The 72089-nt window shown below is 43.7% G+C and overlaps 2 protein-coding genes and 1 long non-coding RNA gene across 4 annotated transcripts; 2 read left to right on the top strand and 1 right to left on the bottom strand.

Annotated features, from left to right (window-relative positions):
• Positions 1–39370: 39370 nt before the first annotated feature.
• LOC121578631 lies at positions 39371–41433 on the bottom strand. Its single transcript, XR_006002797.1, has 5 exons — positions 40971–41433; positions 40651–40760; positions 40438–40487; positions 40001–40062; positions 39371–39771 (listed from the first exon to the last, which is right to left on the bottom strand). It is a non-coding gene; the product is annotated as an uncharacterized LOC121578631 (long non-coding RNA).
• An 11533-nt stretch (positions 41434–52966) lies between these two features.
• On the top strand, positions 52967–60867 carry zbtb49 (zinc finger and BTB domain containing 49). Of its 2 annotated transcripts, XM_041892081.2 has the most exons (8): positions 52967–53544; positions 54009–54212; positions 54483–55621; positions 55755–55801; positions 55921–55994; positions 56387–56469; positions 59097–59258; positions 59557–60867. In XM_041892081.2, exons 2-8 carry the CDS (start codon positions 54061–54063, stop codon positions 60306–60308), a joined length of 2409 nt encoding a protein of 802 aa, XP_041748015.1. In that variant the 5' UTR covers positions 52967–53544; positions 54009–54060; the 3' UTR covers positions 60309–60867. The 2 variants fall into 2 exon arrangements, with proteins under 2 accessions (XP_041748015.1, XP_041748016.1); XM_041892082.2 differs by lacking the exon at positions 54009–54212 and having other exon boundaries at positions 52968–53544.
• An 852-nt stretch (positions 60868–61719) lies between these two features.
• On the top strand, positions 61720–66978 carry LOC121578630 (neuronal vesicle trafficking-associated protein 1-like). The gene is made up of 5 exons (XM_041893000.1): positions 61720–61904; positions 62239–62398; positions 62691–62807; positions 65600–65710; positions 66029–66978. The coding sequence occupies exons 2-5, from the start codon at positions 62270–62272 to the stop codon at positions 66218–66220; spliced, it is 549 nt and encodes a 182-aa protein (XP_041748934.1). The 5' UTR covers positions 61720–61904; positions 62239–62269; the 3' UTR covers positions 66221–66978.
• Positions 66979–72089: the final 5111 nt, after the last annotated feature.

Below are 72089 nucleotides of genomic sequence, written 5' to 3'. Positions count from 1 at the left end.
GATGGTGCTAAATACAGGGACATTCTTGAGGGAAACCTGTTTCAGTCTTCCAGAGATTTGAGACTGGGACGGAGGTTCACCTTCCAGCAGGACAATGACCCTAAGCATACTGCTAAAGCAACACTCGAGTGGTTTAAGGGGAAACATTTAAATGTCTTGGAATAGCCTAGTCAAAGCCCAGACCTCAATCCAATTGAGAATCTGTGGTATGACTTAAAGATTGCTGTACACCAGCGGAACCCATCCAATTTACTTCATTTAGCAGACGCTCTTATCCAGAGCAACTTACAAATTGGTGCATTCAACTTATGATAGCCAGTGGGACAACCACCTTTTTTCTTTTTTTTATGGGGGGTGGGGGAAGAAGGATTACTTTATACTATTCCAGGTATTCCTTAAAGAGGTAGGGTTTCAAGTGTCTTCGGAAGGTGTTCAGTGACTCTGTTGTCCTGGCATCATGGGGGAGCTTGTTCCACCATTGGGGTGCCAGAGCAGCGAATAGCTTTGACTGGGCTGAGCGGGAACTGTGCTTCTGTAGAGGTGGATGAACGTAGTGCCCTCGTTTGGGTGTAGGGTCTGATCAGAGCTTGAAGGTAAGGAGGTGCCGTTCCCCTCACAGCTCCGTAGGCAAGCACCATGGTCTTGTAGTAGATGCAAGCCTCAACTGGAAGCCAGTGGAGTGTGCGGAGGAGCGGGGTGACATGAGAGAACTTGGGAAGGTTGAACACCAGGCGGGCTGCAGCGTTCTGGATAAGTTGTAGGGGTTTAATGGCACAGGAAGGGAGCCCAGCCAACAGCGAGTTGCAGGAATCCAGACGGGAGATGACAAGTGCCTGGATTAGGACCTGTGCCGCTTTCTGTGTACGGTAGGATCGTACTCTGCGAATGTTGTAGAACATGAACCTGCAGGATCGGGTCACCGCTTTGATGTTAGTGGAGAACGACAGGGTGTTGTCCAGGGTCACGCCAAGGTTCTTTGCACTCTGGGATGAGGACACAATGGAGTTGTCAACCGTGATGGCGAGGTCATGGAGTGGGCAGTCCTTCCCCGGGAGGAAGAGCAGCTCCGTCTTGCCGAGGTTCAGCTTGAGGTGGTGATGCGACATCCACAATAATATGTCTACCAGACATGCAGAGATGCAATTCACCACCTGGTTATCAGAAGGGGGAAAGGAGAAAATTAATTGTGTGTCGTCTGCATAGCAATGATAGGAGAGACCATGTGATGATATGACAGAGCCAAGTGACTTGGTGTATAGAGAGAATAGGAGAGGGCCTAGAACTGAGCCCTGGGGGACACCAGTGGTGAGAGCACGTGGTGCGGAGACAGATTCTCGCCATGCCTCCTGGTAGGAGCGACCTGTCAGGTAGGACGCAATCCAAGAGTGAGCAGCGCCGGAGATGCCCAACTCGGAGAGGGTGGAGAGGAGGATCTGATGGTTCACAATATCAAAGGCAGCAGATAGGTTTAGAAGGATAAGAGGAGAGAGAGTTAGCTTTAGCAGTGCGGAGAGCCTCCGTGACACAGAGAAGAGCAGTCTCAGTTGAATGACCAGTCTTGAAACCTGACTGGTTTGGATCAAGAAGGTCATTCTGAGAGAGATAGCAGGAGAGTTGGCTAGAGACGGCACGCTCAAGAGTTTTGGAGAGAAAAGAAAGAAGGGATACTGGTCTGTAGTTGTGACATCGGAGGGATCGAGTGTAGGTTTTATGAGGAGGGGTGCAACTCTCGCTCTCTTGAAGACGGAAGGGAAATGGTCAGCGGTCAATGATGAGTTGATGAGCGAGGTGAGGTAAGGGAGAAGGTCTCCGGATATGGTCTGGAGAAGAGAGGAGGGGATAGGTTCAAGCGGGCAGGTTGTTGGGCGGCCGGCTGTCACAAGTCGGAACATTTCATCTGGAGAGAGAGGGGAGAAAGAAGTCAAAGCATAGGGTAGGGCAGTGTGAGCAGGACCAGCGGTGTCATTTGACTTAATAAATGAGGATCGGATGTCGTCAACCTTCTTTTCAAAATGATTGACGAAGTCATCCACAGAGAGGGAGGAGGGAGGGGGAGGAGGATTCAGCAGGGAGGAGAAGGTGGCAAAGAGCTTCCTAGGGTTGGAGGCAGAGGCTTGAAATGTAGAGTGGTAGAAAGTGGCTTTAGCAGCGGAAACAGAGGAAGAGAATGTAGAGAGGAGGGAGTGAAAAAAGTATAGGTTCACAGGGAGTCTAGTTTTCCTCCATTTCCTCCTCTTCTGTGAGCTCGCAATGAGTCGTCAAGCCACAGAGCAGGAGGGGAGGACCGAGCTGCCCGGGAGGATAGGGGACATAGAGAGTCAAAAGATGCAGAAAGGGAGGAGAGGAGGGTTGAGGAGGCAAAATCAGGAGATCGGAGGGAGAAAGATTTAGCAGAGGGAAGAGATGATAGGATGGAAGAGGAGAGAGTAGCGGGAGAGAGAGAACGAAGGTTACGACGGCACATTACCATCTGAGTAGGGGCAGAGTGAGTAGTGTTGGAGGAGAGCGAGAGAGAAAAGGATACAAAGTAGTGGTCGGAGACTTGGAGGGGAGTTGCAGTGAGATTAGTAGAAGAACAGCATCTAGTAAAGATGTGGTCAAGCATATTGCCTGCCTTGTGAGTAGAGAGGGACGGTGAGAGAGTGAGGTCAAAAGAGAAAAGGAGTGGAAAGAAGGAGGCAGAGAGAAATGAGTAAAAGGCAGACGTAGGGAGGTTAAAGTCACACAGAATTGTGAGGGGAGAGCCATCCTCAGGAAAGGAACTTGTCAAGCTCATTGATGAACTCTCCAAGGGAACCTGGAGGGCGATAAATGACAAGGATGTTAAGCTTGAATGGGCTAGTGACTGTGACAGCATGGAATTCAAATGAGGAGATAGACAGATGGGTCAGGGGAAAAAGAGAGAATGTCCACTTGAAGGAGATATGAGGATTCCTGTGCCACCGCCGCGCTGACCAGATGCTCTCGGGGTATGCGAGAACACATGGTCAGACGAGGAAAGAGCAGTAGGAGTAGCAGTGTTTTCGGTGGTAATCAATGTTTCCGTCAGCGCCAAGAAGTCGAGGGACTGGAGGGTAGCATAGGCTGAGATGAACTCTGCCTTGTTGGCCGCAGAACGGCAGTTCCAGAGGCTGCCGGAGACCTGGAACTCCACGTGGGTCGTGCGAGCAGGTACCACCAGATTAGAGTGGCAGCAGCCACGAGGTGTGAAGCGTTTGTATGGCCTGTGCAGAGAGGAGAGAACAGGGATAGACAGACACATACAGTGAGGGAAAAAAGTATTTGATACCCTGCTGATTTTGTACGTTTGCCCACTGACAAAGACATGATCAGTCTATAATTTTAATGGTAGGTTTATTTGAACAGTGAAAGACAGAATAACAACAACAAAATCCAGAAAAACGCATGTCAAAAATGTTATGAATTGATTTGCATTTAAACGAAGGAAATAAGTATTTGACCCCTCTGCAAAACATTAGTTAGTACTTGGTGGCAAAACCCTTGTTGGCAATCAGAGGTCAAACGTTTCTTGTAGTTGGCCACCAGGTTTGCACACATCTCAGGAGGGATTTTGTCCCACTCCTCTTTGCAGATCTTCTCCAAGTCATTAAGGTTTCAAGGCTGACGTTTGGCAACTCGAACCTTCAGCTCCCTCCACAGATTTTCTATGGGATTAAGGTCTGGAGACTGGCTAGGCCACTCCAGGACCATAATGTGCTTCTTCTTGAGCCACTCCTTTGTTGCCTTGGCAGTGTGTTTTGGGTCATTGTCAAGCTGGAATACCCATCCACGACCCATTTTCAATGCCCTGATTGAGGGAAGGAGGTTCTCACCCAAGATTTGACGGTACATGACCCCGTCCATCGTCCCTTTGATGCGGTGAAGTTGTCCTGTCCCCTTAGCAGAAAAACACCCCCAAAGCATAATGTTTCCACCTCCATGTTTGACGGTAGGGATGGTGTTCTTGGGGTCATAGGCAGCATTCCTCCTCCTCCAAACACGGCGAGTTGAGTTGATGCCAAAGAGCTCCTTTTGGTCTCATCTGACCACAACACTTTCACCCAGTTCTCCTCTGAATCATTCAGATGTTCATTGGCAAACTTCAGACGGGCCTGTATATGTGCTTTCTTTATCAGGGGGATCTTGCGGGCGCTGCAGGATTTCAGTCCTTCTCGGCGTAGTGTGTTACCAATTGTTTTCTTGGTGACTATGGTCCCAGCTGCCTTGAGAACATTGACAAGATCCTCCCGTGTAGTTCTGGGCTGATTCCTCACCATTCTCATGATCATTGCAACTCCACGAGGTGAGATCTTGCATGGAGCCCCAGGCCGAGGGAGATTGACAGTTCTTTTGTGTTTCTTCCATTTGCAAATAATCGCACCAACTGTTGTCACCTTCTCACCAAGCTGCTTGGCGATGGTATTGTAGCCCATTCCAGCCTTGTGTAGGTCTACAATCTTGTCCTTGACATCCTTGGAGAGCTCTTTGGTCTTGGCCATGGTGGAGAGATTGGAATCTGATTGATTGATTGCTTCTGTGGACAGGTGTCTTTTGTACAGGTAACAAACTGAGATTAGGAGCATTCCCTTTAAGATTGTGCTCCTAATCTCAGCTCGTTACCTGTATAAAACACACCTGGGACCCAGAAATCTTTCTGATTGATAGGGGGTCAAATACTTATTTCCCTCATTAAAATGCAAATAAATTTATTACATTTTTGACATTTCTTTCTGGATTTTGTTGTTGTTATTCTGTCTCTCACTGTTCAAATAAAACTACCATAAAAAGTATAGACTGATCATTTCTTTGTCAGAGGGCAAACGTACAAAATCAGCAGGGGATCAAATTATTTTTTCCCTCACTGTAGTTGACAGGCTACAGAAAAAGGCTACAATAATGCAAAGGAGATCGGAATGAAATGAACTAAACATCTGGGAAAGCGATATAGCGGGGCCTCCCTCACTTACGTTTCACTGAAACACTCAAATATAACTCTCCCAACTTCCACTTTAGAAAATATAATTGTTGTAAACTACAGCGGTTCAATGTTTTCTAGGAATAGACTCTAACTTAGTTTATTCAGCTAGCTAACTCGGTACAGTATTCTTCCGTGAAAACCGTTCAGGGCACCGAATCCTATGACACCATAGTCAACTAGCATGCCAGCCTCCAATAACATGGTTTAGCACCAATACTCGGTTACAACAAACCACCAGTGTGTTTACATGCCAAACAGATCATTCGTGTCAGTGTCTAACGTTGTGTAAAGTTTTGGGTTAGTTTTGACAGTTTGAGTGAGTACGTTGTCAACTTATTCAGCCAGTTAGTTAGCTAGAATAGTTAGAATACTAGCTAGCTATTGCTCTCTGCCAACGAACCAACCCCTCCTCCCACGGCACGAAACACACAGAGAGAGCCAAGCTAACGTTAACTAGTCACCCATGTCCCGAATTCCCTTGAACGACTCTGGTTACCAGTATGTAAAAACGAAACAAAAATAAATGTAGGTTATAACTTACCCTTAGTAGCTACTGTTAGCCAGTTAAGTGCAAAGCTAGCCACTGAATTGATTCAGCCAGTTCGCGTCTGTCCCAACGGAGAGAAAGCGTCTCCAAATATTACAGCTAGGTCGTTCCAGCTATTGTTTAGTTAGCTATCCAGGTAGCAACAAGCTAGCTACATTTCGAGTACAGTAGCTACTAACTACCAAACATTAACGCTTCATATAATGAGCTTAGAAAAACAGCTGAATGGTAGGTAGCTAGCTGGCATAATTACAGGTACTCTTAAGCGTGAAATAACATTGGAAACGATTATCCACAGTTGCAAATAGTTACCAGTAGCTACCCGCTAGCTAGCTAGCTTTATTGGTCCAGGTAGTGGGTTAGCTAGCCTTGTGCTTAAGTAGTACTTCAAAGTATTTTTACTTAAGTATTTTACACCACTGCAAATTACCATGGCAATTATGCATGACAATAGTCATATTAATTGTGTAACATGCAGCAATCCACATACAGTAGCATTAACTGCGCTGCTGTGCTTATAGTCTATGGTGGGCCCGTGCGTACAATCTTCAACAAATCTCATGACCCGCTGCCCTGTTTTTGCCAATTCTTAAACTGACCCTCAAATCCTATCAAATAATGCTGTTAAATAAAGCAAGGTACAGTGCATTCAGAAAGTATTCAAAGTATGAAAAAAAAATTATGCACTCAGGATAAGAGCGTCTACTAAATGACAAAAAATATATATATATATATATATTCAGACCCCTTCCCTTTTTCCACATTTTGTTACGTTACAGCCTGATTCTAAAATTGAGTAAATGCATTTTTTTCCTCATCAATCTACACACAATACCTGATGATGACAAATCGAAAAAAGGTTTTTAGAATTTTTTGCAAATTTATAAAAAATAAAAAACAGAAATACCTTATTTACAGAAGTATTCAGACACTTTGCTATGAGACTCGAAATTGAGCTCAGGTGCATCCTGTTTCCATTGATCATCCTTGAGATGTTTCTACAACTTGATTGGAGTCCACCTGTGGTAAATTCAATTGATTGGACATGATTTGGAAAGGCACACACCTGTCTATATAAGGTCCCACAGTTGACAGTGCATGTCAGAGCAAAAACCAAGCCATGAGGTCAGAGGAATTGTCTGTAGAGCTCAGAGACAGGATTGTGTCGAGGCACAGATCTGGGGAAAGTTACCAAAACATTTCTGCAGCTTTGAAGGTCCCCAAGAACAGAATTTAATTAAAAACATGTAGACAAAATCCTACTTTAGAAGGCTACTTAAAATCTAAACATATTTTATAAGTCACTCCAATGAGAGAATATCAGCTCTGCCTTCCATGCGTGCTCATTGTGCTGGTATGCGCTCAGGTAAGGCTTTTTTCTTCATTTACTAATAAGTAAGCATTGAAAATGTTTAGCTAATAGCAATATGAATTACTCAATGTTTACGATGTATGTAACGTTAGTTTACTATAGTACCAGCGAAACAAGTCTCATAGCTACTTCTTTAGCTAGCTGGCACAAGGTTAGCTAGCTACCTAACGTTAACGTGTTCTAACTAGCTCGATGCGATGACCAAAGATCAGCCATATTTGGCAGTCAAATCTATGATGGAGGAATGTGCATTATTGTAACAACAGTTTTTTGATAACATATTTTTTCTGCACATTTGTTGGATCATATATGACCAATGGTTAGCGATCTCATTTGGTAATGTGTTACTAGCTAACGTAACCTAGACTAGCTAGCTAACTTGTAAGGATGTCTTTCTTTTTTTCTTGCTAACTTTAGCTAGTAAGTAGCTAGCTAGCTGACATAAGAGTGCTTGTGCTAGCTAGATAATTTTCTAAGCTAGGCTAACGTTAGCTAATTTAGGTTTGTCTGCCCATGTGTATTATATTTGTATTTATTAAGGAGTCCCATTAGCTGCTTCCAAGGCAGCAGCTACTCTTCCTGGGGTCCTGCAACATTAAGGCAGTTATATACAATTTAAAATATTACATGACATTATATTTCATAACACTTTACCCAGTACATTTAGTGATGAAGTCAATCTCTCTTCCACTCTGAGCCAGGAGAGACTGACATGCATGTCATCAATGTTAGCTCTCCGTGTTCTTTTAAGGGCCAGCCATGCTGCCCAGTTCTGAGCCAACTGCAATTTTCCCAAGTCCCTCTTCGTGGCACCTGACCACACTACTGAACAGTAGTCTAGGTGTGACAAAACTAGGGCCTGTAGGACCAGCCTTGTTGATAGTGTTGTTAAGAAGGCAGAGCAGCGCTTAATTATGGACATACTTCTACCCATCTTAGCTACTGTTGTATCAATATGCTTTGACCATGACAGTCTACAATCCAGGGTTACTCCAAGCAGTTTAGTCACCTCAACTTGCTCAATTTCCACATTATTCATTACGAGATGTAGTTGAGGTTTAGTGAATGATTTGACCCAAATACAATGCTTTTAGTTTTGGAAATATTCAGGACTAACTTATTCCTTGCCACCCATTCCGAAACTAACTGCAACTCTTTGTTAAGTGTTGGAGTTATTTCAGTTGCTGTAGTAGCTGACGTGTATAGTGTTGAGTCATCCGCATACATAGACACACTGACTTTACTCAAAGCCAGTGGCATGTCGTTAGTAAAGATTGAAAAAGCAAGGGGCCTAGACAGCTGCCCTGGGGAATTCCTGATTCTACCTGGATTATGTTTGAGAGGCTTCCATTAAAGAACACTCTCTGTGTTCTGTTAGACAAGTAACTATTTTTCCACATTATAGCAGAGGGTGTAAAGCCATAAATCATACGTTTTTCCAGCAGCAGACTATGATTGATAATGTCAAAGGCCGCACTGAAGTCTAACAAAACAGCCCTCACAATCTTTTTATCAATTTCTCTCAGCCAATCATCAGTCATTTGTGTAAGTGCTGTGCTTGTTGACTGTCCTTCTATATAAGCATGCTGAAAGTTTGTGATAGATTAATTTGTATTTTAAGAATAATGACTAAAGGATTTCACCCTAAATACAGTATAAATGTGTGAACGGTGTTAGAGTTATAATGTAGTGGCAACCCACTAACAGAGGGGGGCAGGACTAAACATTCCAGGGTGAAGGGGACTGAGAAAACGGGTTAAAAAAGCCTCCTAAAGGTGGGCGGAGCAAAGTGCCTTTGTGTGTCAAGGGGTATAAAGCTGTATGTATGTTTTTTGGCGGCAGAGCTCTCCATGATTAAAAATACAGATCATTCTTGCTGGTTGTGGACCTTGAATCATTTATGATTATAACCAGAGCCTTACAACCCCTGGTAATGATTCAAGCTTAGGTTGAATTAGAGATAGAAATTCTCATGACAAGTGGTCCATCGAGCGGATCTCAAAAATACGTCTTTGTCGTTCTAAGGACACCGAAACCGTGCACGGGCGGATGATTGCATCCGTGGAGAATAGTCCTGGCCTTCGACGTTAAGGTTATAAACAGGCCGGTGATTAATCTTATGAACGATAAAGACGTTAACGAGATTGAAAAAGCATTTAATCCCGACTGCAAGGAGGAGGTATAATTTTTATTCATGGATTTTGGTGTAATTATTTGAACTTGTATAAGAATAGTAATTATTGTGAAGGGCAGAGAATAGTTACCAAAATCTCAAAGGAAATAAAGGAAGGAAGGGGGGTCCGGAATTGACCCTAGGTGAATAGCTATTACCAAAATAATCTAGTTAATAGTGAGATTGTACGAGATACAGTCTTTACAATATAAACAGGAAGGGGGATAATTATCGTCGTGTGAGATAGATACATTAAACAAGTCGAAAGTCAGAAACAGCTGGGGGATTTGCTCTAACTCTGTCTATTTCATAAAACTGGAGCAGTTACGACCTCTAGGTTACGGATAGTGTTAGCAAAAAATCGTAAGGTTGTATAAATGTGAGACCTAATGATCCATCGAAATACGTGATAATTGTTTCAAGGGAGTGACTAAAATAAGTAGCGTGAGAAAAAATGGTTGTCCCATCCGTTTAAAACTGGGGTCTTAAAAAACTCTGTGTTACGGGTTGAATAATTTAAATGGTTGATTACAAAAGCAGATCATAACATTTTTCAAAAGTCGCACTATTAATAAGTCCCAAAGGAAATAATTCTGGATTGAATTATTACTAAAGGGGGGGATTTCTTATTTTGCTACCATGAGGAAAAAAAAAATTAAGAGGTCCGAGAATTAACGGGGGATGAAAGATATATGTTAGGAGGGATCGAATAAATATGTTTTATGGATCCATTTGGGAGAAGAGGTATGGATTTATTGGGCATCTCGATGTGGAGAAGTTAGAGGTTATGAGGCAGATGCATGTAAACTGTGGAACGGATTTGAAGAAACAGCGAGGGGAGGGGCTAGAGACAGTGAGGGTATGCTTTTGGAAGCGCGAAGGAGAGAGGAAGGACAAAGGATTTTTTAAAATTAGATATAAAAAGAGAAAGGAATGAAGGTTTCAGTGCCTCCCCAGAGCAGAGAGCAGAAAGGTTATATCCAGTTTTGGTAGAGCAGGCTTGGAAAGAGAGCCCAGAAGATAACATTTTCATGTGTAGGAGAAAATTAGGAGTGATCCCCGCCCCTCCCCCACCATATGACGGCCAAGCCGGAATGTTGGAAGGGCGGGAAGAGGGGGGGCAGAGTAGGGAGGCCAGTAAAGAGAACAAAGAGGGGGAAGTTTTACAGAAGCATCAGCAGATTTTTCGCCTGGTCGGCTCAGGGATTAGAACCGGCAACCTCTCGGTTGCTGACACGGTGCTCTTGGTTACTGGGCTACCAGCCGGCCGATATGAGTTTAAGGTTGTGCCGTTGTTTGATTATGTGATAAGGTTTAATGGGTAATCGGACCATAACTAATGTGGTTATAGAAGTAATGTATAAATAGTAGAGAGCCAATAGAGGGTTCCATTGAACTATTATGTTTTGTTGGGCATTTGAATGGCATAAGGTGAAATCTGTGTGTATGAGGGAATTCAACGGCTGGTATGAATGGTAACCGGATACTACTTAGTATTTGGTTTGTTGATGTTGAATGGAAGATTTGAAGCGTGGTTGGGGGTTAAATAGAAAGACTCACTTATTCAATAGGGAATGGGTGTAGGGAGAGATAGTTTTTACGTGTATTAAAAGTTGAATTAGATAGCTTTAGAGGTATTCTAGATAGGTCTATGAAAATATGTTACAAGTACGAATGACATTATTTCCTAAGAAGGAAGATAATTAGGGCAGGTTCCCGCGCCTCCCCCGTTGTGTAGGAAGGAGCGGGGAGGGGGAGGAAGAAGGGGTGAGAGACAGTACATAGTTTAAATGATTGGAATATAAAAAATGTATGCTTATCAACGATAGCAAGTATTTGTTTTATTCATTAGGGCCGAATCAGAGAGAACAGTTAAAGTAATTGAATAGCGAACTGAAATGGCGATAAAGCTGTGAAAATTATTTAAGTTGAGGACTAAGGAAAATAATTTATGATTCTAGTTCCCGGGTAAAAGGGTTGTACTTGCTTGACTAGATCGAGCAGAACTTTTAATAGTTGAATGAAAAGCATTTCTTTGACGAAGTCTAATTGTTATTACTTTATTCGATAGGTTGCTTAACACCAGTAGTGTATGCCAATAGTTGGTGAATTCTAGAACGATAATTTATTTTCGTTACGGGGACCAGGGGATGCAAGTGGCTTTGGCTGTTGTGCTGGGGGAATAGCGCCAGCCTGTGGTGGGTTCTGGATTTGTTAGATAAACAAACTTATATTTTAAACTAAAGTAATGCAATAGGCTACACTTATAACATTATCACAAAAAGGCACAATTAAATGTGAAATAGTTATTACAATTATTATTAATAGTTATTACAGTTATTATCATTGATCCAGTAATGATAGAAGGATAGTAGAGGAAAGGCAAGGGATTAAATCTCATTTAGGGAAAGAGGAAGAGTATGAAGATATATTAGGGAGAAAATACCATTAACTGAGGGATATAAAATGTTAGCTGAAAAAGAAAACAGGAATAATTTACCTTACACCCTAATATAGACATTGCATTACTTTTGATTTAACCGTGATTGTATTGGCTAAAAAAATGAAAAATGACATTTACAGGGGGGACAGGAACAATAGAAGGGGAGACAGATTTTCCTAGGGGGTTGATCAAATAATTGATAATGGATCATTTGAGATGAGATCACATGTAGCAGATTTAGGGTAATCAATTAAATAATCATTGTATACTCGAGGAATTTTTAGTGGTTTTATGGATTAGTTATGAGGAATTAGATTGATACAAACAATTATTGATGGGTTAGGACTGGGGATATCTGTATCATGTTTTGTGTGTACTACCATCTTTAGATTACTGATGGTAATTGAAGGTTAACAAAATGTATAACCAGGAGAAAGAGATTAGCTTATCTCATTGGAATGTTGCCCAGGGCGAGGGGGAGCAGTAGTGAAGTTAGGCAATATTTAGGTCATAAAAGTGAGCTACCAAATTAAGTTGAGCCTGGCTATCTTTGATTGTTGTTTTTCAATTGGGTTTTTCAAATAAAAAACACACCCAGTATGATGTTTATAAAGGGTTGTTATGTTGAATTTAGGGAATTTTCAACAGTTCATAGGTGGTGTTTACTATGCTGTGGGATGGAATGGTTTGTTGGGTGATATTTGAAACATTAAAATAACAGAAGAGGGAGAGAGCTTTCCCTGAATGAAAGATACCTGTTGCTAGTCAATTGTACTAATCTTGGATTACTTTTATTGGATAGAAGTAAGTTGAGATATTATCAAATGTTGTCATTTACATTTCATTTTTATTAGGCTTTAATAAACAACAAGTTGGTATGTGAAACTAAATTAATGCAATGAGCTGCAGTAATCAGAGGAAGGCACAATCTAGTGCGAAACAGCTATTGCCTAGATCATTGATTTAGTAATAAGATCAGGAAGATAGGGACTAGCTGTCCAGAAATAGATGAAGAATGATGAGCTTTTTGGGAATGATAGACTGCTGTAAAGCTTGGGTACTCCATTATGTACTGCATACTGGTAAATTAAGTGATCTTATCTATGGGAAGGCAATGGCAGCCCATGGTAAAATCATTTGGAACTCTGAGGAGGAAGAACAATATATGTTGTTGCTCACTTCCCAAACAGTCTTAGCTTTTCCTACATATATCAGGGATTTTACCCAAATGGTAGAGAGTAAAGAGGGATATGACATTGGTCGTGATTTAAAGATGGTGATGTTATTTTTTTTTTGGGTGGGCTATTAGATATAACTGGGTTAATCACGAAAATAGAGTTTTTTTATTCTTTGTTGCTAGGCAGAAGACTTAGGTGACCTAGGGACGAAGTGCTTGCTCTTACTTCAATTCATGGCTGTCTTTTGTCTCTCTTCAAACATTGTGAAGGGAGCGGCACCAGGGTTAAGCAGAGTTCAGGCTAAAACCTGTCTCTCCTTTGCTATCTTCTTGATTGATTACAGAATGAAGGGGGGGTTTGTGTTAGGTTTGAAAGATTTAAATATGGATCTGTCATGTCCAACCATCAGTCTCCAGGTCAAGCCCGGGAGAGCCGGGGTAGAACAGAGTTTGAACTAAACATAAGTGTTTTTACAAGATAAGAGATTGATTGATTGGATTACTAATTGATTCTGAACTGAATGAAAGTCGAATTTAGCCGCCATAAAATACAAAGAAAGTGGGAGGAGCAATAAAGAAGCAAGGGACAGTCTCAAAAATAAATAAGAGATGGCAATTGGATGATAAATTACCTAAGTGATTGTTTAGGTAGGTGGTAGGATTGACACATGAGCAGAACTACAGTGGGGAAAAAAAGTATTTAGTCAGCCACTAATTGTGCAAGTTCTCCCACTTAAAAAGATGAGAGAGGCCTGTAATTTTCATCATAGGTACACGTCAACTATGACAGACAAATTGAGAAAAAAAATCCAGAAAATCACATTGTAGGATTTTTAATGAATTTATTTGCAAATTATGGTGGAAAATAAGTATTTGGTCACCTACAAACAAGCAAGATTTCTGGCTCTCACAGACCTGTAACTTCTTCTTTAAGAGGCTCCTCTGTCCTCCACTCGTTACCTGTATTAATGGCACCTGTTTGAACTTGTTATCAGTATAAAAGACACCTGTCCACAACCTCAAACAGTCACACTCCAAACTCCACTATGGCCAAGACCAAAGAGCTGTCAAAGGACACCAGAAACAACATTGTAGACCTGCACCAGGCTGGGAAGACTGAATCTGCAATAGGTAAGCAGCTTGGTTTGAAGAAATCAACTGTGGGAGCAATTATTAGGAAATGGAAGACATACAAGACCACTGATAATCTCCCTCGATCTGGGGCTCCACGCAACATCTCACCCTGTGGGGTCAAAATGATCACAAGAACGGTGAGCAAAAATCCCAGAACCACACGGGGGGACCTAGTGAATGACCTGCAGAGAGCTGGGACCAAAGTAACAAAGCCTACCATCAGTAACACACTACGCCGCCAGGGACTCAAATCCTGCAGTGCCAGACGTGTCCCCCTGCTTAAGCCAGGCCCGTCTGAAGTTTGCTAGAGTGCATTTGGATGATCCAGAAGAGGATTGGGAGAATGTCATATGGTCAGATGAAACCAAAATAGAACTTTTTGGTAAAAACTCAACTCGTCGTGTTTGGAGGACAAAGAATGCTGAGTTGCATCCAAAGAACACCATACCTACTGTGAAGCATGGGGGTGGAAACATCATGCTTTGGGGCTGTTTTTCTGCAAAGGGACCAGGACGACTGATCCGTGTAAAGGAAAGAATGAATGGGGCCATGTATCGTGAGATTTTGAGTGAAAACCTCCTTCCTTCAGCAAGGGCATTGAAGATGAAATGTGGCTGGGTCTTTCAGCATGACAATGATCCCAAACACACCGCCCGGGCAACGAAGGAGTGGCTTCGTAAGAAGCATTTCAAGGTCCTGGAGTGGCCTAGCCAGTCTCCAGATCTCAACCCCATAGAAAATCTTTGGAGGGAGTTGAAAGTCCATGTTGCCCAGCGACAGCCCCAAAACATCACTGCTCTAGAGGAGATCTGCATGGAGGAATGGGCCAAAATACCAGCAACAGTGTGTGAAAACCTTGTGAAGGCTTACAGAAAACGTTTGACCTGTGTCATTGCCAACAAAGGGTATATAACAAAGTATTGAGAAACTTTTGTTATTGACCAAATACTTATTTTCCACCATAATTTGCAAATAAATTCATTAAAAATCCTACAATGTGATTTTCTGGGAAAAAAATTCTCATTTTGTCTGTCATAGTTGACGTGTACCTATGATGAAAATTACAGGCCTCTCTCATCTTTTTAAGTGGGAGAACTTGCACAATTGGTGGCTGACTAAATACTTTTTTTCCCCACTGTATGTGTCAAGAGGGGGGAAGAGATTAATGGTAGGATTAAATTCTTTTTTTTTTTAAACATTTTTTTAGATACAGTCTAGAAAGTGAATGCAGTCAGAAATAGTAATTGAGAGCTGAACATGTGTGAAGCTAGTTTATTAATCACACCCGTATGTCAGAGGTTTTGTGCCCCACAGGTGAACTAAAGGAGAAGGTGACCCACTCTATCTAACCAGGTGACTGGTGAGCATCCAGTCCCTAAAGAAGAAAAACTGGAAGCAGGCCTGTTGGGAAGGGCCCTATCAGGTTATATTGGTCACTGCCTTTGCCATTAGAATAGCTGAGAGAGCCACTTGGGTCAACGTTACCCACTGCAAAAAGGTAGGCCCACATGCCAACACCGTTGAACACACATTTACATTTTAGTCATTTAGCAGACGCTCTTATCCAGAGCGACTTACAGTTAGTGAATACATATTTTTTTAATTTTATTTTTTTATACTGGCCCCCCGTGGGAAACGAACCCACAACCCTGGCGTTGCAAACGCCATGCTCTATCAACTGAGCTACATCCCTGCCGGCCATTCCCTCCCCTACCCTGGACGACGCAGGGCCAATTGTGCGCCGCCCATGAGTCTCCCGGTCGCGGCCGGCTGCGACAGAGCCTGGATTCGAACCAGGATCTCTAGTGGCACAGTTAGCACTGCGATGCAGTGCCTTAGACCACTGCGCCACTCAGGAGTTAAAGAGAAGAACTGGAACCAATAGGGTCTGGGGGTAAACTCTGTTAACGAAGATCCCCTACCCCGACCTTTCATCACTGTGGGGTGTTTATAGAGGTGTGAGTATGGGGTAGTACCAAGCAGAAAGACTGAGGACAGGAGAGGGTTGGCGGTTTTTGGGAATATGGATAACTTGGGTTGCATCATAGTCTCAGTAATGGTCTTGATATGTCAGGATCCACCACCATTTACGCTATGCCCTTACCATTGTTAAGAAGTAAAAGAGAAGAGAAGCGACCCGACATACTGACCGTCAAGGACGAGTGGCCTACAAAATGGGAGTCAGAGAAGGGCAGACTGTCAGATTCAAAATAAGGGTTAGGGATGTAGCCAACGGGTGGGGTACATGTCAATAAGCAAATTGGGATGATAAAATCCTATTATATTCGTGTTCGGACCCCACGGCGGATTGTTCCTAGACTCAAGTGTTTAAATACACTTGGGGTGGGGATATGAGACCGAATGGGACTGAACATCCAGATGGGGGGTAAAGAGAAACAAAGACATCACCAATTATCAATTGGAGACAGTAGTAATGTGACGGACTTAAGTTCGGAAGCACAGGAGAGAATTTTGAACCTTACAGCCCCTGTAACCGATGTGTGGTGGGCGTGTGCCAGTAAAGGCAGTGTAAGGCAGAGAATTCCAAAGGGGTGGCTAGATACATGCGCCCTGGTTCTACTGGTTCAGCTTGTTAGAATTAGTCACCAGGAACCAATGATTAAACAGATGTAGGAGGAGTTTTAACAAGAAGGAGAATAGCCCTATTTGGCTAGATGCGATTGGGATACCAAGGGGGGTATCGGATGGATACCGAGCTATGAAACAATTAGGGGAAGGGTTTACTACCACGTTCTTTTGGTGGGTGACAATAAACAAAATTGTGAATTGGATTAATTATATCTATTACGACCAACAACAATTTATTGGCTGGACTAGGGATGCAACAGAAGGGATCTTTTGAACAATTATCCGCCATCTCACTCTTATGACTTAGTAAGAGGTTGGCTCTAGATCAGGCAGAAAGGGCCGGTGTCTATAGAATGATAAGCCATTGTTGCACATTTATCCCTAACAACACCACACTGGATGGGACAGTCACCAGAGCTCTTGCAGAATTAACTGCACTAAGTGAAGAATGAACTGAGAACTCAGAAGTTAGTACATCGTGGATAGGGTGGTTTGATGAAATGTTTGGTAAATGGAAAACCATAGCAGCCACCATCTTAGGGGCGGTCAGTGTTTGTATGGGTATTCTTGTATTATGTGGTTGTTGTCTTGTTCCCTGTGTCCGAGGATTGGTGAGTAAGGCGTTGGTGAAATGCAGTATCTCAACAATGATGAGAGATGGACCGACTCCGGACTCTGACCAGGGGAATGTGAAAAACGATCCTCCAGGCTTGGTGGATGACAAGGATTTGGACCCTGAAAGACCGCCATTGGATGAAATGTTTATTAGTTCTGATGTAATCTCTGAGATTAATCATGCTTGTAAAATACATTTATCCTGAATGTGAAAACATTTAGTCAAAGGGGTGGATTGATAGATTAATTTGTATTTTAAGAATAATGACTAAAGGATTTCACCCCAAATACAGTATAAATGTGTGAACGGTGTTAGAGTTATAATGTAGTGGCAACCCACTAACAGAGGGGGGCGGGACTAAACATTCCAGGGTGAAGGGGACTGAGAAAACGGGTAAAAAAAAAGCCTCCTAAAGGTGGGCGGAGCAAAGTGCCTTTGTGTGTCAAGGGGTATAAAGCTGTATGTATTTTTTTTGGCGGCAGAGCTCTCCATGATTAAAAATACAGATCATTCTTGCTGGTTGTGGACCTTGAATAATTTATGATTATAACCAGAGCCTTACAACCCCTGGTAATGATTCAAGCTTAGGTTGAATTAGAGATAGAAATTCTCATGACAGTTTGTTGTCAATTTGTTTACAGTAAAATAGCATTGTATCTGGTCAAACACCATTTTTTCCAATAGTTTACTAAGGGTTGGTAACAGGCTAATTGGTCAGCTGTTTGAGCCAGTAAAGGGAGCTTTACTATTCTTAGGTAGTGGAATGACTTTTGCTTCCCACCAAGCCTGGGGGCACACCAATTCTAGTAGGCTTAAATTGAAAATATGGCAAATAGAAGTGGCAATATCGTCCGCTATTATCCTCAGCAATTTACCATCCAAGTTGTCAGACCCCGGTGGCTTGTCATTGTTAATAGACAACAATAATTTGTTCACCTCTTCCACACTCACTTTATGGAATTCAAAATTACAATCCTTGTCTTTCATAATTTGGTCAGATATACTTGGATGTGTAGTGTCAGCAATTGTTGCTGGCATGTCATGCCTAAATTTGCTAATCTTGCCAATGAAAAAAAGTATTAAAGTAGTTGGCAATATCTGTTGGTTTTGTGATGAATGAGCCATCTGATTGAATGAATGATGGAGCTGAGTTTGCCTTTTTTCCCAACATTTCATTTAAGGTGCTCCAACGCTTTTTACTATCATTCTTTGTCATTTATCCTTGTTTCATAGTGTTGTTTCCTCTTCTTTTTATTCAGTTTAGTCACATGATTTCTCAATTTGCAATATTGGCAAGTAAACAATTGCCGCATTGGAACTCCGAATGATCCGGTTTGTCCCGAAACAAAGTGTAATAGATACAGTTCCTACAGCGCTGGAACCGTTCGTTTAGTTCTCCAGACAAAGAGGGCTCCATTGCAAAACTCATCTGGTACGAACTTCGTTAGCTTGATGGCTAGCAGCTTAGCGTCTCTGTTAAGCAGGCTTCAACCTGTCTCTTGATGGCTAGCAGCTTAGCTAGGTTAGCGGCTCTTTCAAGCAGACTTTAACCTGTCAGTTAAGCGGGATTCCGGGACAAGAGATAGTGGTCCTAGCTGGTAAAAGCTAACCGCGATGCGGAATCCATGCAAAAACACGTTCTGTATTTATGTTTAACAAAGATTGGTTATGTTTTAGGTAAAATATCAAACCGAGTGTTTCCAGCATACAGTGTTCAGCTGCACACTCTGATGACGTTAGACGTCAGTTCACTAACCATGGAGCTAGCTAGTAGTGTATCAATGTCCACAACTCCGAACTGGTGGGGTGTGATCGTGTGTCAGCAGTTGATTGCTAACTTACGTTAGCTAATAGCTAGCTACTGTAAAGGCTGAAGTTTTCATTTATTTTCTCCCGTTTGCGCACGGCACACGCTCTGACTGAAGACCAATGTGATCGTCTGACTTTTTAAAACTCAGTTTTGCTTTCTTTTCTATGTCTACATTTGAGTCTTTGGTATATATCTAGATAGCTTATAAAAACCAATGATGTAGCGATATGGTGAATGTTTGTTATTTGAGGTCCATGTAGCTGATTCTTTGGCATGAATGGATATGGAAATAATGAATCAATTTTGTGATAATTAATCACATTTTGTAGCTACTTGTTGTAGTTGCAGGGTCTTGATGAAATGTGTTAATGGTTATGGTTAATCATCTATATTCTTCTTTTAACAGATGTGCCTCGTCGCTCAGAGAATATAATTATTAACAGGCAAAGAAGGACAACACAAGGGTGAACAAAGAAAAGATGACTGACATTTGCACACCGAAGACAGGAAGTCATCAACCAGTGTCCCAGTGTTGAAGGAATGAAAGACAGATGGCCTGCTCTGTTTGAAGCCTCTCAGGTCAGTCAGCAGCCAAAAATACCAAATGAAATATCTTTACTATCACAAACCTCTTATGAGCCTTGCCTAACGATATTTCAGTATTTGTCTTTCAGATAAATTAAGAAGTCCAGAGGCTCACCACAAAGCATCCTGAGCAAAGGTTTATGGCCATGTTGGACCAGGACACCCCTAAGCTGCTGTCCTTATTCCATTCCAAAGGAGGAGCATTTGGACACCGATTGCGGGTCAAGCTGGATGTCTTACTCCAGGTAAAGTATTCTCAGAAAAGATTCACTGTTTTATATTTAGCTGGCTGATGTTCAGTGCTGCAATTTAAGCCACAGGCCCTGCTCTGCTACCCAAACATTGTATGCCTTTTAGTAATATAGGATACTTGGATCGGTGAAAGTATTCAGACCCCTTCCCTTTTTCCACATTTTGTTACGTTACAGCCTTGTTCTAAATTAAAATTTTAAAAATCATTATCAATCTACACACAATACCCCATAATGACAAAGTGGAAACATGTTTTTAGAATTTTTTGCAAATGTATAAAAAAGTACAAATCAGAAATACCTTATTTACATAAGTATTCAGACCCTTTGCTATGAGACTGGAAATTGAGCTCAGGTGCATCCTGTTTCCATTGATCATCATTGAGATGTTTCTACAACTTGATTGGAGTCCACCTGTGTTCAATTCAATTGATTGGACATGATTTGGAAAGGCACACACCTGTCTATATAGAGGTCCCACAGTTGACAGTGCATTTCAGAGCAAAAACGAAGCCATGAGGTCGAAGGAATTGTCCGTAGAGCTCTGAGGCACAGATCTGGGGAAGAGTACCAAACAAAATTCTGCAGCATTGAAGGTCCCCAAAAACACAGTGGCCTCCATCATTCCAAAATGGAATCTGTTTGGAACCACCAAGACTCTTGCTAGAGCTGGCCGCCTGGCCAAACTGAGCAATCGGGGGAGAAGGGCCTTGGTCAGAGACGTGGCCAAGAACCCGATGGTCACTCTGATAGAGATCCAAAGACAACCATCTCTGCAGCACTCTACCAATCAGGCCTTTATGGTAGAGTTGCCAGACCGAAGCTACTCCTCAGTAAAAGGCACATGACTACCCACATGTACATATTTCCTCAATTACCTCGACTAGCCGGTGCCCCTGCACATTGACACTGCACCGATACCCCCTGTATATAGCCTCCCTATTTGCTTTAATTTTTTTACTCAACACTTTTCTATTTTACATTTTGCCTTGTTGGTTAAGGGCTTGTAAGTAAGCATTTCACTGTAATGTCTACACCTGTTGTATTCGGCGTATGTGGCAAATTCAATTTGATTTGATTTGGAGTTTGTCAAAAGGCACCTAAAGGACTCTCAGACCATGAGAAACAAGATTATCTGGTCTGATGAAACCAAGATTGAACTCTTTGGCCTGAATGCCAAGCGTCACGTCTGTAGGAAACCTGGAACCATCTCTACTGTGAAGCATGGTGGTGGCAGCATCATGGGAGACTAGTCAGGATTGAGGGAAAGATGAACGGAGCAAAGTACAGAGAGATCCTTGATGAAAACCTGCTCCAGAGCGCTCAGGACCTCAGACTGGGGCGAAGGTTTACCTTCCAACAGGACAACGACCCTAAGCACACAGCCAAGACAATGCAGGACTGGCTTCGGGACAAGTCTCTGAATGTTCTTGAGTGGCCCAGCCAGAGCCCGGACTTGAACCCAATCTAACATCTCTGGAGAGACCTGAAAATAGCTGTGCAGTGACGCTCCACATTCAACCTGACAGAGCTTGAGAGGATCTGCAAAGAAGAATTGGAGAAACTCCCCAAATACAGGTGTGCCAAGCTTGTAGCGTCATACCCAAGAAGACTCGAGGCTGTAATTGCTGCCAAAGGTGCATCAACAAAGTACTGAGTAAAGGGTCTGAATACTTATGTAAATGTCATATTTCAATTTTTTTAAGCAAAAAAAATCTAAAAACCTGTTTTTGCTTTGTCATTATGGGGTATTGTGTGTAGATTAATAGAGGGAGAAAAAACAAAATCATCAATTTTAGAATAAGGCTGTAACGTAACAAAATGTGGAAGAAGTCAAGGGGTCTGAATACTTTCCGAATGCACTGTAGATTCCACTCCTTCACATGCACAGATGAAATCCAATGAAAACAGTGATTTTATTCTATATCAGGGTCATGTGAATCAGTGAGGAATTTTTGGTCAGTGTTACTGAGCAATGAGCAATTAATGGTATGGGGTTTGTGTTGAATACCTAATTTCAGAACCCATTGACAAGAGAAGTGGTTTTACGTTGCTTGATTGACTACCTGGCTGAAGATGGTGACCTCATTAAAGACTACCATGTGGGGGCAATAAAGCATTTTCTGACCTGAATATTCTATCACCTGTGTGTGTGTGTGTGTGAGAGAGAGAGAGAGAGAGAGAGAGAGAGAGAGAGAGAGAATGTTCACTGCATTCTGATAAAAATAAGGACATCTCAGTAATCCAGCTTGATTTAAATTAGCATGTCAAATTTGCTCCCCACTCCCCCAAAGATTTCAGAGCAAATTATTATATATTTTTAGTTATTATTGTTGGATACAAAATACTAAAACACCAGCAAATCAGCTTCTACTAATTAGAGAGATATATGTGATCGTATGCAAATAAAGCATTGTTTGAAATGATTATGTTTTAGTCAAATGTTATATCTGTTTGGGCTTGATGAGGTCAATTTGCAGTCTACAATAAAAAAAAATAGTCCCACGGCTGAATCTAGTTGATGATCCCTGCTATAGAAGCTAGTGATGACCTTGAAACAGACCTATGAGCAGAAATGTCACACGAGAGAACCAGCAGATGAATACCAGTGTCTCATCAGCAACAATAAGAAAGTACTTCCAGTTCAGATTTATGGAAATTTCATTGTATACAGTGGCTTGCGAAAGTATTCACCCCCCTTGGCATTTTTCCTATTTTGTTGCATTACAACCTGGAATTAAAATTGATTTTTTGGGTGTTTGTATCATTTGATTTACACAACATGCCTACCACTTTGAAGATGCAAAATATATTTTTTGTGTGAAACAAACAAGAAATAAGACAAAAAAACAGAACTTGAGCGTGCATAACTATTCACCCCCCCAAAGTCAATACTTTGTAGAGCCACCTTTGGCAGCAATTACAGCTGCAAGTCTCTTGGGGTATGTCTCTATAAGCTTGGCACATCTAGCCACTGTGATTTTTGCCCATTCTTCAAGGCAAAACTGCTCCAGCTCCTTCAAGTTGGATAGGTTCCGCTGGTGTACAGCAATCTTTAAGTTATACCACAGATTCTCAATTGGATTGAGGTCTGGGCTTTGACTAGGGCATTCCAAAGCATTTAAATGTTTCCCCTTAAACCACTCGAGTGTTGCTTTAGCAGTATGCTTAGGGTCATTGTCCTGCTGGAAGGTGAACCTCCGTCCCAGTCTCAAATCTCTGAAAGACTGAAACAGGTTTCCCTCAAGAATGTCCCTGTATTTAGCGCCATCCATCATTCCTTCAATTCTGACCAGTTTCCCAGTCCCTGCCGATGAAAAACATCCCCACAGCATGATGCTGCCACCACCATGCTTCACTGTGGGGATGGTGTTTTCGGGGTGATGAGAGGTATTGGGTTTGCGCCAGACATAGCGTTTTCCTTGATGGCCAAAAAGCTCAATTTTAGTCTCATCTGACCAGAGTACCTTCTTCCATTTGTTTGGGGAGTCTCCGTCATGGCTTTTGTCGAACACCAAACGTTTGCTTTTTCTTTAGCCTTTTTTCTGGCCACTCTTCCGTAAAGCCCAGCTCTGTGGAGTGTACGGCTTAAAGTGGTCCTATGGACAGATACTCCAATCCCCGCTGTGGAGCTTTGCAGCTCCTTCAGGGTTACCTTTGGTCTCTTTGTTGCCTCTCTGATTAATGACCCCCTTGCCTGGTTCGTGAGTTTTGGTGGGTGGCCCTCTCTTGGCAGGTTTGTTGTGGTGCCATATTCTTTCCATTTTTTAATAATGGATTTAATGGTGCTCCGTGGGATGTTCAAAGTTTCTGATATTTTTTTATAACCCAACCCTGATCTGTACTTCTCCACAACTTTTCAGCTATTTATTTTTTAGAATTCTTTGAAACAAGTATTTTTTTTCATTTCACTTCACCAATTTGGACTATTTTCTGTATGTCCATTACCTGAAATCCAAATAAAAATACATTTAAATTACAGGTTGTAAGCCTATTTTTAGAGTTGTTCCCCTGTACCTAAATATACTGTCACTGACATACCAAACACCCCCGCAGCCCTGCAAGGCGGAGGGCCCACGAGCTCTGGGAGCACATGCGCCTGTCATCAAATCAAATCAAAGTTTATTCTTCACATGCTTCACAAACAACAGGTGTAGACTAACAGTGAAATGCTTACTAACGGGCCCTTCCCAACAAAGCAGAGAGAAAGAAAATAGAGAAATAATAGAAAAGTAAAACATGTAATAATAAAATAAATAATAAATACACAAAGAGTAATGATAACCAGTACCGGGTCGATGTGCAGGGGTACGACGTAATTGAGGTAGATATGTACGTACAGTATATATACAAAAGTATGTGGACACCCCTTCAAAGTAGTGGATTCGGCTATTTCAGCAACACCTGTTGCTGACAGGTATAAAATCGAGCACACAGCCATGCAATCTCCATAGACAAACATTGGCAGTAGAATGGCCTTACTGAAGAGGTCAATGACTTTCAACGTGGCACAGTCATAGGATGCCACCTTTTTCAACAAGTCAGGTTGTAAAAATTCTGCCCTGCTAGACCTTCCCCGGGCAACTGTAAGTGCTGTTATTGTGAAGTGGAAACGTCTAGAAGCAACAACGTCTCAGCCGCAAAGTGGTAGGCCACACAAGCTCACAGAACGGGATCGGTGAGTGTTGAAGCGTGTAGCACGTATAAATCGTCTGGCCTCGGTTGCAGCACTCACTACCGAGTTCCAAACTGCCTCTGGAAGCAACATCAGCACAATAACTGTTCGTCAGGAGCTTCATGAAATGGGTTTCCATGGCCGAGCAGCTGCACACAAGCCTAAAATCGCCATGCACAACGCCAAGCGTCGGCTGGAGTGGTGAAAAGCTGGCCGCCATTGGACTGGAGCAGTGGAAACGTTCTCTGGAGTGATGAATCACGCTTCACCATCTGGCAGTCCGACGGACAAATCTGGGTTTGGCGGATGCCAGGAGAACGCTGCCTGCCCCAATGCATAGTGCCAACTGTAAAGTTTGGTGGAGGACGAATAATGGTGAAGGGAAATCTTAATGCTACAGCATACAATGACATTGTAGATGATTCTGTGCTTCCAACTTTGTGGCAACAGTTTGGGGAAGGCCCTTTCCTGTTTCAGCTAGACAATGCCCAGGTGCACAAAGTGAGAACCATACATAAATCGAGATCGGTGTGGAAGAACTTGACTGGCCTGCACAGAGCCCTGACCTCAACCCCATCGAACACCTTTGGAATTAATTGGAACTTCGACTGCGAGCCAGGCCTAATTGCCCAACATCAGTGCCCGACCTCACTAATGATCTTGTGGATGAATGGAAGCAAGTCCCTGCAACAATGTTCCAACATCTAGTGGAAAGCCTTCCCAGAAGAGTGGAGGCTGTTATAGCAGAAAAGAGGGGACCAAAGATTTTTGACGAGCAGGCGTCCATATAGTTTTGGTCATGTAGTGTATAACTAGCAATAAAGTGACAGATAATAAACTGTATGTGGCGGGGGATTTGGACGTAGTCAGGCGCAGGAGGGTAAATCACAGAATAAATGGTTTATTCGTTAAGACAGCAGTATGCAGCAATGCGTAAAACACTCCAGTGCGGTATTACGGCGCACTGGAGACAAGGCACACGGGTGAATATCCCGGCAATACAATATAACTCCACCGAGCTATAGTAACCTCCACAATAAACAATCACACACAAAGACAAGGGGGGCAGAGGGAACATTTATACAGGTACTGATGAGGGGATATGAACCAGGTTTGTGTAATAAACAAGACAAAACAATTGGAATAATGAGATGACGAGCGGCAGTGGCTAGAAGGCCGGTGACGACGAATGCCGAAGCCTGCCCGAACAAGGAGAGGAGGCAGCCCCCCAGCGCGCTGACACCAGCCTCGGGGACAGCCTCCTCGCTGCCCGGATGTACTCCAGGTTACGGTGGTCAGTCCAGATGAGGAAAGGGTGTTTCGACCAGCGGAGCCGGGATGGCCCACCCTTCAACAGAGAGGTGATGGGAGCTGCGACCTTGCCTAAGCCCTGGATAAACCTCCGATATTAATTGGCAAACCCAATAAAGCGCTGCACCTCCTTTACCGTGGTTGGAGTCGCAAATTACGCACGCCTGAAATGCGGTCTCCCTCCATCTCCACACCTGAGGTGGTGATGTGGTATTCGAGGAAGGAGACGGACTGTTAGAAGAACAGACACTTTTCTGCCTTGGCATATAGGTCATGCTCCAACAGTTGGCCCAGCACTCTGCGAACCAGGGACACATGCTCGGCGCGCTTAATGGAATACACCGGAATGTCATCGATGTAGACCACCACACCGCGACCAAGCATGTCCCGAAACACCTCGTTCACAAAGGACTGGAAGACTGATGGAGCATTCATCAACCAGGTATTCGTAATGCCCCGTGTTTGTGCTGAATGCTGTCTTCCACTCGTCCCCTTCCTAGACACGCACCAGGTTGTACGCACTCTGGAGATCTAATTTCGTGAAGAAGCGCACCCCATGCATTGATTCGATAACAGAGGAGATGAGGGGTAGAGGGTAACTATAGCTAATGGTAGTTTGATTAAGTGCCCGGTAATCAATCCAAGGGTGCAGACCTCCGTCTTTCTTCTTCACAAAAACGAAACTCGAGGAGGCGGGCGAAGTGGAGGGACGTATGAACCCCTGGCGCAGGGACTCGGAGACGTGTGTCTCCATAGCCTCCATTTCAGCCTGCGACAGCCTAGACATGACTCCTGGGAGGCAGTATTACGGCGCACTGGAGACAACAAGGCACATGGGTGAATATCCCAGCGATACAAAATAGAATATAGCTCCACCAAGCTATAGTAACCTCCACAATAAACAATCACACACAAAGACAAGGGGGGCAAAGGGAACACTTATACAGGTACCGATGAGGGGATATGAACCAGGTTTGTGTAATAAACAAGACAAAACAAATGGAATGATGAGATGAGGAGCGGCTGCGGCTAGAAGGCCGGTGACGACGAACGCCGAAGCCTGCCCGAACAAGGAGAGGAGGCAGCTTCAGTGGAAGTCGTGACACAGTAGCAGCAGCTTATGTGATGAGTCCAAAAGGTTAGTGCAAAAAGGGTCAATGCAGATGGTCCAGATACAGTGAGGGAAAAAAGGATTTAATCCCCTGCTGATTTTGTACGTTTGCCCACTGACAAAGACATGATTAGTTTATAATTTTAATGGTAGGTTTATTTGAACAGTGAGAGACAGAATAACAACAACAAAAATCCAGAAAAACACATGTCGAAAATGTTATAAATTGATTTGCATTTTAATGAGGGAAATAAGTATTTGACCCCTCTGCAAAAGATGACTTAGTACTTGGTGGCAAAACCCTTGTTGGCAATCACAGAGGTCAGACGTTTCTTGTAGTTGGCCACCAGGTTTGCACACATCTCAGGAGGGATTTTGTCCCACTCCTCTTTGCAGATCTTCTCCAAGTCATTAAGGTTTCGAGGCTGACGTTTGGCAACTCGAACCTTCAGCTCCCTCCACAGATTTTCTATGGGATTAAGGTCAGGAGACTGGCTAGGCCACTCCAGGACCTTAATGTGCTTCATCTTGAGCCACTCCTTTGTTGCCTTGGCTGTGTTTTGGGTCATTGTCATGCTGGAATACCCATCCACGACCCATTTTCAATGCCCTGGCTGAGGGAAGGAGGTTCTCACCCAAGATTTGGTGGTACATGTCCCCGTCCATCGTCCCTTTGATGCGGTGAAGTTGTCCTGTCCCCTTAGCAGAAAAACACCCCCAAAGCATAATGTTTCCACCTCCATGTTTGACGGTGGGGATGGTGTTCTTGGGGTCATAGGCAGCATTCCTCCTCCTCCAAACACGGCGAGTTGAGTTGATGCCAAACAGCTCCATTTTGGTCTCATCTGACCACAACACTTTCACCCAGTTCTCCTCTGAATCATTCAGATGTTCATTGGCAAACTTCAGACGGGCATGTATATGTGCTTTCTTGAGCAGGGGGACCTTGTGGGCGCTGCAGGATTTCAGTCCTTCACGGCATAGTGTGTTACCAATTGTTTTCTTGGTGACTATGGTCCCAGCTGCCTTGAGATTATTGACAAGATCCTCCCGTGTAGTTCTGGACTGATTCCTCACCGTTCTCATGATCATTGCAACTCCACGAGGTGAGATCTTACATGGAGCCCCAGGCCGAGGGAGATTGACAGTTATTTTGTGTTTCTTCCATTTGCGAATAATCGCACCAACTGTTGTCACCTTCTCACCAAGCTGCTTGGCGATGGTCTTGTAGCCCATTCCAGCCTTGTGTAGGTCTACAATCTTGTCCCTGACATCCTTGGAGTGCTCTTTGGTCTTGGCCATGGTGGAGAGTTTGGAATCTGATTGATTGATTGGTTTTAGTGGACAGGTGTCTTTTATACAGGTAACAAGCTGAGATTAGGAGCACTCCCTTTAAGAGTGTGCTCCTAATCTCAGCTAGTTACCTGTATAAAAGACACCTGGGAGCCAGAAATCTTTCTGATTGAGAGGGGGTCAAATACTTATTTCCCTCATTAAAATGCAAATCAAGTTATAACATTTTTGAAATGCGTTTTTCTGGATTTTTTTGTTGTAATTCATTCTCTCACTGTTCAAATAAACCTACCATTAAAATTATAGACTGATCATTTCTTTGTCAGTGGGCAAACGTACAAAATCAGCAGGGGATCAAATACTTTTTTCCCTCACTGTAGCTATTTGGTTAACTATTTAACTAATTATTTAGTAGTCTTATGACTTGGGGTTAGACGCTGTTCAGGGTCCTGTTGGTTCCAGACTTGGTGCATCGGTAACGCTTGCCGTGCGGTAGCAGAGAGAACAGTCTATGACTTGGGTGGCTGGAGTCTTTACAAATTTTTAGGGCCTTCCTCTGACACTGTCTGGTATAGAGGTCCTGGATGGCAGGGAGTTCAGCCACAGTGTTGTACTGGGCTGTACGCACTAACCTATGTAGCATCTTGCAGGTGGATGCCAAGCATTCAATCGCAGTTGTGGTTGATGTCTCTATATAATTTGTTTTTATCATTTTGACAGTAACCGTCCAAAAAGTCATTTATATAACGTTTTGTACTAGGAAGCTACGTGATTGGTTCTTGGGCTTCAAGAACGTGACTGATCAAAGTGCCTCAGGCCTTGAAAAATAAATGATTCAGCTGATTTGAAAGTAAGTGGATATCAGTGAACAACAGTCCCGTGTAGCTCAGTTGGTAGAGCATGGCGCTTGCAACGCCAGGGTTGTGGGTTCGTTTCCCACGGGGGGCCAGTATGAAAATGTATGCACTCACTTAACTGTAAGTCGCTCTGGATAAGAGCGTCTGCTAAAATGACTAAAATAAATATAAAAATATAAATAAAATAACAAATGCTGTGGTCAAGGCAACGATGGCTCCAGTGCAATGAGTGGCGCTTACCTTACTCAGGTGTTCCAAAGCGCATATCAGACCTAGAGCCTAATGCTTCTTAGGTTGTTCTTTATAAGTGTTAGTTTAGAAAACAATCTCTCCGCAGAAGAGCCAGTTACAGGGAAGCCTAAAAACAGCTTGATTGTCAAAGCAACATCAGGGAAACTGGGCAGAAGGGAGTGGTGCTTCAAATAAGCAGTTCTGCAACATCTTTAATTGAGCCTCTCATTCTCCTTTGTTGCTGGCCTCAACACAGTACGGAAATAGATTAACTGTATAGGAAGCTCTGGGGACAGGTCGTCTGGATACTCGACAGCCAATAAATTGGCAGATGCAAACAGATAATCATCTTTAGCGGACAACAGTTCTTAAGGGCTCAAACAAACAAAAAGAGGTTTGCGATTACGTTCATACTGGTGAGCCAGCGTTTGAGTTGTGCGATTGCACTATCAACAGTCTCGTATCTCTGGTATATATTGGCATGCATAATTCAAGACTAAGTTTAAATGTTGTGCAACGCAATGGACATATAATGCACAATGTCTCAAGAAAGACTATCTGGATTGTTTATACTTAATATATAAATCTGTCGGGCCTGCAAACTAGGCCAACAGGTCGTGGTGAAAACATTTGCCCCTAAACATGCAAGGCGACGCAGAGGCATACTGTAGATACTATAGCCCTGTAGAAAAAGAGAGACAAGCACAGGCATTAACCAGGCTTCCATCCAACTATTTCATGCAGATGAATTACCTGACGCATTAAAAAAGTCACAACGGGGCTGATGGATAATCATCTTTAGATAGGGTGCAGGCCAGGCAGCAGGCTGTTAGTCAACCAGCCTGCCAGTTTGGTGGAGTCTGCCACTAGCACAGTCATTGTAGCCAGCTCAGCTATCCCCATTGAGACTGTGTCTGTGCCTCGATCTAGGTTGAGCAAAACTAAACATGGTGGTGTCGCCTTAGCAATCTCACTGGAATAAAGACCTCCTCCATTCCTGTCATTATTGAAAGAGATTGTGATATCTCACATCTCAAAATAGGGCTACTTAATGTTAGATCCCTCACTTCCAAGGCAGTTATGGTCAATGAACTAATCACTGATCATAATCTTGATGTGATTGGCCTGACTGAAACATGGGCTTAAGCCTGATGAATTTACTGTGTTACACTAGTGACCATATCCCCCACGCATCCTACAATAGCGTAGGTGGTGCTAACATTTACGATAGCAAATTTCAATTTACCCCCCCCCCCAAAAAATTACCGCATTTTCGTATTTTGAGCTTCTAGTCATTAAATCTATGCAGCCTACTCAATCACTTTTTATAGCTACTGTTTACAGGCCTCCTGGGCCGTATACAGAGTTCCTCACTGAGTTCCTTGAATTCCTATCGGACCTTGTAGTCATGGCAGATAATATTCAAATTTTTGGTGACTTTAATATTCACATGGAAAAGTCCATAGACCCACTCCAAAAGGCTTTCGGAGCCATCATCCACTCAGTGGGTTTTGTCTCCGGACCTACTCATTGCCACAGTCATACCCTGGATCTAGTTTTGCCCTGTGGAATTAATATTGTGGATCTAAATGTTTTTCCTCATAATCCTGGACTATTACATTTACATTTACGTCATTAAGCAGACACTCTTATCCAGAGCGACTTACAGTTAGTGAGTGCATACATTTTTCATACTGGCCCCCCGTGGGAATCAAACCCACAACCCTGGCTTTGCAAGCGCCATGTTCTACCAACTGAGCTACAGGAGGCTAGACTATCAGACCACCATCACACTGTAAACCCTAATAAGTTCACATAACTCAAAAAATATTTTGTAACAGATTACACAAAAATATTTTAGTGATGTTTTTAAATGTTTTAAGTTTACATAAAATTAAAATTACATTTACAGTTGCCTTAAATTATCTCAATGTTATCTTATAAATATTGATATTCCTCAACTTATAATTAGGGAGTAATTCACTCAAAATTTTCAATATTTTTCAACTCATATAATGTGGGAAATACACTCAAAATTTTCAATATTTTTCTACTCATATAATGTGGGAAATACACTCAAAACTTTCAATATTCTTCAACTCATAAATGTGGGAAATACACTCAAAATATTACATATTTTTCTACTCATATAATGTGTGAAATACACTCAAAATTTTCAATATTCTTCAACTCATAATGTGGGACATGCAATCAAAATTAATTCTAAACTGAAATACTGATGTCGGTCCATTACACAATTATAATCAGCGAATAATGTTAGAAAACATGAAAGTGACACCACAGTGACAATTTAACTTTTTTTTTATTCAACACAATGTGCTTTTAAAAAGGCATGAATCAAAAGGAGCTCAGTCAAAACAAAGTGCTTGTCATAAATTAAAACAAAAAAGGAAAAGGAAATGACTCCATAAAAACAAAATGTGTTTTAAAGTACATTAAGTGTTAATAGTTCCATATTCTGATAGTGGTCATTGCTACAGAGGGTAGATTCAGTATTTTGGGTCTCCATATCACACTATTCAGTAAACATTATGATAAAAACTCACAAAGGCTTCATGATAAAATTCAATAAGATTCTAATTATAATCCATCCTCAACAGCAATGACAACTATTAGAATGTGGAGCCATTTAAAACGTTTTGGCACTTACTGTACCTTGAAGGCTGCAACTCACTTTTTTTTAAATAAAACATTCAAATAAAAGTACTGGTTTCTACTGTGCCGTACTTCAACTGGCAACATCAAGGTAAGCATTAGGTCACACAACATTAAACATGTATAGTGCATGAATTCAACAGTCGTTTCCCACAAGTACAGTACAAAAACTTGGGCTTGGCAATACGTCAATGTTGTGATATTTATCTATTAACAATCAATGTATTAAATCTGAGGTAGAAGAGGCAAACAGTGTAACATATTAATCTTCAGTGTAATAATATGAAACGTTTGGGTGTCAAGAGCAATCTTCCATCTATGTTGTAAGCGCAGAGAGGTGTTTTGTCATTTAGCTCTGATGAGGTGTGAACAGCCAGATTGTTTGGGAAAAGTTAGTAAGATCTCAGGTGTTCAATGTAGTGTGATGTGTGCTCTTGGCAAAGAAAGACAACACTACTGTTAACCAGGAGAACCTGTTCAATTCTACAGTAATTAGGCAGTCCTCCCTCTTGTCCCACGGACAAAAACATTCCTACATCATAATCAGTTCCATCAATGCAGACCTTTGATGTGCTGTAAATAACATTGCTTGCTGTTATTTGTTCAATGTATGTCTTGGCAACATTTGGAAGCATTGATACCAGTACAGAAGAGACATTTGATGTCTGCTGGTGAGGTTTGAAGAATCCGGAGGCACTGAGATGGTATGCTACCATGTATTGATGCCTGTCTGCAAGTGTTTTTAACACATTTTTAAAGTTTTGTGTGTCGTGTACAACTCTCTTGAAAAAACGGTGTTTACCCTCAAACCTCATTGTCCACAAGTGTACAAGGGGCCCAAAACGGCGTACAAGGTCAGGATAGTGCTCAATGTAGTGAAGCTTAGGACGGAGTTTGAAATCTGGAAAGGCTTCTTTCAGCATCTCTCTATGATCCTGTATCTTGGACTGTAAATACTGGATGGACTCCTCTGTGAATTCTGTGCACAGCGATAACTCTACTACAGTGGGGGAAAAAAGTATTTAGTCAGCCACCAATTGTGCAAGTTCTCCCACTTAAAAAGATGAGAGAGGCCTGTAATTTTCATCATATGTACACGTCAACTATGACAGACAAATTGAGGAAAAAAAATCCAGAAAATCACATTGTAGGATTTTTAATGAATTTATTTGCAAATTATGGTGGAAAATAAGTATTTGGTCACCTACAAACAAGCAAGATTTCTGGCTCTCACAGACCTGTAACTTCTTCTTTAAGAGGCTCCTCTGTCCTCCACTCGTTACCTGTATTAATGGCACCTGTTTGAACTTGTTATCAGTATAAAAGACACCTGTCCACAACCTCAAACAGTCACACTCCAAACTCCACTATGGCCAAGACCAAAGAGCTGTCAAAGGACACCAGAAACAAAATTGTAGACCTGCACCAGGCTGGGAAGACTGAATCTGCAATAGGTAAGCAGCTTGGTTTGAAGAAATCAACTGTGGGAGCAATTATTAGGAAATGGAAGACATACAAGACCACTGATAATCTCCCTCGATCTGGGGCTCCACGCAAGATCTCACCCCGTGGTGTCAAAATGATCACACGGTGAGCAAAAATCCCAGAACCACACGGGGGGACCTAGTGAATGACCTGCAGAGAGCTGGGACCAAAGTAACAAAGCCTACCATCAGTAACACACTACGCCGCCAGGGAATAAAATCCTGCAGTGCCAGACGTGTCCCCCTGCTTAAGCCAGTACATGTCCAGGCCCGTCTGAAGTTTGCTAGAGTGCATTTGGATGATCCAGAAGAGGATTGGGAGAATGTCATATGGTCAGATGAAACCAAAATAGAACTTTTTGGTAAAAACTCAACTCGTCGTGTTTGGAGGACAAAGAATGCTGAGTTGCATCCAAAGAACACCATACCTACTGTGAAGCATGGGGGTGGAAACATCATGCTTTGGGGCTGTTTTTCTGCAAAGGGACCAGGACGACTGATCTGTGTAAAGGAAAGAATGAATGGGGCCATGTATCGTGAGATTTTGAGTGAAAACCTCCTTCCATCAGCAAGGGCATTGAAGATGAAACGTGGCTGGGTCTTTCAGCATGACAATGATCCCAAACACACCGCCCGGGCAACGAAGGAGTGGCTTCGTAAGAAGCATTTCAAGGTCCTGGAGTGGCCTAGCCAGTCTCCAGATCTCAACCCCATAGAAAATCTTTGGAGGGAGTTGAAAGTCCATGTTGCCCAGCGACAGCCCCAAAACATCACTGCTCTAGAGGAGATCTGCATGGAGGAATGGGCCAAAATCCCAGCAACAGTTTGTGAAAACCTTGTGAAGACTTACAGAAAACGTTTGACCTGTGTCATTGCCAACAAAGGGTATATAACAAAGTATTGAGAAACTTTTGTTATTGACCAAATACTTATTTTCCACCATAATTTGCAAATAAATTCATAAAAAATCCTACAATGTGATTTTCTGGAAAAGAATTTCTCATTTTGTCTGTGATAGTTGACGTGTACCTATGATGAAAATTACAGGCCTCTCTCATCTTTTTAAGTGGGAGAACATGCACAATTGGTGGCTGACTAAATACTTTTTTTCCCCACTGTACCTCTTTTAAGTCCATTAGCACAGTCCATGCTCCATCATCTTCAGGAACTGAAGTCCCAATAATCAAAGGGAGCAGTCTAAGCTATGTGGCATTTTCATGGCCGTTACCACCAATGCTTTTCTTTACAGCGAAGGTCTGTGGTATTTTATGAGGTTTGTCAAGCTTGTCTGTGTGCTGGTATGGAAACGATAGAATTCTCTCGTTCAAATATTCAAGGGTGAAGTATTTGCAACGGATCATCTCTCCGATACACAGGGCGAGCTCTACGGGCACAATGCCCTCAAAAAGATCGTGGAGGGCATCAGGTGGAAAGCCAGTGACCGTATGAAAATGCTCTAGATGCTGGCTCAGGACACAATCTGCCTGAACACCATTCTGACTCTGACTACCCCCATGCATTACAGCATGCACATCACTATTATGGCTGTCTTTTGTCCTAAGACTGAACTCGCCACTTGCAACTTCATGAGTCTGAAGTTTAGCTTGTGTCGCTGTGCAGAATCTGCAAAAATATTCTGCTCTAAAAGACTTTGAAAAGCCTGCCAAATCATGGGCTGCAAGATTGTCAGACACCACACACATGACTGTTCCTTGAACTACCTTACCAATAGACTCAATGAATACCCCATCTTGTTCAAGGGTACGGAGGTCTCTCAACAAAGGACCAAGTGCTTTTTCATAGCCAAATGTCTGTATGTCATTCACTTTACATAAAGCTGCAAGCTGAATTACATGCAGGGCTGATCGGTATTTACTGGCAAGATCAGCAAGAGTCCAGTATACTGAACAGATTTTGTGTATTTTCCGTGATGTGCCAAGTGGATTGGCTATTTCCAAATCATCAATGTACAAAATGAGTGTTATCGTTAACTCATCTGAAGACAAGAATGTGTTCTCTTTGAAGTACAAGCCATCTTGGTGGCTTACATAATGACTGTTTTGTGCCACTTTTGTTTCTTTAATTTTGTCCAGAATATCTGTATGATTGAAGATGTTTTGTATTATCTCCAGAATGGGAACATGCACTGCTGTGTGTCCTGGCTGTAGCAGATACTGTACAGGCTTTACCACAGGGTAATTATTTTCGATGAAAGTTCTCCTTCTCTTGGTTGAGGATAACTGCTTCCCCTTAGCTGTGGCACTGACAATAATATTACTGTCCATAACAGTACTGACAACATCATTTAGAAGTGTTTCACTGACAGTGATGTCATGACTCTGTAAGACCTCTCTAATATCTTGTTTGAGTATCGGTTGGGACAAGGAAAATATCTGAGTCAAATGTTCCACTATCTCCTGAGATGCCATGTCAGATACATGAAGAATAGATTGCATCTTTGGGAATAACTATGCCAAGTTATGCTTCAACTGGGCTCTTAAAGTGTCTGTGTCACACTGACCGTTCACCTCATCAAGATCAAATGTGTCCGCAGACCCTGCACTGTGACTTTCAGCGTGTTCCCCAAGACTTTCTGCTGCAACTACAACTGGGGCACTATCATTGTCTGCCAATACAACACATTCACCAAAGTCTGAATCACCACCAAATCAAATCAAATCAAATCAAATCAAATTTTATTGGTCACATGCGCCGAATACAACAGGTGCAGACATTACAGTGAAATGCTTACTTACAGCCCTTAACCAACAGTGCATTTATTTTAAACAAAAAAAGTAAGAATAAAACAACAACAAAAAAGTGTTGAGAAAAAAAGAGCAGAAGTAAAAATAAAGTGACAGTAGGGAGGCTATATATACAATAGAATAAAGTGACAGTAGGGAGGCTATATATACAGGGGGGTACCGTTGCATAGTCAATGTGCGGGGGCACCGGCTAGTTGAGGTAGTTGAGGTAATATGTACATGTGGGTAGAGTTAAAGTGACTATGCATAAATACTTAACAGAGTAGCAGCAGCGTAAAAAGTATGGGGTGGGGGGCAGTGCAAATAGTCCGGGTAGCCATGATTAGCTGTTCAGGAGTCTTATGGCTTGGGGGTAGAAGCTGTTGAGAAGTCTTTTGGACCTAGACTTGGCACTCCGGTACCGCTTGCCGTGCGGTAGCAGAGAGAACAGTCTATGACTAGGGTGACTGGAGTCTTTGACAATTTTGAGGGCCTTCCTCTGACACCGCCTGGTATAGAGGTCCTGGATGGCAGGGAGCTTTGCCCCTGTGATGTACTGGGCCGTACGCACTACCCTCTGTAGTGCCTTGCGGTCAGAGGCCAAGCAGTTGCCATACCAGGCGGTGATGCAACCAGTCAGGATGCTCTCGATGGTGCAGCTGTAGAATTTTTTGAGGATCTGAGGACCCATGCCAAATCTTTTTAGTCTCCTGAGGGGAATAGGCTTTGTCGTGCCCTCTTCACGACTGTCTTGGTGTGTTTGGACCATGATAGTTCGTTGGTGATGTGGACACCAAGGAACTTGAAACTCTCAACCTGTTCCACTACAGCCCCGTCGATGAGAATGGGGGCGTGCTCAGTCCTCTTTTTTTCCTGTAGTCCACAATCATCTCCTTTGTCTTGGTCACGTTGAGGGAGAGGTTGTTGTCCTGGCACCACACGGCCAGATCTCTGACCTCCTCCCTATAGGCTGTCTCATCGTTGTCGGTGATCAGGCCTACCACTGTTGTGTCGTCGGCAAACTCAATGATGGTGTTGGAGTCGTGCCTGGCCATGCAGTCATGGGTGAACAGAGAGTACAGGAGGGGACTGAGCACGCACCCCTGAGGGGCCCCGTGTTGAGGATCAGTGTGGCAGATGTGTTGTTACCTACCCTTACCACCTGGGGGCGGCCCGTCAGGAAGTCCAGGATCCAGTTGCAGAGGGAGGTGTTTAGTCCCAGGATCCTTAGCTTAGTGATGAGCTTTGAGGGCACTATGGTGTTGAATGCTGAGCTGTAGTCAATGAATAGCATTCTCACGTAGGTGTTCCTCTTGTCCAGGTGGGAAAGGGCAGTGTGGAGTGCGATAGAGATTGCATCATCTGTGGATCTGTTGGGGCGGTATGCAAATTGGAGTGGGTCTAGGGTTTCTGGGATTATGCTGTTGATGTGAGCCATGACCAGTCTTTCAAAGCACTTCATGGCTACAGACGTCAGTGCCACGGGTCGGTAGTCATTTAGGCAGGTTATCTTAGAGTTCTTGGGCACGGGGACTATGGTGGTCTGCTTGAAACATGTTGGTATTACAGACTCAGTCAGGGACATGTTGAAAATGTCAGTGAAGACACTTGCCAGTTGGTCAGCACATGCTCGGAGTACACGTCCTGGTAATCCGTCTGGCCCTGCGGCCTTGTGAATGTTGACCTGCTTAAAAGTCTTACTCACATCGGCTACGGAGAGCGTGATCACATAGTCGTCCGGAACAGCTGGTGCTCTCATGCATGCTTCAGTGTTGCTTGCCTCGAAGCGAGCATAGAAGTGGTTTAGCTCGTCTGGTAGGCGTGTGTCACTGGGCAGCTCGCGGCTGTGCTTCCCTTTGTAGTCTGTAATAGTTTTCAAGCCCTGCCACATCCGACGAGCGTCAGAGCCAGTGTAGTATGATTCAATCTTAGACCTGTATTGACTCTTTGCCTGTTTGATGGTTCGTCGGAGGTCATAGCGGGATTTCTTATAAGCGTCCGGGTTAGAGTCCCGTTCCTTGAAAGCGGCAGCTCTACCCTTTAGCTCAGTGCGGATGTTTCCTGTAATCCATGGCTTCTGGTTGGGGTATGTACGTACGGTCACTGTGGGGACGACATCATCGATGCACTTATTGATGAAGCCAGTGACTGATGTGGTGTACTCCTCAATGCTGTCTGAAGAATCCCGGAACATGTTCCAGTCTGTGCTAGCAAAACAGTCCTGTAGCTTAGCATCTGCGTCATCTGACCACTTTTTTATTAGCCGAATCACTGGTGCTTCCTGCTTCAGTTTTTGCTTATAAGCAGGAATCAGGAGGATAGAGTTATGGTCAGATTTGCCAAATGGAGGGCGAGGGAGAGCTTTGTATGCGTCTCTGTGTGTGGAGTAAAGGTGGTCTAGAGTTTTTTCCCCTCTGGTTGCACATTTAACATGCTGGTAGAAATTAGGTAGAACGGATTTAAGTTTCCCTGCATTAAAGTCCCCTGCTACTAGGAGCGCTGCATCTGGATGAGCATTTTCCTGTTGATTAATGGCCTTGTACAACTCATTCAGTGCAATCTTAATGCCAGCATTGGTTTGTGGTGGTAAATAGACAGCTATGAAAAATATAGATGAAAACTCTCTTGGTAAATAGTGTGGTCTGCAGCTTATCATAAGATACTCTACCTCAAGGCGAGCAAAACCTTGAGACTTCCTTAGTATTTGATTTGGTGCACCAGCTGTTGTTTACAAATATACAGAGACCGCCACCCCTCGTCTTACCCGAGTCTGCCGTTCTGTCCTGCCGATGTAGCGTATAGCCTGCTAGCTGAATGTTATCATTGTCGTCGTTCAGCCACGACTCCGTGAAACATAAGATATTACAGTTTTTAATGTCCCGTTGGTAGGATAACCGTAATCTTAAATCGTCCATTTTATTCTCCAAAGCTTGAACGTTGGCTAATAGGATTGATGGGAGAGGCAGTTTACTCGTTCGCCGTCGGATCCTTACAAGGCACCCCGACCTACGTCCACGATATCTCCGTCTCTTCCTCACGCGAATGACGGGGATCTGGGCCTTGTCGGGAGTCTGTAGAATATCCTTCGCGAACGCCTCGTTGAAGAAAAAGTGTTCGTCCAACGCGAGGTGAGTAATCGCTGTCCTGATATCCAGAAGCTCTCTTTGGTTATAAGAGACGATGGCAGAAACATTATGTACAAAATAAATTACAAATAACGCGGAAAAACACACATAATAGTACAATTGGTTAGAGGGCTGTAAAACGGCAGCCATCTTCTTCCGGCGCTGTTCATTTCCCATGCCCATGTTTTCTACTTTTGTGTGCATTAAACGCTGAGTAGCTATTTGTTCTGTAATTACAATTCTTGAATGGGCATGCTACCATCTCATGACTTCGTAAATGACTTCTCAAATGACCCAATAGAATTTCCTCAGAAAAGGGCTGCTTGAAGTTACACAAAGGACATGTAAAAAAAACACATGCTCCTTCAGTTGCATCTACTCTACATGAATCATTATGACATCTTGACAGATGAGCTTTCATCGCTTCGAATGATGGAAAAGTACAAATGCAACTGTCATAGAGACATGGCAGGGGGGACACTCTTGAATATTGGCTATGCAGTACAGTATAGTGCCAAAATAATTGTCCCCGGGTATTTGAAGTTGCAGAACACAACTTGCACTTCCACTCCATTGGGCCAACTTCAGCCTGCAATTTAAATATTTTCGATTAAAGTCTAAACCATTTCAGCCCTGTTTTGCACTTTTGGCTATTCAAAAGTTGATTAAAAAAATTTAAAAAAATGATGCCAACCAGTTAACACATCAGTAATTTGATTAAATCTGTTCTGCTGCAAAAAAAAATCTAAACATTGTGAATAACTCAAGGCGAAAATCTTTTTTTTAATTTTTATTAGTACACAATTTACAAAACTCACCTATTAGCACCTGTCTGATGGTGAAACGCTGGCTCTCTGTAGCACTCTTTGTAGTCCGATATCTGTACACAACATGCGCACAAAGATGATTGGTTAATGTTCAAAAACATTTTTAAAATAATAATGTGAATATATAGATAAAACGTTTCCAAATCTATCAAAAACATTCATTGTACACTAATTATAGTAAAAATGAAAATGTTAAAAGATAAGCAAGTTAGTTATTAACAAGCAAAGCATCAAAGTTGTGTGCTTATAGATCTGCTATTTCTGTTGTTGTTCTTTGTATTTAACAAAGTATTAATAAAGGGTTCAAGTGATCAACTGTTGACCCCACAGTTGAGATAAAAACATTTAGAGAAATAGCAAAAGAATGACTGTGGAAACACATAAAATAAAACCAATTATTAGTAACACTATTTCATAATACATCCTACCTGAACTGTTAAAAGGATTTCGAGATTATCTCACAACCACACACTTGAGCCTAGGAAGAAATACAAACACAGGCCTGGTTAGCATCATGATAACACACTCACATTATGTTGTTTAGCATTGTTCGTTTCACGCTAGCACACACGTACACACAGCTCGATAACGTAAAATATTTACTGTGTAAGGCAGACACTTATTGAAATAAGTATACTCACAGTACGCACTTGCATTACCGGCGAACAGCGAAAACTCATGGACCTTCCTCCACCGTCAATGTCCCGGGCAAACATGCATTATGGGAAATGTAGTTCATCCAGGAAACCCGCTGATAACGTTACACCGTTGTAAGATGAAGTAACGTAACGTATTTGTCACATATTTAACAACTTCTAAAGTTACAATTACTTGGATTTTTAAACTATTTACAACAAATATTCACTGTGCACATTGTACAAATGTATTCCCAGTTCCACATTTAAGACTATCGAAATTCAATTTTTAAAAAAACAACAAAAACAACATTAGAGTTACTTACCAAATCAGAGGTGATGATAAGATGGCGCTTAAGAAAACGAGGGCAATAAGACTAATGATAAAAACGGAGGTGGTGGTGGTTTCAAGCGGGCAGCATAAAAGTGCGCATTGCAAACAAATTAAAACAAATTAAACTGTGTTCCACATCCACACGGGCGGCCCAAACATCCCCGCATCAAGGCAAATTCAAGATGGCTGACTCAGCTTTCCTGAGGGAGAGATGACCCACCCACCAGAACGTCATGACGTCGATACGTCATGACACTACCTAAACTTTTTGAGCGTTCCACACAAATTACCTATAAAATATTGAGCCCTCTTCAATTAAAGTGGCATAAATCTCAACAGAGCTCAACACTTTATAGTTTGGTCAACTGCATAACGACATTTGACTGTTATGACCTTATTACTTATGAGCTAGTACAACTGTTTGGGATTACAGTGCATATTACGTTTGCAATTGCAACAAATAATCTGCTCAGACCCCAACCAAGGATCATCAAAAGCCGTGCTATAAATTCTCAGACAACCCAAAGATTCCTAGATGCCCTTCCAGACTCCCTCCACCTACTCAAGGATATCGGAGTACAAAAATCAGTTAACGACCTAACTGAGGATCTAAATTTAACCTTGCGTAATACCATAGATGCAGTCGCACCCCTAAAAACAAAAAACATTTGTCACAAGAAACTAGCTCTCTGGTATACAGAGAATAACCGAGCCCTGAAACAAGCTTCCAGAAAATTAGAACGGAAATGGCGCTCCACCCACCGAACTGGAAGTCTTCCTACTAGCTTGGATAGAAAGTACAGTGCAATATTGAAGAGCCCTCACTGCTGCTCGATCATCCTATTTTTCCAACCTAATTGAAGAGAATAAGAACAATCCAAAATGTATATTTGATATTGTCGCAAAGCTAACTAAAAAGCAGCGTTCCCCAAGCCTTTCACTTCAGCAGTGATGAATTCATGAACTACTTTGACGAAAAGATCATGATCATTAGAAAGCAAATTACGGACTCCTCTTTGAATCTGCGTATTTCTCCAAAGCTCAGCTGTCCTGAGTCTGCACAAAACTGCCAGGACCTAGGATCAATGGAGACACTCAAGTATTTTTATCCTATATCTCTTGACACATTCATGAAAATAGTCATGGCCTCTAAACCTTCAAGCTGCATACTGGACCCTATGCCAACTAAACTACTGAAAGAGCTACTTCCTGTCCTTGGCCCTCCTATGTTGAACATAATAAATGGCTCCCTATCCACTGGATGTGTACCAAACTCACTAAAAGTGGCAGTAATAAAGCCTCTCTTGAAAAAGCCAAACCTTGACCCAGAAAATATTTTTTTAAACTATCGGCTTATATCGAATCTCCCATTCCTCAAAAATAATGTGTTGTGCAACAACTCACTGCCTTCCTGAAGATAAAACAATGTATACGAAACGCTTCAGTCTGGTTTTAGACCCCATCATAGCACTGAGACTGCACTCGTGAAAGTGGTAAATGACCTTTTAATGGCGTCAGACCAAGGCTCTGCATCTGTCTTCGTGCTCCTAGACCTTAGTGTTGCTTTTGACACCATCGATCACCACATTCTTTTGGAGAGATTGTAAACCTTAATTAGACTACACGGACAAGTTCTTGCCTGGTTTAGATCTTATCTGTCGGAAAGATATCAGTTTGTCTCTGTGGATGGTTTGTCCTCTGACAGATCAATTGTACGTTTCGGTGTTCCTCAAGGTTCCGTTTTAGGACCACTATTGTTTTCACCTCTTGGTGATGTCATTCGGAAACACAATGTTAACTTTCATTGCTATGCGGACGACACACAACTGTACATTTTGATGAAACATGGTGAAGCACCAAAATTGCCTACCCTGAAAGCCTGTGTTTCAGACATAAGGAAACGGATGGCAGTAAATGTTTTACTTTTAAACTCGGACAAAACAGAGATGCTAGTTCTAGGTCCCAAGAAACAAAGAGATCTTCTGTTGGATCTGACAATTAATCTTGATGGTTGTATAGTCTGATGTACTGACCTGTTTCTGCCTTTCTAGGGAGTTTTTCCTAGCCACTGTGCTTCTACATCTGCATTGCTTTCTGTATGGGGTTTTAGGCTGGGTTTCTGTATAGCACTTTGTGACATCTGCTGATGTAAAAAGGGCTTTATAAATACATTTGATTGATTGATTGATCGATATACCGGTAGAATTATATAAATGCTGACAAACAATTTATTCGTTTGACATGGTGGGATCTTTTTGTGTCGGTAAAAGTAATTCTGCCTGAAATTGTGGTGGAAACGGATTTTTGCGCAAATATTAATACAGTATCATAGGCCTACCTATCATATCGAAGTAAACTTGGAGTCACGCGATGATGTGTTGTTTGGTCCTCCCACTACGACTCGGGAAACGATGCAGTCAGTTTATTAGGCTACAGATGAAATAAGTTATGATGAACTTTACAGTGTGGTGAAAGTGCATGTGATGAGCTTGATGATCCTTTCCAATAACTATAGAGGGTCTTATTCTGGTGACATATTAATGGATATGACTGCCGTTTGACAAATAACAATAGTATCACTCTTATCCATAATAATCTCATAGCCGAGTAGGATCTGCAAACTGTTTAGCAGTTGGCTAGAGCGCACGTGCCAAGACCAGAGTGGGCACATTTTCTATATAACGCAAAAGTTTTTGTGACAAAACCATCAGTAGAGTTGAAAATGCAATGGAAACACATTTAACTTGTATTTTTCATTCGGCACATGTTATTTTGATGTGCAGTATGTCACCACGCACTGACTTTTATCTGCAATAAGTCAGTTTGATGTCGCCAATTGGATGAAAACCTAGCTACAGAGAGAGAGACGCAGCAAGGAATATTTTAGGAGAATTGTTAGGCTATTTAATGTGTCATTTTAATAAAACTAAATAGCAGCTAAATAGTCTATATAGATAATAGGCAACACTGCATAATGAAACGAACCCTAGTAAGCTTGTGTTTTGAGGGTGGACTGACTGTATTATTTGGCATTAATAGACTGGTTTTACGCACCACAACTTTCTATCCAAGCTGGGAGAGAGCGCGAGGACGACTCATGTCATGCAGGTTCAGGTAGCCTATACAGGACAGGTGTATATATAAAAAAAAACACATATATATATATATATATATATATATATATATATATATATATATATATATATATATTGGTAGCTGATTAGTATGCTGTTGCATCGGAAATTAATTTTACAATCAACATTGTTTGAATTTCCAACATTAATTACTGAACAAGTGATTGCAGTATTGCTGCCAGTAAGCAGTCTAAATGTCAGCATTGCAACACCTTGTATAGCTTTGTGAAATGTTTCGTTTAACATGAGAAAATTATGACCGAATAGTTCTACCAATAAACATTTATCCATTAGCTAAAGCAAAAGTATAGGCTACATGCACTGGCACCACAGAACGCATATCATCTATGCAGACCCAAAGACATGCCACAATTTCAGCAACAAGGACAGCGATCAGCAGTCTATACTTTGTGAATGGCTGTCTGGCTGAGGAATTCCATTTGATTTGTATTATCATTTCGGGGGGCAAACTCCGATCTTGCGGTGGTTCAGAGAAACTGCGTTACACCAGTGTATATTGTATGTATTCTGTAGAACAAAAAAGTTGGAGATCAGTTGGTTTCTCAAGTAAGGGTGGGCCAAAACATTCTTCCTCAGGAGACCATCTGTGACACGGTAATAATAGCATGACCTTCAGGACAGAAAGGAGCTCACACCCCTGAGAAATAGGACATTACTGATAAAAGAGTGTTACCTTTTCTCTGGGCTCAGGGCCAGGTTTCTGGGCTATTGCGCTCTGGTTTTTCATTGTTGTTCTTCATTGTTTGTAATCTTCTCATAATATCACTACAGGCCTACATGCAAAGCTCCAGTTTCTTCCTAAAACCCTGATTATTTTCTCTTATGTACAGTCAATCCATAGCCGCAGGAAGTAGGGGTGCTTTAAACATTTTGAATTTAATATATATTTTTAAAGTGTGCACTAGGCCTTTATTACTCAAGTTTGAGTGGAGATAAATACTCATCAGCAGAGCAAGGAGAAAAATACCCCCAACAGAAATGTTCCTCTCCTCCTCCTCCTCCCTCTCCTCCTCCTCCTGTCCTGCTTCTCTCCAATCCTCCTCCTTCCTCCTCTCTTCCTCCTGTCCTCCTCTCTCCTCCTCCTTCCCCCACTCCTCCACTACCCTCCTTGTCACAGTTTACTAAGCCAGAACCCAGAAGCAGACCAGGACAAGGTACTTTGAGACAAAGGTGAGTGTTTATTTAATTGACTCCCGAGTGAGGCTGAATAATCCAGGGAACAGAGCGGGTGGCGTGGATGGGTTGTTGAGGGTGCAGTGGTAGGTCCAGAAATGGCTCGGCAGCCGCCGACCATCAGGCAGAGGTTGGGTGAAGGTTCCGGGTGAGAGACTGCAGACAGAACAAAACGGAGGTGAGTACACAGCAAATCAACAAGGTGCAAAACAACAAAACTAACGCTAGAACTCAAAGGCTGATACGCTGACAAACATACTGTTCATGGCTAACGATCCGGCAGGAACTGGATGTTAGGCCAGAGCCTAAGAAGGGTGATGATCAGGACCAGGTGTGCAGATTGCTGATGGGATGCAGGTGCGGAAATCAAGAGCGCTCCCCGGAGCGTTCCCGAACCCTCGGGAAACTGGAGATTACGAACAAAACACTAGTCACCAGACAGGACCCGACTCAGACTGCCGGGATCGTTACAGTACCCCCCCCTCCGACTCAACGCCACCGGGCGGACTCCCGGAGCGCCAGGATGGAGGCGGTAGAAGTCACTGATGAGGTCAGCATCTAGGACCTGTCGCCGCGGAATCCAACTCCTCTCTTCAGGACCATACCCCTCCCAGTCCACGAGATACTGGAAACCCCGGCCCCGCCGTCTGGAATCCATGATGCGACGCACCGTGTAGGCAGGACCACCTCCGATCATCCGAGGAGGAGGAGGAGGAGGCGGAGGAGGCAACAGAGGACTGAGGAAGACAGGCTTGAGGCAGGAGACATGAAAGGTGGGATGGACTCTGAGCGTCCTCTGTAGTTTGAGTCGAACTGCCACTGGATTGATCACCTTCTCCACCACAAACGGACCAATGAACTTCGGTAACAACTTCCTAGACTCAGTCCGTAACGGAAGATCCCGTGTGGCCAACCAAACCCTATCTCCGATGGTATAGGTGGGAGCGGGGATCCGGCGACGATTCGCCTGGAGCTGATACCGGTCCGAAACTCTAAGGAGTGCCTTTCTGGCCCGATGCCAGGTCCGGTGGCAACGACGAATATGGGCCTGAACAGAAGGCACTGAGAGCTCCTTCTCCTGAGAAGGGAACAGGGGAGGTTGGTAGCCATACAGGCACTGGAAGGGAGACATCCCAGTGGCAGATGTAGGGGAGAGTATTGTGGGCATACTCAACCCAAGGCAACTGAGAGACCCAGGAGGTGGGGTTGGAAGAGACCAGACAGCGTAGCGTGGATTCCATCTTCTGGTTGGCTCTCTCCGCCTGACCATTGGATTGGGGGTGAAAACCAGATGTGAGACTGACTGTAGCTCCAATGGCCAAACAGAAGGACTTCCAGACAGCAGAGAGTAAACTGAGGGCCACGGTCGGAAACGATATCACTGGGCAAACCGTGGACCCTGAAAACCTCCCTAACCAGGATCTCGGACGTCTCCGAGGCAGAGGGAAGCTTGGCAATTGGCACAAAGTGGGCGAACTTGCTGAATCTGTCCACGATAGTCAGAACGACCGTGTTCCCCTCAGAAGCGGGCAACCCAGTGACGAAGTCCAGGGCCAGATGCGACCATGGACGCCGGGGAATAGGAAGGGGGTGAAGTAGTCCAGAGCTGGGCCGATTGGTACTCTTATTCTGCGCACACACTGGACAGGCAGCCACAAAACCCCGAGTATCCTCGGCCACGGCAGGCCACCAAAAACGTCTGCGAAGAAACGCCATTGTCCGAGCCACGCCAGGGTGACAAGCCATCTTGCTGGCGTGGGACCATTTGAGGACCGCAGGGACGAACCGACTCAGGCACAAACAACCGACCGGGTGGACCGTTACCGGGACCGGGCTGAGTCCGAAGGGCCGCCAGCACCTCCTCCTCAATCTTCCACATAACTGCTCCCACGACGCAGTTCCGGGGAGAATTGTCTCGGTCTTGGACCCACTCTCCTCCGTCTTGGAGAACATCCGGGACAAGGCGTCCGCCTTGCCGTTCTTAGATCCAGGTCGGAACGTCAGGGAAAACTTGAATCGTCCGAAAAACAACGCCCACCTGGCCTGACGGGAGTTGAGACGTTTAGCCGATTGCACGTAAGCAAGATTCTTGTGGTCCGTCCAGACAATAAACGGTTGCTCCGCCCCCTCCAACCAGTGGCGCCACTCCTCCAAGGCAAGTTTCACCGCGAGAAGCTCCCGGTTACCCACATCGTAATTCCTCTCCGCAGGCGAAGGCGACGAGTAGTAGGCGCAGGGATGGAGTTTACTGTCCGTGGAGCATCGCTGCGACAGGATGGCGCCAACTCCCACATCAGACGCGTCCACTTCAACGACGAACTGACGGGCCGTGTCCGGTTGAGAGAGAATCGGTGCGTTGGTGAATCGCCTCTTCAAATCCAGAAACGCTCGATCCGCCTCCGGATTCCACTTGAAGGTCCTGATACTGGAAGTCAAGGCAGTTAACGGAGCGGCCACACGGCTGTAATCCCGGATGAATCTGCGGTAGAAATTCGCAAACCCCAAAAATCTCTGGAGCTGCAATCTCGTACCGGGCTGGGCCCATTCCAGGACCGCTCTAACCTTCTCCTGGTCCATCCTAATCTCTCCCCTGGAGATGATGTACCCGAGAAAGGATGTCGTGTGGGCGTGAAACTCGCACTTCTCGGCCTTCACGAACAGGCGATTCTCCAACAATCGCTGCAGAACTTGCCGGACATGCTGGACGTGGTCGGAAGGTTCCTTCGAGAAGATCAGAATGTCATCCAGGTAAACAAACACAAAGAGACCGATCATATCTCTCAGGACGTCGTTCACCATACTCTGGAATACCGCTGGGGCATTGGTCAGTCCAAACGGCATCACCTGATACTCAAGTGACCCATCGGTGTATTGAAACCCGTCAACCACTCGTCCCCCTCTCTGATCCGGACCATGTGATACGCATTGCGTAGGGTCTAGCTTGGTGAATACCGTAGCACCCTGTAAGGAGTCGAAGGCAGAACTCATCAAGGGCAGGGGATACTTGTTCTTGACCGTGATGGCATTCAACCCCCGATAATCAATACACGGTCGAAGAGAGCCATCCTTCTTACCCACAAAGAAGAATCCTGCCCCCAGGGGTGATGACGAGGGACGAACGAGACCAGCCGCTAGGGACTCCTTGATGTAGGTCTCCAACGCCTCACGTTCAGGTCGGGAGATACTGTATAACCTTCCCTTGGGGTAGACAGCTCCCGGGAACAGGTTGATGGCACAATCATATGGTCGGTGGGGGAGGAGTGACAGAGCCTTCTGCTTACTGAAAACTTCCCCCAAATCGTGATATGTCTCGGGAACCAGGGACAAATCTGGGGGTTTAGCCTCAATCACCTGACTGGGAACCGAATGGGGGCAGGCAGTCTTGAGACAGTTAGCATGACAATCAAGGCTCCAACTCGTTACCTTGCCCGTCACCCAATCGAACGTGGGATTGTGTTCCTTCAGCCAGGGGTATCCAAGGACCAGAGGAACATGGGAAGACGGCAGAATGAAGAATGAAATCATCTCAGAATGATTCCCCGACAACCGCATCTTAACCGGTTCAGTCCTCATCGTGATACGTGCCAGACTACTGCCGTTCAGAGTGGTCGCTTCAATGGCTTCCGGCAATTGCTCCTTGGAAAGCCCCAGCTGTTCCACCAACTCGGCATCAAGAAAGCTTCCATCGGCACCTGAATCGATAAAGCGTTAATCGCTAAGCTTTGATTCCTGTTCACAAGGGTAGCCGGGAAACGGGGTCTGACAGAGGTACTGAGAGGTTGAAACTGGCTCGCTAAAAGTCCTCCCAACTTTAGCGAGCCGGGCAGTTTGACGACCGCCGGGAACAAGTGGAGATGTAATGTCCCGAGCGACCACAGTAGAGGCAGCAGTTGGTCTTACGTCTATGTTGACGCTCCTCCTTGGTTAACCCGTGCCGCCCCCACTTGCATGGGTTCAGAATCGGGAGAGAGGTCCTCTCCACTAATCCTTTGTGGTGGAGAATGATCGACGTGTTCTGGTCCACCACCCGACCCGACTGGGAACTGAGAAGCTGATCGATTGGACGGACCCCATTGCTTCTCCCTCCTTCGCTCTCGGACTCGATTATCCACCCGAATAGACAAGGCTACCAGGCTGTCCAGGTCACTAGGCTCCGGATAGGAGATCAACTCATCCTTGAGCTGCTCCGACAGACCCTGGTAAAAGGCCGCTTGCAGAGACTCCTCGTTCCACCCACTCTCCACAGCCAACGTCTTGAACTCGATCACGAAGTCGGCCACGCTGCGAGTTCCTTGGTGAAGAGAAAACAGGCGCCTAGCTGCGTCCCTCCCTCGGACGGAATGGTCGAAGAGCTTCCTCATCTCGGCCGTGAACCCCTGGTATGAAGCCATGCAGGGATCCTGTCGTTCCCAAACGGCTGAAGCCCACTCCAGCGCTCGACCACGCAGCAACTCAATCACAAAGGCTATCCTAGCCTTGTCTGTGGCATAAGAGTAGGGCTGTAGATCGAACACTAATCCACACTGCATAAGGAAGGAACGGCATCTTCCCAGCTCCCCCTCATATTTATCCGGCGTCGGAACCTTGGGCTCACGGAGGGACACAACTTCAGAAGCGGCAGGCGAGATGGGTGAAACCGGTAGTGGATCCTCCACCGGGCACTTGCGTTGGTTCTGAACCTCCGTCAGACCGGTAGAAAGGTTCCGAACTGACAACGCGATCTCCTGTAGTACCGTGCTATGATGGCCCAACATCTTCTCCTGCTGGGTAATGGCATGGCGAACAGAGTCCAGGTCCGCTGGGTTCATTACTGGCCGGATCGTTCTGTCACAGTTTACTAAGCCAGAACCCAGAAGCAGACCAGGACAAGGTACTTTGAGACAAAGGTGAGTGTTTATTTAATTGACTCCCGAGTGAGGCTGAATAATCCAGGGAACAGAGCGGGTGGCGTGGATGGGTTGTTGAGGGTGCAGTGGTAGGTCCAGAAATGGCTCGGCAGCCGCCGACCATCAGGCAGAGGTTGGGTGAAGGTTCCGGGTGAGAGACTGCAGACAGAACAAAACGGAGGTGAGTACACAGCAAATCAACAAGGTGCAAAACAACAAAACTAACGCTAGAACTCAAAGGCTGATACGCTGACAAACATACTGTTCATGGCTAACGATCCGGCAGGAACTGGATGTTAGGCCAGAGCCTAAGAAGGGTGATGATCAGGACCAGGTGTGCAGATTGCTGATGGGATGCAGGTGCGGAAATCAAGAGCGCTCCCCGGAGCGTTCCCGAACCCTCGGGAAACTGGAGATTACGAACAAAACACTAGTCACCAGACAGGACCCGACTCAGACTGCCGGGATCGTTACACTCCTCCTGTCCTCCTCCTCCACTCCTCCTCCTCCTGTCCTCCTACTCTCCTGCCTGTCTTTCTGCTTTCTCCCTCCCTCCTCCTGCTCCTTGTCCTCGAAGTTGACTTTGCTTCTTTTTTCAATAAGTGTCACATTGCATGCATCAATAACTTCAGACAGTGGTATGCAAGTGCTTTGAAATGTGTTTGTCCCATGTATGTGAGACCTTAGAAGGCTTAGCTTACATGCGTCTTGAATATTTTTTATATAATACATGCAACATTTCTGTTATGTCTAAATGTTAACCACCCATATATGTCAGTGTATTTGCTGCCATATGTATTACTTACAATATTCCAGGTAGAACATATTAGAATCTTGTTAAATTCTTCTCTATCTTTTCCATATGGGGAATGGACTGGCAACACAGATCGTATTAACAGAACCTGTATACTACCACCGCAAGGTCATTAAGGTGCCAAAGCTCAACAGGAGAAATCATATCACTTGGGTAAATGACCCCTCTCTCTTTCCATGGTCTAAGCATTTTACAATTATGACATAAGTTTGTCATTAGAGCCCATAGAGGATTCTGACGTCTCTTCCCTTTCCTGCTCCTTCTCTCTATCCCTCCCTCTCTCTCTGTCGGTCTCAGATGGAGCCGATGATCGAGCACCTGGACCTGGTCCATCACATGGTGGTCTATGGCTGCCCCTTGTCTGTAAAGCAGACCTATGAGCAGAAATGCCAAATAATACATCAGTGGTGTCTGCCTGTGGTGTAGGAGTGGTGAGAGACTGCCCCCTTCTGGAGACATTAATACATACACACATGCGTGCATGAATGAACACCCACACACACATTTGTCTGCATTCTGTCTATTCATCATCGATTCGTCTTCCCAGGCTTCCAGAAAACACAGGCATCCCTATTGGAGGACAGGATGATGATCAGTTCTACAAGCTGGAAATTCACTACAACAACACGGCCCAGGAAGCAGATAACATTTGACTAGCTACTAGCTAGTATAGCAATTTCCCAAACCACTGATAAAGGATCAACAAGCTTACCATGCTCCAATCTTGATTATTAGGTGAACCAAGTGTGCTAGTGTGACATGCAAAATGTGTGTAGGTATGTATTATGTGTATACTGAGGGAGGAGTTTTTGTTGTGTGCTTCCTCTCTTGGCTGTTTCCTTTTTCTCTCCCTTTCTCTCTCGCTCTGGCACCCCTCCCCGCATATCGGCTGTCCTGCTACAGGCAATCAGGACCAGAGATAGTGGAATATAGGACACAACCGGCATAAGCTGTGGATTTGGAAACTAGAGGTGTAATATGTATGTTCAATATACATAACAGAGTCTGAATCTGACTGATTTTCCACAGATAAATGACCATAAAATTAGCAGCAACTATAAACCAGAGGGGGTTGGTGGGAGGAGCTATTTGAGGACAGGTTCATTGCAATGGCTGGAATGGAATTAATGGAATGGTACCAAACACATCAAACACATGGAAACAACGTGTTTGACTCCATTCCATTAATTCCATTCCAGCCATTACAATGATCCCTTCCTCCTATAGCACCAGCCTCCTCTGGTGTAAACTCTGTGGATTTGGAAACTACAGGTGCTCCTGAGTAGAATGGGCCCCTTTTACTGTGACAAAATGTACAGGAAATTGTGTACAGTGCAATATGAATGACAGGACATTGTGTACAGTGTAATACAAATGGGCTAAATAACAATGGGATTTAAATGTGTTTTCTAAAGTGAATATTATAATGATATGATTATTGTTATTACTATTATGAATAGTAGCAATATAAATAATGTTGTGTTATTTGTATTACTGTTGTTACTATAATAACTATCTAGTAATGCTAGTGATGTTGTTAAAAATATTGTCAATGCTATAATAGAATTTGTCCTATTAAGGTTATTAACTATTTTTTCAATGATATAGCTTAACAAAATTCGAAGTCTGCTAACATTTCGGCCATTTATGTTATTTTTTTAATAATCTTCATTGCGGGACTTTTATTTTGAACGGAAATTGCCGAGGTCACCGCCTTCTTACTCGTTTTTGCTTCATAACCAAGTGGAAATGTGTTATTTACAGTACGTTCAAGACAAGTCGGAAAATATGAGGTCAAATTATGACGTCAGTGATCTTCAAGTCAGAGCTCTAGAAAGAGACCCGAGTTCCCGAGTTGGATGACCATTCAAAACGATTCTTCCCAGTCGGAGCTCGTTTTATTCTGAGTTCCCAGTTGTTTTGTACACACTGAAGTCGGAAGTCGGAGATTTCCGAGTTCGGAGTTCCCAGTTGTTTTCAACGTGGCAGTTTGCTGCCTTCGATAACAGCATTTTCGGCAGTTAAATGCAACAACAAAACGTTATAAAAAGCAATATATTAATAGCCTATGGTTTTAAAACACTCTAATTTGTTTACAAGCATGATAGCTGTACTTTTAGTTTATGGTTTACTCAGCTTGTTGGCCATTAGCCAATCGGTATTTCTCTACGAGTTCAAAGCACGGGAATCCATCCAACTGGTATTTACGGCTTCACAACGGGTAAATTCCCACCTCCCACTTGGTTACGAACGCACACGTGACTTCTTTCTAGACAGGAAGTGTTACATTATTTGCATTCCGAAAAGAATGGTAGGGGTTCCAGTTCATGATTCTTAAATACTTTCAAAAAATGCTACTTTTGTGTGTACCGAGAGATGAACATAGTTTAATGGTCGTTCATACATAAAGTAGAAGTAATCTTGGCTGGTAAGTTGGTATTCCGCATTTTCTCTTTGGCGAAGTGTGGAAAGGTATACCGGAAGTCATGTAATGTTTGGAAAGTGACCGATCATCCAAATGAAAGAGACATTATAGAGGTAAGTCAACGAAATACGTATTATATAGCCCTGTAGTGGCTAAATAAGATCGGTATATGGTGTAATTACAACCATTTGTATTAGTACAGTTGCAGGTCGCTTAATATAACTTGTTTTCGATGTGGCACATCGGCAAAGCACAGCCAGATAGTCCAGTTTTGGTCCAATTTTCTCGTGGTTGGTCTCTGAAAAAACAAAGTAATAGGGCCGTTCTTACAATGTTCTCTTCCTAAATTAATTATGTTGTTTAAATATACTGCACTTGTCACACATTAGTCAGTCCCCATGTAATTTAGTTGTCTTTTCATAAATAGGCCCCGCTATCTAAATAACCCTCCAATTCTATCCAGGGGGCCCATGGCAATGCATTTCAACAATTAAATGATACCATTTCAATGAGAGGCAGTCAATTGATTGTTTGTAAATAGTATGCTCAGTTCTTCTGTTTTATGTCTTTTTTCTAGTTGTTTTGATGGTCATAATTCCCTGGGTCACCTGAAGACTGCTCTTAAAAGCATGGAAATGTTGTCCAGTCACAGTGCTTACCTTCTCCAGCAGTTACAGGAGCAGAGGATACAGGGGCTACTCTGTGACTGCATGCTAGTAGTCAAAGGAGTATGCTTCAAAGCCCACAAAAATGTACTGGCTGCATTTAGCTCCTATTTCAGGTGTGTCATTAATAATAACCATCCACAAGTCATGTAGTGAATATATTCATGAATATTGCCATACTAGATGAATACCTTGATTCTTAGGATTTTGTTTTCCCCTTTCTACTACTGCTATTAAACGAAACAGACATGAAATGGGGATTCAACTGACGCATGCTTTGTGTTCTCATATTATACCTTGGTAGATCTCCACATGTAGAGCTCCACTTGTCTAAATCAGCAATGTGTCGACATTGTAAAATAACCTTTTTACTTTTGTCACTGCAGGTCTTTGTTCCAAAATTCACCAAGTCAGAAAAATGACGTTTTTCAACTGGTCATTCAGGATGTGGGAGGTATAGGCCAGATACTGGACTACATGTACACCTCCCATCTGGACGTCAACCAAGACAATGTACAAGCTCTGTTGGACATCGCCCAGTGCTTGCAGGTCCCAAACGTACAGAGCATGTGCAACACTTTCCTGAAACCCTGCGCTCCTGCCGTGGAGGCCCCTTCTTTCCCATTGTCTGGTGTCCTGACCTCGGAACACGACTACCTCCTCGGGAATGGCCTTGCCCAAGACGTGGACCTTCATTGCCCTTCTTCGGTAGGCCAGAGGGCTGCCTTTGGCAGTGGGGCACCAATGTCTCATGGTGGGAACGCTACCTCTGAGACTACAGCCAGTACCCAGCCAGTCCCAGAGAAGCAGCTAGTACACGGCTACAAGCTACGCAACTTCTACAGCAAGCAATACTTCAAGCAGAGTGCTGCTGCTGAGACTAGCAATGCAGCGTTAAACCAAGGCCCAAGCCCCCTGGTGCTGGTTGAAGAGCAGCAGTTCCAATTTGGGGTCACACAACAATGCGCGAATGCCCCTGTATATTCAGGCAATGCGGTTCAGTCAAACCCACCCTGTCCTCAGACTATGCCAGTTGAGAAGGAGTTTGGTTCAACGTTGCCTGCTGAAGACTTATCAACCACAGCCAACTCAGGTGGAAAGGTCTCCCCTGTCAACAAGCCCATGCGGCCAAAGAAGGCTGTCTACCTGAAGAAATACAACTACCTGCGCCCTCAGAAGGCTCTAGAAGAGATGTGCCTTGAGCAGAGCAGCGGACCAGTCAACCACTGCCCAAAGGAGACTCACCAAGAGGAGGTAGTGGTCCAGAGTGAGACACCTGAAGCTCCCGTAGACTGCCTACCTCCCGTAGACTGCCTGGCCAGAGACAGTGAAGTGGTGTTGGAGACCACGATGGATTCTCAACTTCCAAGTCCCCCACCTGTTGAGCAAGAGGAGGAACCTGACCCACCAACCATCAGTGATCCAACAGAACCAACTGGGCATAAGGTGCAGTACTGCTGTGAGATGTGCGGGAAGACCTTCAAACACCCAAGCAACCTGGAACTTCACAAGCGCTCACACACTGGTAGTTTGTTAATTTCACTATTGTGTCATTACTGATTTTTGGAGCTGTAAAATGTGTGGAAAAATGCAAAAATAAATGTTATATGCTGACTTTTTGTAAGGTGATACAATTGTTTTGGTTTTTGTTCTCACAGGGGAGAAACCATTCCAGTGTAATGTTTGCAGGAAAAACTTTTCACAGGTAAGGGTGCACAGTTGTCCTTTGTTTAATGAATTTATGTTTAGTGTGTCCACTAGGCAAATAGGGAGGTTTACATGAATGCTGCTGACTGACCTTTTTGCTGATATATCTTTCAATAGGCAGGTAATTTGCAGACCCATTTACGACGCCATTCTGGAGAAAAACCATACATCTGTGAACTCTGTGGGAAAAGGTAAACACTTATTTAGATTTTTAAAAAATCGGTTTAGAAAAGTTTACCATATTGAGTGATCTGTCACCATACCTACTGCTGGAATGGACAGCTATAAATCTGTGGTCTCCAACTCTGGTCCTGGTGAGTTACTGGGTGGGCAGGCTTTTGTTCTAGCCCAGCAGTTGGAGAACCTTGCTCTAGATAGCACTGTGGAGGGCACTACAAATACATAACACATTTACAAACAATGCATTAGACCTAAGCAGTAACAGAACAATCATGAATGTGCATGTGCCACAACAGTCTAGATAACAATGGATGTGAGTCATGGACATGGACTTAGCCATCTAATATGGTGTGTTTTGTGTTATGCTGACAACTTCTCCATCCCTCACTGTGGCATCTCCCAGCTTTGCTGCCTCAGGGGATGTCCAGCGTCACATTGTGATCCACACGGGAGAGCGGCCACACCTGTGTGACATATGTGGACGTGGTGAGTGCTACAACCAACAAATTACTTATCCCAGTATGGATTCCTGGCACACTATACACATCTATTCTCAGATGTTATAGTGTGCGTTTTAAAGTGGACAGTATATCATGTTTGAGAAATCAAACATCAATTAATAATTGTAACATTTTACAACAAGGCCTGCTATATATAAGCATTTAAAAATGTAAAGAAACAACTATTAAACATGTTTATAATAGTGATGGGAAGTTTGGCTAATTTTGCTGACTAATCTTTTCGACTCGTTCAGTCAAAAGAAGAAATCTTTCGACTAATTTTGTTCATTTGTGTTAATAATGGCCAGAGCACGCTGGACCCCCTACTGGCGAACGATGAACTGAAAACTCAAAGGAGTCATGATTCTACAAGCCTGTCTTGTTCACATGTCGTTCACCATAGGGGGCTTAGTATAATTTGTGACTGAGACTTATAAACGTGCTTTAAACAATGTACATTTGTTGATTGCTAGGCATACAAATAAGATTATTTCTTGATATATTTGAAACAAAGTCTAGTTGTGGCCACAACCAGACTAGATTGTGAACGACTCTTGGCGGAATTGATAAGCACAATGTCATTCGGAAACTGCAGCCCCCAAACAATTTTTTTTTCTCGAGTTCAAATTTGTTGACCAGAGGCTGTGTATGTTTTGGTTCTACAAAGCTGTGTCCATCATAACATTCAATAATAAATTAATTGCATTCATTCTTGCATCATGCAATCTATTATCAGTTCTAAACATGTATTTTTCTTCTCTATGCTCATGATCTATTTTCCTGCATGCATATTTGACAGACAGTTGGTGGTCGGAGCACGTCTCTGGAGCCGCTGAGCGGGAGGAGCATGTATTAATCCTGCTGTAAGACTCATTGCGGCCAACACTAGCAGGTCAAATAAACAACTAAAATAAACGAGTCACTCAGAAAAAAACGAATCATGACTCTTGAGTCAGTAAAAAGAGTCGTTCAAAAAGGATGAATAGTTTGCGAACTGCACCTCACTAGTTTTATAAACATGCATTTATTATGGATTATTCATGTCTATCTATCTATCTATAGTGCCTTGCAAAAGTATTCATCCCCCTTGGCGTTTTCCTATTTTGTTGCATTAAAACCTGTAAATTAAATGGATTTTTATTTGGATTTCATGTAATGGACATACACAAAATAGTCCAAATTGGTGAAGTGAAATGAAAAAAATTCGAAAAAATAAATAACGGAAAAATGGTGCATGCATATGTATTCACCCCCTTTGCTATGAAGATCCTAAATAAGATCTGGTGCAACCAATTACCTTCAGAAGTCACATAATTAGTTAGATTGCACACAGGTGGACTTTATTTAAGTCACATGATCTGTCACATGATCTCAGTATATATACACCTGTTCTGAAAGGCCCCAGAGTCTGCAACACCACTAAGCAAGCGGCACCACCAAGCAAACGGCACCATGAAGACCAAAGAGCTCTCCAAACAGGTCAGGGACAAAGTTGTGGAGAAGTACAGATCAGGGTTGGGTTATAAAAAAATATCAAAAACTTTGAACATTCCACGGAGCACCATTAAATCCATTATTAAAAAATGGAAAGAATATGGCACCACAACAAACCTGCCAAGAGAGGGCCCCCATCCAAAACTCACAGACCAGGCAAGGAGGGCATTAATCAGATAGGCAACAAAGAGACCAAAGATAACCCTGAAGGAGCTGCAAAGCTCCACAGCGGAGATTGGAGTATCTGTCCATAGGACCGCTTTAAGCCGTGCACTCCACAGAGCTGGGCTTTATGGAAGAGTGGCCAGAAAAAAAGCCATTGCTTAAAGAAAGAAATAAGCAAACACGTTTGGTGTTTGCCAAAAGGCATGTGGGAGACTCCCCAAACATATGGAAGAAGGTACTCTGGTCAGATGAGACTAAAATTGAGCTTTTTGGCCATCAAGGAAAACACTATGTCTGGCGCACACCCAACACCTCTCATCACCCTGAGAACACCATCCCCACAGTGAAGCATGGTGGTGGCAGCATCATGCTGTGGGGATGTTTTTCATCGACTAGGAAACTGGTCAGAATTGAAGGAATGATGGATGGCGCTAAATACAGGGAAATTCTTGAGAGAAACCTGTTTCAGTTCTCGAGAGATTTGAGACTGGGACGGAGGTTCACCTTCCAGCAGGACAATGACCCTAAGCATACTGCTAAAGCAACACTCGAGTGGTTTAAGGGGAAATGTCTTGGAATGGCCTAGCTTATAGATAGAGACATACCCCAAGAGACTTGCAGCTGTAATTGCTGCAAAAGGTGGCTCTACAAAGTATTGACTTTAGGGGGGGTGAATAGCTATGCACGCTCAAGTTTTCTTTTTTTGGTCTTATTTCTTGTTTGTTTCACAAGAAAAAATATTTTGCATCTTCAAAGTGGTAGGCATGTTATGTAAATCAAATTATACAAACCCCAAAAAATCAATTTTAATTGCAGGTTGTAAGGCAACAAAATAGGAAAAATGCCAATGGGGGTGAATACTTTCGCAAGCCACTGTATCTATCCTATCTATCTATCTATGATTAAGTGTTACCAAGTCCTCATTGAATGCATATTCTATCCTTCCTTACTCAGGGTTCAGCAACATCAGCAACCTGAAGGAGCACAAGAAGACTCACACCACAGACAGAGAGTTCACCTGTGACCAGTGTGGCAAGTCCTTCAACATGCACAGGAAGCTGCTGAAGCACAAGATCAGACACTCCGGGGAGAAACCGCACACCTGCCAGACCTGTGGTGCGTATCAATCTGTATCTATGATTATGGTGTCCAAATTAGGACAGCCTCTGAGGGGACAGACTCTGAGGCTGTCCTAATATGGATACTGTATTTTATAGATACAGACATGAAGACCACAAGAACAGTTTTGGAGGAAAAAAAAGTCAGTATCTCTGAATGTATTTTTCCAAATTCAGGCAACAGTATCTTTTTCTGCATGAAGGCAGTTGTTGAGAGCACAATGTCAATGCCTGGTTGATTGTACATGTGTTGGTTGGGTACATATCATGATAACTCATATCTAACCGTACCGCAGGGAAGAGCTTTGCCGGGTCGGGCGACCTGCGTCGCCACGTGAGAACGCACACGGGGGAGAGACCCTACCTCTGCAACACCTGCGGCAAGAGCTTCACCCGCTCGGCTGTCCTGAGGAGACACTGCAGCATGCACTGCAAGGCCACGCCCGATGACGCCAGCCCTGACGTAGAGGACCCAGAGCAGCCTGGCAGTAGCAGCACTGACAGAGGAGGAGGAGGCACATTCCACAAGCCTGTCAGCCACAGTAAAGCCCCTGTGCCCAGGCAGCCACCACCACCCTCCACTAACGTGATGGAGCTCGAAAAGCCTTCGCCCCCACCAGCACATCCAGAAGCTCCGTCGACTAGCATCCACCTCAGCCCATCTACCTCAACGTCCTTCCCCGAGTTACGCTCCATCGTGCCCCAGCACCTCCTCCCCTCCACCCCCTCCCAGCAGCAGGAGAAGTGCCCTCCTCTAGCAGACTCCCTGAAACTGGGCAAAGCTCACCTACCTCAGGAGGCCCTTGTGTTTGGCCCCTATGTGGAGAACGGGCAGGTGGGTGTGGAGATGCAACAGCAGGGGTCTGGGGCCTCGGTGGTGGCCCGGCCATACCTCTCGGCCCCAGACAGTTACTGTGGGGCCCTCCCAGGGGCTAGCCGCCCCAGCGGTACCCCCTACAGGGCAAGCGAGGGACCCTTCTTTTCCAGTGTAACACTATGGGGGCTGGCCATGAAAACACTGCAGAATGACAATGACCTGGAGCAGTGAAAGCTGCAGCAAGTAGAGTGTGTCTAATGTGGCTTCCTTTCCTCGTCTCATCTCCTTTGTCAGCACTGATTTGAAGACACTGTTGTAGGGCAAAACCACATGACGATACCTACTGGTGATCATCTTTCATCTGTTCAGTTATTTCACATCATTGTAGATGAAGGGAAGGGGATGAGGAAAGGAGGTAACTTTAGTCTATTCAGAACTGGCTATAGAGTTCCCTTATGAAGGAAGACAGCTGAGCACTATGATATTATCTAACTTCAATTAATACAATATAACTCTCAGGTATTTCCTTTATAGGATATATTGTTTTTAGAACAATTTGTTATAAAGATGGCAAATGTATATTCTTTATGGATAATTATGCACTATGTTATGAAATAAAAGATGCCAAATATATTGTTTTGTTTGTTTTTAAATATATTGTAGGATATTGTATTTTCATGCAGTAATGCTACAATGGTGTATTGCGTATGCCTGCTCGGTCAACCACACAACATAGAGGAAATGTATTTCTGGTTCATTATGGCTTCAATAAATGTCTCCTTTAGTGGCTCCACTGGCTACTGTATCTCTTCAGAACAGGAATTTAGTCTGCATTTTGAGTTCTCTGACCTCCTCATGACACCTCCTCCATGAAGATAACATTAGGCATGAACATGAAGTCATGAGAATGATCACAACTAAGGTCTATGGATTGAGAATAGGCACATACAATGTTGCAGTGCAGAGAAGATATCAAAAAGTCTGAGCGCAGTATTGTTATAATCTTCCAATATTTACTATAAATTCACAATTGAACTTTTCAGGGTAAAGTGGAACGGGAACAATAGCAAACTGTCTATCAGAAGGCCTTCGCAGCCACGGCCCTACAACAGGTTTACCGAATCTATGTGAGCTGGGCACGGCGCTGTCCAACGGCCATGGAGCTGAAATTGGAGATCAGCCCTCCACTTCGCGTTGATCGCGGTACTGTTGTTAGTGCGCCAGTATTATGACACAATAAGGACTAATCGTAATCACATCATAGCATGTCATGATACATTTCTCAAACTAATCACAACTAACATTTGGGCAGAAGAATTATAGCTAATTGTAACTAAATATGATGATAAACTTGCTTATTTCAATAACATAACTCTAACAGGAGTCATTTCTGAATAATTCCAAATATTGTGTAATAGACTAACCCTAAAAAAGTCACAATAGGGAAAAACAGCAAGCCAAGTTGGTGAGAAGGGGAGCACAAATCACCCAAAAAAATGCAGTTTCCAGCTCAATAATAATTTGAAAATAAAAAATAATGTCTTACATTTTGTTTAAATAGGCTTTCAAAGTTTAAATGTAACACCATTTTCTTGCCCTGGACCTGCTCCCAAGTTGTAATGTCTTGCGCCTACATCACTTACGCTACCAGCAGCAGCATCCATAGCTCGGAGGGACCGCCTTTGAGTAGCATTAACGATAGCTTGGCCATATTGTGCATCCAGTTTGTTGTAAATCGTCTGCGTCACACCTACACCGGCTTTCTCAGTTAAAGCAATAAAATAGGACAACAAAATCAACACGGACTACAAGTAAAAACGTTAACAGGTAAGTGCTGATGTATTAGTTAATAGCATAAACAGGGTTATGATTTTTATCATTAAAATTCTGCTTATTGCAACCGTAACATTCATAGGATACAATGGATGTTATTCTCGAGCGCTCCTTCGTGTATTTTTATAATGAAATTAACAAAAAAGAATACACCTTGCATACAGTATATTTTATCAATTGCAATGTGTTTGATATGCAGCTGTGTTTTTGCTTCATCTCAGGAGTGATTGGCTACATTAAAATAAAATGAAAACAATCACATGCCATTCAATTTTGACGACGCATACATGTATTTCTCAGACAATCACTTGTCCCTCTCTCCGAACAGGTTATACATTTACAGCCTTTCGTCTGGGAAAATGGTTAAATTGGGGAATAATTTCAGTGACAAAAACAACGCCAAAGCCGTCTCAGAAAATGGATTCGACACCATTCCCCTCATAACACCCTTAGATGCCAGTCAACTGCAGTTCCCAGCACTCGACAAGGTAAGATTTATTCAAGTGAATTGAAAGCCTATTGATGCAATAGATATGCTGTACCCATCGTCAATGTTTTCAAGGATTCCGTTTTCTTTATAGTCTGAAGTAATATGAATGTGGTCAAATAAGGACCCAATGGAAATAAAAGTGTCTCAAGATAACATCTATAAACCTATTCTCCATTACACACATGAAGGAAATAGCCTACAATTTATTCCACATGATTGCATACAACACCTTCATGCAGGCCTATGAGCTTCATTGTTTATACATCTTGGTATTTTTCCATGTGTTTCAGGTTGTGGTAAAGACCAAAACAGACTATGATGGGGAACACAAGAAGAGCAGGCTGCGGTCCCCAAAAATAGCAGAATTCTCAATAAGCATCATTGAAGGGGTATCTGAAAGACTCAAAGTAAGACATGTTCCATTCTTCTTCTTCACCCAAGCACCTCAACCCCTTGATTATTTCAACTGCTGCCATGGCAATGGCCTTGTAATGGTTGTCACACTCAGTACACTCAGGCATCCCAATTCTGATAATTTTTCACTAATTGGTCTTTTGACCAGTCAGATCAGCTCTGAAAAAGAGCTGATGTGAAAAGATCTGATGTGATTGGTCAAAAGACCAATTAGTAGTGGGGGGGGGAATCCGAATTGGGCTGCCTGTCTAAACACAACCGTAGAGGTCTTTGAGAAGCAAATAGTTCGATTGTTACAGATCATCATCTTAAAAAGCCATATCTGCTCTGATGTGCAAGCTATAAAGGTGTGGGCCGTCAACAGCAATGGACATCCCATAGCACTTGATTTATATCTCTGTAGTGCTCAAGTGCTCTTCGTGGTATTTCCCAGTTTAATAAGGCGTAATCTGTTATCAGATGTAAGACATGTACAGTGGGGGAAAAAAGTATTTAGTCAGCCACCAATTGTGCAAGTTCTCCCACTTAAAAAGATGAGAGAGGCCTGTAATTTTCATCATAGGTACACGTCAACTATGACAGACAAAATGAGAAAAAAAAATCCAGAAAATCACATTGTAGGATTTTTTATGAATTTATTTGCAAATTAAGGTGGAAAATAAGTATTTGGTCATTAACAAAAGTTTCTCAATACTTTGTTATATACCCTTTGTTGGCAATGACACAGGTCAAACGTTTTCTGTAAGTCTTCACAAGGTTTTCACACACTGTTGCTGGTATTTTGGCCCATTCCTCCATGCAGATCTCCTCTAGAGCAGTGATGTTTTGGGGCTGTCGCTGGGCAACACAGACTTTCAACTCCCTCCAAAGATTTTCTATGGGGTTGAGATCTGGAGACTGGCTAGGCCACTCCAGGACCTTGAAATGCTTCTTACGAAGCCACTCCTTCGTTTGTTTGGGATCATTGTCATGCTGAAAGACCCAGCCACGTTTCATCTTCAATGCCCTTGCTGATGGAAGGAGGTTTTCACTCAAAATCTCACGATACATGGCCCCATTCATTCTTTCCTTTACACGGATCAGTCGTCCTGGTCCCTTTGCAGAAAAACAGCCCCAAAGCATGATGTTTCCACCCCCAGGCTTCACAGTAGGTATGGTGTTCTTTGGATGCAACTCAGCATTCTTTGTCCTCCAAACACGACGAGTTGAGTTTTTACCAAAAAGTTCTATTTTGGTTTCATCTGACCATATGACATTCTCCCAATCCTCTTCTGGATCATCCAAATGCACTCTAGCAAACTTCAGACGGGCCTGGACATGTACTGGCTTAAGCAGGGGGACACGTCTGGCACTGCAGGATTTGAGTCCCTGGCGGCGTAGTGTGTTACTGATGGTAGGCTTTGTTACTTTGGTCCCAGCTCTCTGCAGGTCATTCACTAGGTCCCCCTGTGTGGTTCTGGGATTGTTGCTCACCGTTCTTGTGATCATTTTGACCCCACAGGGTGAGATCTTGCGTGGAGCCCCAGATCGAGGGAGATTATCAGTGGTCTTGTATGTCTTCGATTTCCTAATAATTGCTCCCACAGTTGATTTCTTCAAACCAAGCTGCTTACCTATTGCAGATTCAGTCTTCCCAGCCTGGTGCAGGTCTACTATTTTGTTTCTGGTGTCCTTTGACAGCTCTTTGGTCTTGGCCATAGTGGAGTTTGGAGTGTGACTGTTTGAGGTTGTGGACAGGTGTCTTTTATACTGATAACAAGTTCAAACAGGTGCCATTAATACAGGTAACGCGTGGAGGACAGAGGAGCCTCTTAAAGAAGAAGTTACAGGTCTGTGAGAGCCAGAAATCTTGCTTGTTTGTAGGTGACCAAATACTTATTTTCCACCATAATTTGCAAATAAATTCATAAAAAATCCTACAATGTGATTTTCAGGATTTTTTTTCCTCAATTTGTCTGTCATAGTTGACGTGTACCTATGATGAAAATTACAGGCCTCTCTCATCTTCTTAAGTGGGAGAACTTGCACAATTGGTGGCTGACTAAATACTTGTTTTCCCCACTGTACTTTGCTGTAGGCAATATGCACACTGTAGATGAGTTCTTCTCTGGCACCAAGTCTGGTTTTGCATAGCAGCCCATGATATACATTTTTTAAATGATTTTTGCAAGATATTTCTAACTCAGAGAAATGTGACATCTATATCCAGGAAACCAGAAGAACTCTTATTTAACCTCAATCAAATAAAATTAATGATATAATTTACTATGTTTTGTCCCCCGACCAAGACAAGATCAGGTTCTATATTCATAAAGTGTCTGAGAGTAGGAGAGCTGATCTAGGACCAGTTTTGCCTTTGATTATAATGATCCTAGATCAGCACTGCTACTCGGAGACGCTTAATGAATACGGTCCTGGCCTCATCACTGAGTGATTTCTCCAACACCTCTCTCCCACTCCCTGCCTCCTCAGTTCCTCAAAGCGCCAGTAGTCATTGCGTAACACCCTAGCGATGTCAGTGCAATGTTCTTGTGCAGACTCTTTTAAAGACGTTATGTGTCTCACTCTGTTCAGTTTAATATCCAATTCATATTCCCTAATCAACCCCTCAGACATGTCTTGATGAGCTCTCGTAGATCTGAACAATAGAATAGGTGCAATAAGCAATATGGTAATAACTCCACCTAGCCTTCTGGCCCCGTTGTCATAAAGCGCCACAGAGTAGTATCTAGGGGCTAGGGACCTTCAGTAACCCAGAGTTGATGTTTGTGTCTCATCTTCCCAGGTCACTCTGCTGGTGATTTGTGCTTTGGCGTTTCTGGTTTGCGTGGTGTTTCTGGTGGTCTATAAAGTCTACCAGTATGAGCAGCCCTGTCCAGAGGGCTTCATGTACACGGTAAGCAACTAAGCATGCCTCTTTTTTTCTTAAGCATTCAATGTACCAATAAAGACCGACATCTTTCTAAGAAATCCGCTAGTCATGTCATTGGCAGCATACAATTGCACCTGCAAGATATAACTTGCTGTGGTAAATCAATTATCTTTTCTCTCTCTATTATTGGCAACTTGATGTTTGGTAATTTTGGTAATGACAACCAGACAGGTTTTCACAGGCACTTCCTAGACTCTCCAAGTCTTGCTTCTCTTGTCCACATTTCTATAGTTATTCCCTTTGTTCCTCTGTTAAATCTCTCTCTCTTTCCCTCTCTTGCAGCAAGGTCGGTGCATGCCGACGGGGATGTACGGCTACTACCCCCCTGGCGGGCGCGGGCGTCTCTTCACCATCATCAACCATTACAACATGGCCAAGCAGACCATCACCCGGTCCGTGTCCCCATGGATGACCATCATGTCAGAGGAGAAGGTCACCCAGCAGGAGACCGAGACCCACCAGAAGCTGGCCTAACGCACTGGGCTGTATTCAGAGGTGAAACGTTAAGAATGTTACAAATAGAAATACAATAAATAGAGCTGACCTGATGCCCAATTGTACATGAGCGATACTCATATCTGTTCTACAAAATGTATCTCTATCTGAGCGTTTTGTAACGTTGCACCCTTCTGAACAGACCCTAGGATCACCATCCAGCCATGTGAAAATGGGATACACAGTGCCGTTCAAGCAAACCCGAAATCTGGAAAAACTTTCTTTAGCTAAAATGGTTGATCTTGAGGTGCGCCAGTTTTAACTGATATGATATAACTGCAATGTATCAGGCATAATGTATTGTTTTAATCAGTTAAATTATTTTACAAATACATTTGTGTAAGCACAGACAGGAACTTGTTGGATGGATATCTGGTTTGTTTGAATAGCGTCCGCGGTTATTTCTTTACATTTTCGAGTGGCGAACAGATACACAAACAAGTCTTGCCACACAGACACACACTTGTTGACAAAACATCTTTGTACATAAACGGGAATAAAATCTCACTTCAGTACCCCAAATATAAACAGACTTTGAACCGTTCTAGTGTCTGCGGAGCTGGTTTAAACACACATGCACGGTTAACTTTGTAAGGCTTCTGCATTTCACACAACCAAACGTCTTTATTACTAAAAAACATTTGAATTATTGTCAGAGCATGTACCATTTAACCCTTGAGATCCAGCTAAAATGACTGATAATAAATTACTTTTTACCTCTCCCATTTGTGGATGAATCGGTGTGTGACTCACTTGAATGTGCATTTTGATAATCTAAAATCTTAATGAATACAATCCACAAGTCATGTCTTATTGAAGTCAAATTACTTTAATCGACTCCTCCATTGTGTAGAGGACCTTTTTAATTCTGTCTCTTGTTCAATAGGAAAAAAGGGCGGTACTACCTAAACTAGTCCAATAAGAAATTCCCAATTTTGTTTTCCATTTCAAAACACTTTGCTACGCTGTGACCTACTGAATACGACCCCTGTCACGATCGTCAGGGAGAGACCAATGCGCAGCGTGATGAACAAACATACTTTAATTAGTTAACGTGTAAACAAGATACAAAACAAGAAATGACTCGTGAAGTCCACGGTGACAATGACCGAACACGGAACAAAAACCCACAAACACAAAGGGAAAACAGACAGTTTAAATATGGCTCCCAATCAGAGACAACCAGCCAACAGCTGACACTCGTTGCCTCTGATTGGGAGTCACTCAGGCAAAACATAGAAATAGACGAACTAGAACCCCCAACATAGAAACACACCACATAGAACAAACACACCCTGGCTCAACAACTAGAGTCCCATAGCCAGGGTGTGACAGTACCCCCCCCTAAAGGCGCGGACTGCGACCGCGCCTCAAAAAGAGCAAAACAGGGGAGGGCTGGGTGGGCATACCTCCTCGGCGGCGGTTCTGGCTCCGGGCTTGCCCACCACCCTCCAACAAACCCCCCATAGCGCCCCTGGTCCGGTCTGGCCCCGCTGGCTAGAGCTGGACTGGACGTAGCAGGAGCGGTTAGCTTCAACTCCGTAGTGGAGCCGTTGACCGGTACCTGGTTAGGCACCGGTGACCCAGGCACGGGTTGTGCCGGACAGACGACGCGCACCCCTGGCTGGTGCGTGAGGCAGGAAAGGACCGGACCTGGCTGACGATACGCACCCCTGGCTTGGTGCGTGGAGCAGCAACGGGCCTCACTGGACTGACGACTCGCACCCCTGGCTTGGTGCGAGTGGCCGGAACGGGCTGGACCAGGCTGACGACTCGCACCCCTGGCTTGGTGCGAGTGGCAGGAACGGGCTGGACCAGGCTGACGACTCGCACCCCTGGCTTGGTGCGAGTGGCAGGCACGGGCTGGACCAGGCTGACGACTCGCACCCCTGGCTTGGTGCGAGTAGCAGGAACGGGCTGGACCAGGCTGACGACTCGCACCGTAGACTTGGTGCGAGTGGCAGGAACAGGCCGGGCCGGGCTGGCGACGCGCACCGTAGACTTGGTGCGAGTGGCAGGAACAGGCCGGGCCGGGCTGGCGACGCGCACCGTAGGCTTGGTGCGTGGAGCAGCAACGGGCCTTACCGGGCTGGCGATGCGCACCGTAGGCTTGGTGCGAGGGGCAGGAACAGGCCGGGCCGGGCTGGCGACGCGCACCGTAGGCTTGGTGCGTGGAGCAGCAACGGGCCTTACCGGGCTGGCGATGCGCACCGTAGGCTTGGTGCGAGGGGCAGGAACAGGCCGGGCCGGGCTGGCGACGCACACCGTAGGCTTGGTGCGGGGAGCAGGCACGGGCCGTGCCGGACTGACGAAGCGCACCACTGACTTGGTGCGGGGAGCAGGAACGGGCCGGACCGGGCTGGCGACGCGCACCACAGGCTCGATGCGAGGAACAGGAACAGACCGGACCGCACTGGGGACACACACCCCTGGCCCTACGCGGGGATCAGGAACGGGCCGGACCGGACTGGTAACACACCCCAGTACCTCTCGCCGTGCCTCCACACTTTCCTTCCCCTTAGTGACCAGTGGCCCCCTTAACATGGCGGCCTCCTCTGCCAACCTGCTGGACCGCTCTATCGCGGCCTCCTGCTGCCCCGACGTCGTGAGCCCCACCCTAAAATTTTTCTGGGGGTCTCTCCTCCCCGTGGGCCAGGCCGCTATAGTTTTCGCCCAACTCTCGCTCTTCTGCCTCCAACTCCAGCCATTCTGCTCTTCACTCGGCTTAGCCCAGTCGAGACCCCTACTCCATCGATCCCAAGTCCTTCCTCTCTCCTCTTCACGCTGCTTGGTCCAGTTTTGGTGGGTTTTTCTGTCACGATCGTCAGGGAGAGACCAATGCGCAGCGTGATGAACAAACATACTTTAATTAGTTAACGTGTAAACAAGATACAAAACAAGAAACGACTCGTGAAGTCCACGGTGACAATGACCGAACACGGAACAAAAACCCACAAACACAAAGGGAAAACAGACAGTTTAAATATGGCTCCCAATCAGAGACAACCAGCCAACAGCTGACACTCGTTGCCTCTGATTGGGAGTCACTCAGGCAAAACATAGAAATAGACGAACTAGAACCCCCAACATAGAAACACACCACATAGAACAAACACACCCTGGCTCAACAACTAGAGTCCCATAGCCAGGGTGTGACAACCCCGGTATAATGCTCACTATATTTGGCCTGTGTAATTGAACCCTCTGTAGTTTATCCATCTCCACATGCAGAACTTAGAGCTCGTATTTATTGTGAACTACATTATATTTGATCAGGCACTACGTCAAGGTCTTCTTAAAGCATGGGAATGCTTATTGTCACTGCATAGCATATCCTATGTTTTCTTCTCGTTGATATTTAATGTTGTTTTTTTTGCATTGCTATTGAATGTAATGTGTAATGCTATATGAATGGGATTCTGTAGCTGTCAGTCATCCTAGAACGCAGTCAAGTCATACAGAGTGATGTGTAGTAGAACTCACAAACTCTAAAAATGAAACCTCTGAAAGGAGTGATTGCTCCATTGCTATTTCTTCTTCAACATATCTGTCATTTAAGAGTAATGCCTTCTGTTCTCACAGATTTTTTTATACAATGACGTAAACAGAAGTACATTTGATGCTGTTTTTATTGGGACAAATGAGGAATAGGCTTTGAGCTGGAAACCAATGTAAACAAATATCTATTAAAATGCACACATTTCACAAACGTTTGAGTAATCCATCATATCTAAACGAGATGAAGATCATTCATGTATTTATGAGCATGGTGTAATAATGCTTAATCTTGTATCAGTGGTGCTCAATTCAATTCATTAGTGTTCAATTCCCTTAATGTAAAGGAAATCATGGCTTTTAACAGTATTTTCCCCAGGGCCTTGATCAAAGTGAGATATTTAAGTTATATAATCCTTTTACTGGGATATAGGTTAATCCAAATGAACAGATTTTCAGAAGCATAAATCTGATAATTAAGCTCTAAAGCTCATTGTTCCAAAGCCCATTTTCAGTGATTTTACCCACGCACCGCTACTGGTGTCAATCCCTCCAATAGAGTTCCAGACACTTGTAGAATCTATGCCAAGGTGCATTGAAGCTGTTCTGGCTCATGGTGGCCCAACGCCCTATCTATGATACTATGTTGGCGTTTCCTATATTTTGGCAGTTACTTGTATCAACTAGTGCAGTATTTCCCAACTCCAGTACTCGAGTACACCCAACAGCACACATTTTTGTTGTAGCCCCGGACAAAAAACACCTGATTCAACTCATTGAGGGCCTGATGATTAGTTGACAAGTTGAATCAGGTGCTTCACCTGGGCTACAATAAAAATGTGTGCTGTTGGGGGTATCTGAGGACTGGTGTTGGGAACCACTGGACTAGTGAATGTGTGGATCTCTTGCTGTAATTTGGGGAAATAAGAGAAAAAAGTCACATTTCTTTCACAAGCAGTGCTTCAATTTATTGGTATTAGGACTAGGTTTCAACACAAGCGCCAAGTGGAGTTATACCAACAAAAATACTCCCATTGATTGATCATAACTGCCATCTTTACACAAACAAAAGGCTTACATGGTCTGTGTAACTCATAACCCTTTCTTGAAAATGCCCCATCTGCAAGAGCTAAACCTTACCCCATGGTATGTGGTTCTCTCATATATTTTCCATTGAATGACAAAAGTGTGCATACCATTGAAATAAATACATATGAAAGACCATAAGGGTTTCAAAAACCATGTTCCTCATCTCAACAAAGCGTAAGTCTACAATGTGTATTGTCAAGACCTCAATACAAATAATGATGAATAGCTCAAAACAGTTGCTGTTGATTCAATAACAAGCATTGTAGTGGTCAGAATTTGATACTGATCGCCCATATACAGCTGTGGAAAAATTAAGAGACCACTGCACATTTTTCTTAAATCAGCATTTCTACATGTATGACAGACATTCCATTCCAGTGTCTGTTGAATTCCAACACAGGCACACCTCATTCTACTGAATTAGGTTCTGATTAGGTGATCACCTGAACCAAATCTTATTTAATGAGGAAAAGTATAAAAACCACTGCTGTGGTCATCACTATCGTCTTGCAATAGGACCAGCTCGATGGCAAAAACAGTGCTAATAGTACCTCAAAAGTAATATTAATCAAAAAATAACTATTGACCATGCCAAAAAAGTTGAAAATGAATGTTTTGAATGAGGAAAAGAAGGGTTCAATTCTGGCTTTACTGGCAGAGGGATACAGTGAGCATCAGGTTGCTTCCATCCTTACAATTTCAAAGACGGTGGTTCATAAGAACAAAGTCAAGCAGCAGACATTGGGGACAACAAAGCTACAGACTGGCAGAGGGCAAAAACGACTCTCTACTGACTGGGATGACCGCCAACTCATTCGAATGTCACTCAACAACCGTAGGATGACATCAAGTGACCTACAAAAATAATGGCAAACGGCAGCTGGGGTGAAGTGCACGGCGAGGATGGTTCGAAACAGGCTCCTAGGGGCAGGGCTGAAGTCGTGCAAAGCTACAAAAAAGCCCTTCATCAATGAGAAGCAAAGAAGAGCCAGGCTGAGGTTTGCAAAAGACCATAAGGATTGGACCGTAGAGGACTGGAGTAAGGTCATCTTCTCTGATGAGTCCAATTTTCAGCTTTGCCCAACACCTGGTTGTCTAATAGTTAGCTAGACGGAGACCTGGAGAGGCCTACAAGCCACAGTGTCTCGCACCCACTATGAAATTTGGTGGAGGATCGGTGAAGATCTGGGGGTGCTTCAGCAAGGCTGGAATCGGGCAGATTTGTCTTTGTGAAGGACGCATGAATCAAGCCACGTACAAGGTT

This window comes from Coregonus clupeaformis, chromosome 12, assembly GCF_020615455.1.
Source record: "Coregonus clupeaformis isolate EN_2021a chromosome 12, ASM2061545v1, whole genome shotgun sequence".
Lineage (NCBI taxonomy): Eukaryota > Metazoa > Chordata > Actinopteri > Salmoniformes > Salmonidae > Coregonus > Coregonus clupeaformis.
The sequence above is the reverse complement of the archived record's forward strand: the minus strand, read 5'-3'. Positions and strand labels throughout refer to the sequence as shown.

Coding starts and splice junctions, on each gene's coding strand:
- LOC121578630 (XM_041893000.1), top strand. CDS start 62,270: ATGGTTAAATTGGGGAATAATTTCAGTGACAAAAACAACGCCAAAGCC. Junction 62,399..62,690: donor AGTTCCCAGCACTCGACAAG/GTAAGATTTATT, acceptor CATGTGTTTCAG/GTTGTGGTAAAGACCAAAAC. Junction 65,711..66,028: donor CAGAGGGCTTCATGTACACG/GTAAGCAACTAA, acceptor CCTCTCTTGCAG/CAAGGTCGGTGCATGCCGAC.
- zbtb49 (XM_041892081.2), top strand. CDS start 54,061: ATGGAAATGTTGTCCAGTCACAGTGCTTACCTTCTCCAGCAGTTACAG. Junction 55,995..56,386: donor TGTGAACTCTGTGGGAAAAG/GTAAACACTTAT, acceptor GGCATCTCCCAG/CTTTGCTGCCTCAGGGGATG. Junction 59,259..59,556: donor GCACACCTGCCAGACCTGTG/GTGCGTATCAAT, acceptor ACCGTACCGCAG/GGAAGAGCTTTGCCGGGTCG.